This window comes from Nannobrachium achirus, assembly GCF_963921795.1.
Source record: "Nannobrachium achirus genome assembly, chromosome: 9".
Classification (NCBI taxonomy): Eukaryota; Metazoa; Chordata; class Actinopteri; order Myctophiformes; family Myctophidae; genus Nannobrachium; species Nannobrachium achirus.
Genome location: NC_137818.1, coordinates 64,434,830 through 64,500,741, shown reverse-complemented (window position 1 = coordinate 64,500,741; position 65,912 = coordinate 64,434,830). Strand labels below are relative to the sequence as shown.

The 65,912-nt window shown below is 42.8% G+C and overlaps 3 protein-coding genes across 3 annotated transcripts in view; 1 reads left to right on the top strand and 2 right to left on the bottom strand.

Moving 5' to 3' along the window:
* LOC308291068 (microfibril-associated glycoprotein 4-like) overlaps positions 1-14,429 on the bottom strand; it is a gene marked incomplete at both ends in the record, with an annotated part of 28,303 nt that extends 13,874 nt beyond the window's left edge. Inside the window, 4 exons of the mRNA XM_080732981.1 lie at positions 724-786; positions 2,459-2,521; positions 10,151-10,210; positions 14,270-14,429. Coding sequence (XP_080589107.1) covers positions 724-786; positions 2,459-2,521; positions 10,151-10,210; positions 14,270-14,429 — 346 coding nt within the window. The remainder of the gene's footprint in view (positions 1-723; positions 787-2,458; positions 2,522-10,150; positions 10,211-14,269) is intronic.
* A 32,504-nt stretch (positions 14,430-46,933) lies between these two features.
* Positions 46,934-47,644, top strand: LOC308291067 (microfibril-associated glycoprotein 4-like; the record flags this gene model as incomplete). The annotated part of the gene is made up of 1 exon (XM_080732980.1): positions 46,934-47,644. The coding sequence occupies one exon, from the start codon at positions 46,934-46,936 to the stop codon at positions 47,642-47,644; it is 711 nt and encodes a 236-aa protein (XP_080589106.1).
* A 5,090-nt stretch (positions 47,645-52,734) lies between these two features.
* LOC308291066 (ras-related protein Rab-7L1-like) lies at positions 52,735-58,147 on the bottom strand (the record flags this gene model as incomplete). The annotated part of the gene is made up of 5 exons (XM_080732979.1): positions 52,735-52,867; positions 54,494-54,615; positions 56,241-56,422; positions 57,262-57,333; positions 58,030-58,147. The coding sequence occupies 5 exons, from the start codon at positions 58,145-58,147 to the stop codon at positions 52,735-52,737; spliced, it is 627 nt and encodes a 208-aa protein (XP_080589105.1).
* Positions 58,148-65,912: the final 7,765 nt, after the last annotated feature.

Genomic DNA, 65,912 nt, shown 5'->3' with positions numbered 1-65,912 from the left:
CCACCATGAGGCTGATTTAAAAAATGTGGGGCAGAGGTTCTGAATTAGCATCCAGGGAGTGTGTGTGCTCAGTTTGGCAGCGATCGGGCCAACGGCGCCGGAGATTAGCTGGTAACAACCAGGCCACACAAATCGGCCTGTTATAGCGCCACCATGAGGCTGATTTGAAAAATGTGGGGCAGAGGTTCTAGATTGGCATCCAGGGAGTGTGTGTGCTCAGTTTGGCAGCGATCTGAGATTAGCTGCTCACAAACTCCGAGGACGCACGGACGCACGCACGCACGGACGGACGGACGGACGGACGGACGGACGGAGGGGAAAACATACTCTCCCTCAGCCTTCGGCTGGTGGAGACAATAATAATAATAAATATAGCTGCAAGCAGCGATAAAGTGGCCAAAAACACCTCAAATCATGAACACAGCCTGTGATGTGCGTGAAATCTTGCAAGCACATTCCCACTAAGTCAAGGAACAGATGCCACCCTTCTCACATTGACCTGTTATAGCGCCACCAGCGGGTCAACTTTTGCATAACACATTTTTGGAACAAAATGCCTCAAATCATGCATGCAGTGTCCAATTGCGTCAGTAACATCAAAGAGAGCACTGGCTGTGATCTTGACATTTTGTACTTTTATAGCCATTGTTTTTTGGCTTGAAGCGAGCCCACAATTGTTTCGAAGGAACAATATTTTCTAGTGTGTATTTGAGATGAATTCACCTGAGTTCTGTGTCTTCAGAGCTGACATGTCATTCTCTAGGGCTGACACAGCATTCTTCAAGGCTGTAAACACATGAATGGAGACTTTAATTTAAATAATACATTTATATAGTAAATATAATCTAGGTAAAAAGGATTGCATACACATAATGCTAATCTATGCAGAACCATCTGTGATGAGTATCGATGAACACAAACAAATAAATGTTTACTCCACAACAATTATTTGAAAACCTTAGCTACAAGTTAACTATTGATTATTATTACAAAACATACATTAGCCGATCTACAAGCTCAAAATACTTGTGAGCTTGAGATCTGCTATTTCAAAACAAAAAATGCTTGTACATTTTATGAATTTGAAAATGTGTGTGAAATGGGACATTCTGTATAGTACTTTATACTTTTCGTACTTTAAGTACATTTTGATACCAATAATTTTGTACTTTGACTCATTTTGAAAAGCGGACCTTTACTTGTATATTGCAGTATTGATACTTTTACTTAACCCTTAAAGGACAACTCTGCCCTAAATCACATATAGGCTCATTTTCCTACTTATATTGATCCAAAATGACTGTCCATGGGGTCTATTGAACAACATGCCCCTGTTGTTCAATTTCCCCAGCAGAACCCATGCAGCAGCTCTCATATCAATCGCTTGTACACTATTTGTTGTGGTCAAAAGTGATTTTATTTTTCATAAATGTGTTACTAGTTGTCATTACAAAGACATCCATGCCTTTGTTGTCCCACACGAGCCGCCACATTCGGCACAAGAGCCAATCAATGTGACTGTACTGGCCAATCACAGGGCATCTTTTCCGGTACTTGGCAAAACACATAAATGCATTACATCTGTTTAGCAGAGTGTGATAGCTTGTGTGGGACAACAAAGGCATTGATGTGTTTGTAATGACAACTACATTAATGAAAAATGAATTTTGACCACAACAATTAGTGTAAAAGCGATAGGCTTATAGGCTCCACTCTATGCTGTGAGGGCTGCTGGGTTCTCCTGGGGAAACTGGACATGAGCATTTCTGCCTAATAGACCCCATGGACAGTCAGTTTGATTATATAATTAAATAAATATAAGTAGGTAACTGAGCTTGGAATTGGAAGTGATAATAGATCAAGGTCACATGGCAAGAAACTGTATACACATAACGTTATTCAGCAGAACCATCTATAAAGTTTATGTGAGTTCTGTGTCTTCAGATTTATAGTCGTTTAAATCAAACAAACATAGCGAGGAGACACATTAAGTAGAAAAGTGCAATCTTTGGAATGCATGTCTCCACCAGGCCCGGTCCGGTAAGGACCTTTATCTAACATGCCGATGAAGTGCACACAAAAATAATAATAATAATAATAATAAATATAGCTGCAAGCAGCGATAAAGTGGCCAAAAACACCTCAAATCATGAACACAGCCTGTGATGTGCGTGAAATCTTGCAAGCACATTCCCACTAAGTCAAGGAACAGATGCCACCCTTCTCACATTGACCTGTTATAGCGCCACCAGCGGGTCAACTTTTGCATAACACATTTTTGGAACAAAATGCCTCAAATCATGCATGCAGTGTCCAATTGTGTCAGTAACATCAAAGAGAGCACTGGCTGCGATCTTGACATTTTGTACTTTTATAGCCATTGTTTTTTGGCTTGAAGCGAGCCCACAATTGTTTCGAAGGAACAATATTTTCTAGTGTGTATTTGAGATGAATTCACCTGAGTTCTGTGTCTTCAGAGGTGACATGTCATTCTCTAGGGCTGACACAGCATTCTTCAAGGCTGTAAACACATGAATGAATACTTTAATTTAAACACACATTTAAATAATACATTTATATAGTAAATATAATCTAGGTCAAAAGGATTGCATACACATAATGCTAATCTATGCAGAACCATCTGTGATGAGTATCGATGAACACACACAAATAAATGTTTACTCCACAACAATTATTTGAAAACCTTAGCTACAAGTTAACTATTGATTATTATTACAAAACATACATTAGCCGATCTACAAGCTCAAAATACTTGTGAGCTTGAGATCTGCTATTTCAAAACAAAAAATGCTTGTACATTTTATGAATTTGAAAATGTGTGTGAAATGGGACATCTGTATAGTACTTTATACTTTTCGTACTTTAAGTACATTTTGATACCAATAATTTTGTACTTTGACTCATTTTGAAAAGCGGACCTGCGGTATCCTGTGAAACCATATCTCACATATTTTGTACTTACTGTACGGATCAAACTGCTGTTATTTGCATTGGGGTACTCAATCAAGTCTGTCTGCCTGCTTGTCTCCCACGGCACCAATAGGGGCTATTTGCATTTACCCCCCAGTGCTCCTGGGTGGAACAAAGTCACAGGCGACTGTCTTTGTGTAGGAATGTCCCCTGCTGTGTTTAGCTATTGTTTACAGTCAACAAAGTGTCAGAGGCCTTTTGGACACATGCAGATGCTAATCTAATCAAGCTGTCTGGACAGGTTGAGTTTGAGTCCGCCTTCATTTGCTTTAAAAGTTCATAGAATTGTGGGTTTGGTAGTCTTCTCGGGCCAGACGCCGAAGGGCTGCTGCCCTCTGTGCTCTGTGCTCCATGCATCTCCTACAAATAAACCAACCTGGAATCACCTCAGAACCATCTTTGCCTGTCTGTGTTCCTGATTGCCTGCTACTCTGTTTCTTAATATCTCCTCTCCAAGCAACAAAGTTGAGTAAATAGTTGAACGCACAGACTCCAAGATACGTCAGACCTTTACTTGTATATTGCAGTATTGATACTTTTACTTAACCCTTAAAGGACAACTCTGCCCTAAATCACATATAGGCTCATTTTCCTACTTATATTGATCCAAAATGACTGTCCATGGGGTCTATTGAACAACATGCCCCAATTTCCCCAGCAGAACCCATGCAGCAGCTCTCATATCAATCGCTTGTACACTATTTGTTGTGGTCAAAAGTGATTTTATTTTTCATGAATGTGTTACTAGTTGTCATTACAAAGACATCCATGCCTTTGTTGTCCCACACGAGCCGCCACATTCGGCACAAGAGCCAATCAATGTGACTGTACTGGCCAATCACAGGGCATCTTTTCCGGTACTTGGCAAAACACATTAATGCATTACATCTGTTTAGCAGAGTGTGATAGCTTGTGTGGGACAACAAAGGCATTGATGTGTTTGTAATTACATTAATGAAAAATGAATTTTGACCACAACAATTAGTGTAAAAGCGATAGGCTTATAGGCTCCACTCTATGCTATGAGGGCTGCTGGGTTCTCCTGGGGAAACTGGACATGAGCATTTCTGCCTAATAGACCCCATGGACAGTCAGTTTGATTATATAATTAAATAAATATAAGTAGGTAACTGAGCTTGGAGTTGGAAGTGATAATAGATCAAGGTCACATGTCAAGAAACTGTATACACATAACGTTATTCAGCAGAACCATCTATAAAGTTTATGTGAGTTCTGTGTCTTCAGAGCTGACTTGTCATTCTGTAATGCTGTAAACACATGGATTGAAACATTTATAGTCGTTTAAATCAAACAAACATAGCGAGGAGACACATTAAAGAGGTGGTGCCATGATCCCCCCCCCCCCTCTAAAACATGATTATCAGGTATTATGATTATACTAGGAGGAAGATTTTTTCCAAAAAAGTATACAGAAAGAGTTAAAATTGGGTTTTTATGTGGCCACACCCCCAGTTCATTAAGTATGCATGGATGTCATGGTGGGTGGTGACCCAGCTGAGTTAGCCACACCCCACAGTGTTGGGTGAATGGTAAAAGGGGAGGGGTTGATTATATGATGTCATTTAATCTGTGTTTTCCGACTGGGCCTTTTGAGGCCCAGTCTTTCAGCTTTCAGGAAGAAACCAAAAATACACAGGGAAGACAAATCTTCACATTATAACCACGCCTGTGGGTCTATTAGAGTAATGTCAACTCCATAGACACATACAAAACAGAAAAAGTACAAAACTATGGCACCACCTCTTTAAGTAGAAAAGTGCAATCTTTGGAATGCATGTCTCCACCAGGCCCGGTCCGGTAAGGACCTTTATCTAACATGCCGATGAAGTGCACACAAAAATAATAATAATAATAATAATAAATATAGCTGCAAGCAGCGATAAAGTGGCCAAAAACACCTCAAATCATGAACACAGCCTGTGATGTGTGTGAAATCTTGCAAGCACATTCCCACTAAGTCAAGGAACAGATGCCACCCTTCTCACATTGACCTGTTATAGCGCCACCAGCGGGTCAACAAAACACATTTTTGGAACAAAATGCCTCAAATCATGCATGCAGTGTCCAATTGCATCAGTAACATCAAAGAGAGCACTGGCTGCGATCTTGACATTTTGTACTTTTATAGCCATTGTTTTATGGCTTGAAGCGAGCCCACAATTGTTTCGAAGGAACAATATTTTCTAGTGTGTATTTGAGATGAATTCACCTGAGTTCTGTGTCTTCAGAGCTGACATGTCATTCTGTAATGCTGTAAACACAAGGATTGAAACATTTATAGTCGTTTAAATCAAACAAACATAGCGAGGAGACACATTAAAGGAGTAGTTCACCCCCAAAATGACTTTTTTTTCCTATTGATTACTCAAGTGGAGACCTGAATTCAATAATGTTTTTAGTTTTTTGTTGCATTCCTAAGACAATAATTTGATTACAATAAATTTAGCCCCATCCGGATGGGGACCCAAATGTATTCGGGTCCCCATTCATCCCCACCCAGAATCAATGGGGGGAATTTACTATAAAACATTTTCTTTTTGTCTTAGGAATGCGACAAATACAAAAACATTTCATTGAACTCAAGTCTCCATGGCATGAGTAATCAATAGGAAATACAATCATTTGGGGTGAATTACTCCTTTAAGTAGAAAAGTGCACTCTTTGGAATGCATGTCTCCACCAGGCCCGGTTGGCGGAAGGCAGTTACAGACATGAAATATGGGGGGGAAAAAATGTTTTTGAAGAAAACCATTTGTGCCAGACCATATTTCCTGCTATTTAATGGCCGTAAATCTAGTCTTGCACAGATGGTCACAGCCTCTATCTGGGAGTTGTGTCAAGATCTGAGGAATCCATAGAAAAACCTGGTTTCCCAGGTCTCTGTTGAAGGTCGTCAATTGTGACGTGAGATCTGTGAACACATTAAAAATGTGCAGTAAAAAGTAGGTGTGTAACGATATAGTAACTGAATCGAAACATCGTTTTAATTTGCAATGATCGACTATATTGATGCAAATAATCAACATCGAATTGTTTTGCAATGCAAAATAATCGATTGTATGGAAACTAGCCATTCCATGTAGCTACTCTTGGTCTATCGATACATGTGTGTAATCTAATCTCTATGTTCATGTCAAGGTGCGTGTTTGTGTATGTGTTGTAATATAATGTCCATGTATTTCCTAAAGAATTACAGTGTTTTATCTATCTATAAATGCGAGAAGTCTCTGCGTGTCTGCGTGTATGTAATCCGCGTATCTCGAGAACCGTTCGTCCCACCGGCTTCAGATTCGGCACGCGCGTTCTCCGCCGCGGCGCGGAGTGCAGTGCCCGGCCTCGACCCGACCCGACGCGCGTTTTTTCCGAAACGGCGCGAAACGTTCGGAATCTCCTTATGCGGAGCTGATTGTTGACATCAGGCTGTTCCGGAGGAAATCGGCGTAAGCTCTGACTCATTGTGACATCACTTCATAAAAGGCTCTGACATCGCGTACGCCACATGAGTCAACAAAAAATCTCTGTGAGTGTGTAATCCGCGTATCTCGAGAACCGTTCGTCCCACCGGCACGCGCGTTCTCCATATATGGGCATAAAATGAATGCCCCCATATATGGGCATAAAATGGATTGCAGACAGACAGATACAGATATCTCCATATATGGACATAAATGGACAGAGGCAAACAGATGGTCAAAGATCTCCATCTCTGTGAGTGTGTAATCCGCGTATCTCGAGAACCGTTCGTCCCACCGGCACGCGCGTTCTCCATATATGGGCATAAAATGAATGCCCCCATATATGGGCATAAAATGGATTGCAGACAGACAGATACAGATATCTCCATATATGGACATAAATGGACAGAGGCAAACAGATGGTCAAAGATCTCCATATATGGGCATAAAATGGACGCAGACAGACAGATACAGATATCTCCATATATGGGCATAAATGGACACAGGCAAACAGATGTTCAAAACGGGTCCTATGACAACAGGTATAATGAGGTTTGCATTAAAGGGGGAACCGGCACTGTGTCTGCAACACAGTTGGAGGCACAGACAGATACTCCATATATGGGCATAAAATGGACGCAGATAGACAGATATCTCCATATATGGGCATAAAATGGACCCAGAACTATAACTGCAGTGATCTCCATATATGGACATAAAATGGACGCCGACAGACAGACAGACAGATACAGATATCTCCATATATGGGCATAAATGGACACAGGCAGACAGATGGTCAAAACGGGTCCTATGAAAACAGGTATAATGGGGTTTGCATTAAAGGGCGGGGCATTCATTCCCTATTTACATTGTTCCGAGTTGGCCAGGTCGCCGACTAGACGCTGGGCCGCCCGAAGGGCGGCCCAGCTTCTAGTATCCATAATAATAGATTTTTCCCTTAAAAAACTCCTCTATTTACACGTTTCACACAGATTTAATGTCTTTGCTAAATAGTTACTATGTCGTATAGCCATGAATGAACCAATATCGTCCATGTATCGTATCGCTGCATGTATCGTGATGTGTATCAAATCGTTGTTCAAATGTATCGTTGCACCCCTAGTAAAAAGGTTTCACTGAATGCTTTGTGTCAAATCCCCACTGCACAGCGAGCACACAATGATCAACAGTTTAGCAGTAAAACTAAGATAAAATGATAATACCCTGACACATTGTATCACTGACATTTCAGAGATATTGGGGTCTAATTTCTGCCACCTGTTACCCATTATCCTCACCGTGCGTAAGTGCGTCCGTGCGTCCTCGCAGTTTGTGTGCACCTAATCTCAGTCGCTGTTGGCCCGGTCGCTGCCAAAGTGAGCACACACATTCCCTGGATGCCAATCTAGAATTTTTCAATGGGCCTTTTCTAGCGCCACCTAGTGGCCGATGTTCGCAAAACACATTTCTGTTACAGATTTTGTCCAAAGATCCTACAAATTGGTAAGCAGTATCTCGACAGTCATGTGATCGACACGGATCTGTCCGATTTTGCATATTCCATCCTCATTGGCTAAGATTGGCTTCCAAAGTTTGTAGGATTGAGCCGTTTTGAACAAAATGCCTCAAATCACAAACGCAAAGTGCAATTATCATGAAATCGCGCACACACGTTCCCACTAGGCCGAGGAAGAAATGCCACTTACGTTTTAAAAAATCAGCCTTTATAACAGGCCGATTTGTGGTTTTACCTATAACTCCACCGATCGGTTTCAAACTTTGTAAGCGCACTCCCTAGAAGCTAAGGATAAACCTTTGCCCTGCATTTTTCACACCAGCCTTTTATAGCGCCACCTTTGGGCCGACTTATGTAAAACACATTTTTGGATATTACTCCTTCAGATCTTCTCCAAAAGTAACACAAATCAGTACACAGTATCTCTATAGTCATGTGATCAAGTATAATGCGTCTGATATTTCATATTCCATCCTGATTGGCTAATATTTGCTTCCAAAGTTTGCAGGATTGCTCAGTTTTTTAACTAAATGCCTCAAATCATCAACGCAGCTTGCAATTACCATGAAATTTGCCACACACATTCCCACTATGTCAAGGAACAAATGCTACCCTTTTCACATTGGCCTGTTATAGTGCCACCAGCAGGTAGACTTAAGCAAAACACATTTTTGGAACACAATGCCTCAAATCATGCATGCAGCGTCCGATTGCCATGAAAGGTCTAAGGTGAAGAACATATGCCACCCTTTTTACACTGGCCTATTATACATAGGGATGGGTATTGTCTGCAATACTTTTAATGGTATCGATTGCATGACGTTGATACTATCGGGTATCGGTTCACCTAAAAACTAACGATACCTCGTTTCGATTCTCTGGAACGCACCCCTGGCCAGTCGCATCAGTAACAGTTGGGCTACTGAGAGTTTAATGACTGTTTTAGTAGGCTACACTCGTTACTGTGGAAAATAGCCGACAATAGCCTATAATGTTTATTATTATGATGATTATCCAAAGATACTCTCTGCTCCGCCACACTGTGTGAAACTTAAATAAAAAGTATCGAAAAGGGTATCATATCGATTCCCAGGTATCGAAAAAGGTATCGTATCGATTCAAAGGTGAACGATACCCATCCCTAATTATACAGTAGCACCATCAGGACGCCTGGCCTGGTGGAGACCTGTGCTCGGAAGAGCACTGCTTCTAGCTCACCCTTTGTTAGCCTTCTGGTTGGTCCCTGACTGACCAACCAGCAGGCTCTATCTGCCTTGTCCCGCCATGGTTCCGCATTTTTTATGTTGAATTTGCAAAAAAAATATTCTTGGAGAAATAAAAACATTTAAAAACATGCTGAGTCACTATACTGCCACTGAGCAGCTCCATTTTACTGAAACCAAGTTTGAAATTAGAATTGAACACACAGAATAACAATTGGAAGCAACTGAAGTACAATGGTAGTGGATGGAGTGTCACACCGAATGTCCCACCAAGACACAGCAACCAATGAGTGTGAAGAGGGGCGGGACAGCGGGCGGGACTTAACAAAGGGTGAATTGCGGACAAGAAACTTGCTCTTCCCCTAAATGGTATTTCAGGGACTCTATGCCCGCTATAGCCATTATGCCGACTTTGTTCTTTGTGCATGGAGTTGTGGATGTGGGCGTGTTGTTGCGTTGGTATTTTGGCAACACAGATTTAGGAAAGCATATACAGGATCCTAATACCACCCGCTTTGCCACCCTGCTATGCCACTTCTTTGGTAGAGTGTGCGCTGCCAATGGAAAATACATGGATACTGGAGTCTCTGACACATTGAGCATCTTGGCACACATTGACACAACCTTCAGTTGTCTCCTTCTGCCCTAATTATCCACACATCTCAGTGATTCTAGTCGTCCCATAATCATAAGTAAGATGTAATTTCCTTGTGTCAATTCTGTTTATATACGACAAGTCTATTCAAAATGATTTGCGATTATTGTCATGCCATCGCATAATTCTTCATTGCAGGATATAAAGACCTGATTACAATTATATCTATAATCAGTAACTGTAATTGATAGTTATATCTATCAAATGTGGTTTTATATAAAGCCAATCAAAGCTCAGAGCTTTGAGAATGAAGATCGGGAAATGTCCACTTTGGACTGGAGAGCCTCACTGGTGAGCTTGTAGATCAGCAAGGTGTCGCAGGACGACTTCTGGTCCTCCGTGGACGATCCTGCAGTGTTTCAACCCATTCGGACCAGGAACGCACTTTTACACATTATCACTTTAATCATTGTTTTATACTTAAGCTATTAAAAAATAGAAGATATACAATCTCACACCACAGCACCGAGTGCCAATGTTTCATTAACCATAAGACTAAAATACATATTTTCTATTAGTTTTTGTTCTACTGTTTGTTTGTTTGTTTGTTTGTTTGTTTCCTTTTTTTGTACTTTTTGTACTTTTACTTGTGGTACTTTAAGTACATTTTGATGCCAACACTTTCATACTTTTAAGTACATTTTGAATTCCGGACTTTTAGTGGTAACAGAGTATATCTATATTATGGTATTGTTACTTTTAAGTAAAATATTTGGAGTAGGCCTACTTTTTCCACCACTAGTTTTGACCCTGTCTCTATCTTACTTGAACATCCTGAACATCCTCCACTTCCTTCGACCTCCGTCTCACTTTCATTCTCTTTCTTGTCCTTTTCTGAAACACACAATTAGATTTTTAAATATTGAAAAAAAAAAAAAAAAAAAAAAAAAAAAAACGTTTCAGTTTACAACCTTTACATTGTTAACACATGTGTCAGGGCTTAAACCCAGTTCAAGGACCCACAATGTAGAAATCAAAGGAAACAAGGAATAAACTTAAAGGTACACTAGGTAACTTTACAACCATTGGTAGCACTTTACAATAATGACCTGTTATAAATCATTTATAAACATTTATAAGCAGTTTATAGATGAGTAATAAAACATGAACAAACTGTTTATTGACATTTGTAAATGTTTAACTAAACATTTATAACTGTTTTAAACATCATTTACATGTTATTAGTAAGGTATTAGTAAGTAGTAAACTAATCATGAATAAACTATTTATATACATTTGTAAATGCTTACTAAATCATTTATAACCAATGCTAAAATTCACATAATGTGTAGGTAGGAATGCATTTACAAATGTCTGTTAAGGTGACCTCCATGTGTTGTTCATGTTTAATATACGCTTTGTAGATGTTATCAAGAGCCCTAATGTAAAGTGAAGACTATTCATTGCGACCATCAGGTTGCAAGTTACTATGAAAACCTCCCCCGGCTGTCTGTCAGTCCCTCCGTCAGTCTGTCCGTCACGGCACATCACGTCACGTCACACTTTTGGCCCTACTCTTATCTCCGGCACCGTTTCCCCTATCCATGCCAAACTTGCCAAACTGCTAAACATGAACAAACATGGAGGCCACATTAACAGACAGTTGTAAATAATGAATAGTCTTCACTTTACATTAGGGCTCTTGATAACATCTACTAATGATTTATAGATATTTAAGGAATGTTTTACAAAGCATAACCATGAACAAACAAGGAGGCCACATTAACAGACAGATATAAATAACCAGTAAGGAGATAAGCAACCTCATGGTGGCGCTAGAAGAGGGGCATGTGAGAAATCAGGGGTGGAGGTTGTGGTTTGGCAGCCAAGGAGTGTGTGCAAAGTTTGGCATGGATAGGGGCAACGGTGCCAGAGATAAGAGTAGGGCCAAAAGTGTGGCGTGACGTGACGTGACGTGATGTAACGTGACGTGACGTGACGGACATCCGGTGGAGGTTTGTATAGTAACTTGCGACCTCACGGTCGCAATGAATAGCCTTCACTTTACATTAGGGCTCTTGATAACATCTACAAAGCGTATATTAAACATGAACAACACATGGAGGTCACCTTAACAGACATTTGTAAATGCATTCCTACCTACACATTATGTTTACAGTTTACAGTTTACAGTTTAGGCATTTAGCAGACGCTTTTAATCCAAAGCGACTTACAATAAGCAGATAACATCACAATAATAAACAAGATGTGTGAATTGTGAATTTTAGCATTGGTTATAAATGATTTAGTAAGCATTTACAAATGTATATAAATGGTTTATTCATGATTAGTTTACTACTTACTAATAAGTTGTAAATGATGTTTAAAACAGTTATAAATGTTTAGTTAAACATTTACAAATGTCAATAAACAGTTTGTTCATGTTTTATTACTCATCTATAAACTGCTTATAAATGTTTATAAATGATTTATAACAGGTCATTATTGTAAAGTGCTACCCAACCATTTTTAATATATATGTTTATGCTCTTTTTAGCCGTCATTTCCCTTGATCAGCCACCCACAATATTATTGTGCTGGGGTGTTTCCTTGCAGAAAGATACGTCCCTCTGGCTGTAGTTTGATTCTGTTCTAATGTTTGTGTTGACACAAATTGCCGGGTGCATCCCCCCATCTCGACATCCTGCCATTCCGTCATCCCCCCATTCAGACACTAACCCTATACCTCTAAGGAAGTGTCTTCACTCAACAATTAGGCGGTCTTTACATGAGGACAAATCATCCCTGTATCACTAGCTTTTAGTAGTCATTCGGCCATTTTGACACACAGAGACGCGTTTTCATGACCCAATCCGAAACTTTTTTTGAATTCGTGTCTGGAAGTGGATTAGTGCGGTTTCGCATCGTTTTTGCAGCTGTGTAATCAAAGAAAACGACCAAATGCGGGAGAATACAATGACGTCGGTCATAGAACCCCCCTCCCTCCCCCCACCAGGCGGAATGGCAGCATTAGCACCTCCTCTGGTCGAATGTCTGTTCGAATGCAGCGACGGTTGGGACTACGTTCGACCAGAGGAGGTGCTAATGCTGCCATTCCGCCTGCAACATCCAGGCTTGTAAACATTACCGGCTGACAAAACTAGCGATTTTAAGGGGTTGTTTCGTGCCCTAGTTCGTGGTTTATGGACCCTTGTTAGGTTATTACAGTCTGGGAGCTCGGAACTACCTTTACTTTGTGGATACAATTTCGGGAAAAGTGTTTTCTACCTCAACGTTGGAGGCGTTGAGGTAGCGAAATTAAACAAATATATTTGCTAATCAACATCAGACTCAGTTAATTTGACATTGTTGAAGACTGAGAGAAAGTAGGCAATTTAGCCATAACGCAAGGATATGATTGTGACTTCCAGTGAAATAACAGACTGCCAGTGGCGTCAGTTCATTTATTTATTCCGTTAGTTTATTTTGCGACGGCTCATAATCCTCCAGTGCGCCGCATTCCAGTGCGCCAGTGCGTCAGTTCAGTAACAGCTAAGGTATGGCAACATGACTGTTGTCTGGTCTTGCATGTGTGAAGGCACGCATGCAAGACAGTCATGTTGCCAATACTTAGCAACGGCATGATGAATTTATTTTAAGAAGTACATTTTATTATTTTCCCTTGTAATCAAGGTATGGTAGACTACCATACCCATATGTGCCACTGTAGGCTACTCCGTTTGCTGCCTCGCATGGTGCGTTATACTTCTGTGTTGCAGATAGAAGACAGAAATAACTTTATATTGCCCATCCCCGTAGATAATGTCCAGAAATATGCTCCATAGGCTATAAATGTTCCGACCTTCATCTTCAAGGGGGATTTTGTTGGTGTTTCACTTCACCTCGCTAAAAAACCTCTATGATTTTGCGGGACTCATTGAATATGCGAACATACGATAATAATATGGATTTGGGAGCATAGCCTAATTACAAAGCATGTCTCATTAAAACAATATATATTTTATAGTTGAAGGGTAAACACACAGTATAGGCCTATGTAGGCTGGGAACATGACACATTTTGATTGAATTCATGCGTTGTCAACTTGTCGTGTAAACACAGAAAAACAAACCAACGAGGTGTAATCGCGAAGTTTTTTGGGTAATAAATCCAAAACGAGACCGGCAGCGTTTACAAGCGCCCCCGTATAATGAGAGCCTTAGAAGTCAATGTCTGAATGGCAGCATGTTGGAATGGAGAACGGCCCCCCCGATGGGTATACTTCATTTTTATAGCAGTGTTTAGCACTTCAAATGGAGATACTTCAGTGTTATAGCAGTGTTTAACACTTCAAATGGACATACGTTGGTGAACATTGCTCTTCTTTGCACAACATACTGTAAGACTATAGGTTTGAATGCCGCTTATCAGCCTGAACATCTAGTGCTGTAAAAGCAATCCTCCTCACCTGTGTCTTCTGTGTCTGTGGTCCCGTGGTGGTGCTGATGGTCCAGGGTCAGCTCCAACTCTGTTCCCTGGTCCTCCTCATGGGTCAGACGGAGCTGGACGTCAGGGGCAGCCTCACACACACAGAGCAGGACGAACAGCAAAGCACCGCAAGCCTTCATCCTGAACCTCACTGACTATAGTGACACAGAACACAGATACACTCACTGACTAATGACTCAAAACAAACTAACTTCACTGTCTAGTAACCCAGCACACAGCTAGACTCACTGACTAGTGACTCAGAACAAACTAACTTTGCTGTCTAGTAACCCAGCACACAGCTAGACTCACTGACTAATGACTCAGAACAAACCGCTGTCTCATATATATATTCACCACCTCGAATGGGAACAAAGCCCTTTCCAATACGCTGCAGGCTCACATGTCCTTTAGAATAAGAGAATAAAAAAAGATATGTTTTGGGTCTTTTTCTGCCTTTATTGATACGCTGACAGGAAACGGGGGGAGAGAGATGGGTGACACGCATCAAAGGTCGTCAGGATCGGGAATCGAACCTGCGACGCTGCAGGCTGGTCTGGATTACCCCACATAAAAACACACACACACACACACACACACACACACACACACACACACACACACACACACACACACACACACACACACACACACACACACACACACACACATAGTTTGTTCTCTTTGCGGGAATAATTGTCTCCACCGGCCGAAAGGCATGGGGAGACTATGTTTTGCACCCTGTCCGTCCGTGTGTGTCCGTGTGTCCGTACTCGGTCCTCTCCTTCTGTCTGTGTACAGCTAATCTCCACCGTTGCCATGATGGCAGCGAAACTGGGCACACACACTCCCTGGGTGCCAGAGCCAAACCTCTGCCCCAAAATGTTCACATCGGCCTGTTATAGCGCCACCAGGAGACAAATTTGTGCGAAACACATTTTTGGATAGTACTGCTATCGGTACACAGTATTTCTGATAGTCATTAAAAATGGGTATTTCCGATTCCATCCTGATTGGCTAAGATTGCCTTCCAAAGTTTGCAGAACTGCTCCACTTTGAACAAAATGCCTCAAATCATGAACACAGAGTGCGATTTCCGTCAAATTTTGTATTCCCAATAGGCCGAAAAATACATGTCACTTAAAAATGGTTGAATCAGCCTCACCAGGAGGCCGAGTTACATAAAACCATTTTTCTATATAACTCCTTCAGATTTAATCCAAATTTCACGCAACTTGCTATATGATCTCTATAAGTCATGTGATCAAGACGGATGTCTTTGCTTTTTCATATTCACATGCACACACATTCCCACTAGGTCAAAGAACAAATGCCACCCTTTTCACATTGGCCTGTTATAGCGCCACCAGGCAGTAGGTCAACTTTAGCAAAACCCATTTTTAGAACAAAATGGCTACCTGTGGTGGAGACCTGTGCTCGGAAGAGCACTGCTTCTAGTTATGAACCTGAGATGCATTTCCTTAAGCTGATACATCATGACATGATTGTTGAAATATTTATATAATATAACGATATGTGTCCATATTGTTTGATGGGGACATTGATATTATGTTCTTGGTTGGCAGCAGAGCCTGTGGCAGCATGCAGTCATCATGTCAGAAAGAAAGGTGAAACTCAATCCCTATTTAAAAGAAACCTAGATTCTCATGCAGCAACGTGGCCAGGAAGTATAGTAGTAAGTAACAGAGAGTATAAAAAACAAGCACGTCTGATCAGCTGGTGGTAGAGTCAGCTGTCATGAAAGCAGGAAATCTGTTGACGACCAGAGCCCAAATAAGGGCTCAGAACGGAAGTAGGGGGCGTGGCCAGGAATGCTGTCTATAGCGCTGATAAGAGCTATTATAGACGTTTGAAACGTTACACACTGCTGCAACACCGTGCAGTGCCCCATTATGTGAGAAATTGTTTTATTTTCGATAACTACTTTTAAAACAACCAGCTCAACAAGATCTACTCACCCCACAACAAATATACCCAATGGGGCTTTGGAATGATGGCACTGGCGTATGAGACAAACACACTTTGAATGGGAAATAGTGGTGGAAAAGAATTGGATTCCGGGACCGGGGTGTTGAAGGCTATTGGCTGCAACCGCAGCGAGGGTGGGACAATGGGCTCAGCTTGCCCAGCTATATACATGCCGTCTACAACATACCTGCAAGCACTTTTTTTTCTTTTCTTTTTTTTGAAAAAAAAAAGTAAGAGAAAATAAGTTACATAAGTGGTAAATCAACTGACACTAAGGGTGCATGCAAGTGTGCGTGCGTGCGTGTGCGACGTATTTAATTTGTGACAACACTAGAACTGTGCAGAATAGAAGCAAAGCACGATGTACAACTACACCCCCTAGATGTGACACTATGTCACATGGTCTTATACCCCCAATCCAGCCCTTGATGCTGAGTGCCAAGCAGGGAGGCACTGAGTCCAATTTTTCACAGTCTTTGGTTTGACCCAACCAGGAATCGAACCCCGACATTCCAATCTCGGGGTGGACACTCTAACCACAAGGCCACTGAGCTGGTTGGTCATTGATTTGATCATTGTTTATTAAATAGACAGCATTTATTGTGGGCTCGAGCACACTTTAGATATTGTCATTATTTATCTATCAGGCAGTCATACTATATCAAGTTCTCCTCAAAACGTTGGCGCCTTTCTACTCCTACATACTTAAACAGAAAATGAAAATAAAAACATCAATGTGTCCAGCTTACTGTGGCGACGTGTGCTATTATTTTTTACAGCAATCGGCCAAATGGTGGCGCTGTAGGAAGCCTGATTTGAGTTTTTTTCTATAACTCCACCGATCTTTGTAAAACATTGTATGCCCACTTCCTACAGGCTAAAGATAAACCTTTTCCTTGCATTTCTTAAATTTGCATTATATAGCGCCACCAGGAGGCCGACTTACATAAAACCATTTTTCTATATAACTCCTTCAGATTTTATCCAAATGTCACGCAACTTACTACACATGATCTCTATAAGTCATGTGATCAAGACGGATGTCTTTGCTTTTTCATATTCACATGCACACACAGTCCCACTAGGTCAAAGAACAAATGCCACCCTTTTCACATTGGCCTTTTATAGCGCCACCAGTAGGTCACCTTTAGCAAAACACATTTTTAGAACAAACCTGGTGGAGACCTGTGCTCGGAAGAGCACTGCTTCTAGTTATGAACCTGAGATGCATTTCCTTAAGCTGATACATCATGACATGATTGTTGAAATAATTATATAATATAAAGATATGTGTCCATATTGTTTGATGGGGACATTGATATTATGTTATTGGTTGGCAGCAGAGCCTGTGGCAGCATGCAGTCATCATGTCAGAAAGAAAGGTGAAACTCAAGCCCTATTTAAAAGAAACCTAGATTCTCAGTTATGCAACAACGTGGCCAGGAAGTCTTGTAGTAAGTAACAGAGAGTATAAACAACAAGCACGTCTGATCAGCTGGTGGTAGAGTCAGCTGTGATGAAAGCAGGAAATCCGTTGACGACAGAGCCCAAATAAGGGCTCAGAACGGAAGTAGGGGGCGTGGCCAGGAATGCTGTCTATAGCACTGATAAGAGCTATATTATAGACGTTTGAAACGTTACACACTGTGCAGTGCCCCATTATGTGAGAAATTGTTTTATTTTCTCTGGACTCCTTGGGTTAAACTTATGACACATCTCCCCATATATATATATATAAATATGCCAGAAAATATTATAAACCATGGCTGCCCACATCGATTTGACTTGATAACTACTTTTAAAATAACCAGCTCAACATGATATACTCACCCCACAACAAATATACCCAATGGGGCTTTGGAATGATGGCACTGGCGTATGAGACAAACACACTTTGAGTGGGAAATAGTGGTGGAAAAGAATTGGATTTCCGGGACCGGGGTGTTGAAGGCTATTGGCTGCAACCGCAGCGAGGGCGGGACAATGGGCTCAGCTTGCCCAGCTATATGCATGCCGTCTACAACATACCTGCAAGCACCTTTCTTTTTTTTCTTTTTTTTTTTTTAAGTAAGAGAAAATAAGTTACATAAGTGGTAAATCAACTGACACTAAGGGTGCAAAACTGGGGGCCAATCGGCCACCTTGGCGGGGGGGGGGGGGGGGGGGGAGAAAGATTGAGGGGAGAGAGAGAGAGAGAGAGAGAGAGAGAGAGAGAGAGAGAGAGAGAGAGAGAGAGAGAAAAAGGAGGAAGAGGGAGAGAGAGAGAGAGAGAGAGAGAGAGAGAGAGAAGAAACATGCAGCTTTTCTGTAGCCGTTTCTGTTTGACGTCTGCACTCAGGGGTTGACACTAAGGTCTCAGAGGCACTTGCCTGTCGGGCAAGTACAGGTCATGTTCTACTTGCCCAAAGGTCATGCCCACTTGCCCTCATAATCGTAAAAATTTGAATTACCGTTCATTTTAACGTATTTGTTACCTTCGACTTGAAGTGATGTTGCTAGATTTTCAATATAATGGGTCACGGGACCCACAGGTGGTCATTCAAATAGGTCCCAGAAAATAATTATGGGTCCCCAATAAAATGTTTTTGAAAGTTGTGAGCTTGTAGATCATCTATTTTCCAAAATTTGCCTCTTTCTTATATTAATTTACAATTTGGCTAGTGTTTGTTTTTATAGTATAGTTTGATTACTTTTGATGCAGCAATGATCTGTTTTTTCTTTTCTTTATTTGTTAAATTACTATTACTTATTATTACTTTGTTGTCATCTAGGGACCCCACCAAAATCATTTGGGGACCTCTGGGGGGGGGGGGGGGGGGGGGTCTCGACCCACAGGTTGACTCACTTGACTGAAGTGGAAGGGAGAAGCGAATGTAGTTGTAGTAGAAGATGAATGAAAGTGGAACAGAGATATTTTAAAGTGTTTATTGCTCTGGTGTTTTCTTTTTACAAACTGGGATTCTCTTCGAATGCTTTATGCTTGTGTCGCAGCCACGTGAACGATCTGAAAACAACGTTGTGCGTCGGAGCGGCTCTTGGCTCGCTCCGATGCCGACTACAGTGTGCGGTTCGCGGCTAGCTTTTCTGCATGGCTCGCTGCAAAGAGAGGCGGCCACGGCACGTCGCGACAGACACTCTTTGGAGAGTAGGGGAGAGCGGGGTAAACTGAGACACTTTTTACATTTGCTCCCCTCTAGGCGAACTAAAAGATATATCAGTAAAAATGTACACATTTTCCAGTAATTTGGGATGTTTCCTAACAATGGAGGATATCAGAACATACTCAAGACAAAAGTCAGAGAAAAATTTTAAAAAAAGTGGTCTTGTGTCTCAGTTTACCCCAGGACCGGGGTAAACTGAGACAGACCGGAGAAATCAACGGGATAAAGTGATCCACTCACTTTTTTCACTTTAAAACTACCATAAAAACACAAAAACCTGGTTAACCGGGTTAAATATGCGCAATACAAAAATGTACATAGCAGACATTCTTTTAATAGGCTTTGTCCTGTCATTTCCACCCATGTGTCAAATAATGTGACACATGGGCAGAAGGAAAAAACTAAAAACCCTATAAAAAATTGATAGAAGGGTTTACCAAACTTTCCTCAGTTGATCCTTATGTAATTTTTCCTGTAGAATCTATTTCTGCAAAGTATATTGTTGTATTGTGCATAACTAATGAAATAATTAGCATATTTAGTCAAATGTAGTCAAATATGCTAATTATCTCATTAATTATGCACAATACAAAGACATATATATATCAAAAATGGATTCTACAGGGGAAAATACATAAGAATCAACTGAGACTAGTTTGGTACACCCTTTAATCAGGTTTTTACAGCTTTCTCCCTGTCTATCATGTTGGGATAATGTGAGATATTGTCTCACTTTACCCCGAAGCAATTGTCTCACTTTAACCCACAGCCACATTTTGGGAAAAGGGATATTTTGTATCAATTCAGGGTAATCTTCAGCTAGCATCTATCACATGGATTTACAAGTTGGTAGTTCATCAACATGTATGATATAAAATGTTCTCCCTGCATCAATTTGCTTTGACACAACAGCTGATTATGTTGACAGCACATGCAAAAAACATTTTTTTGTGAAAAAAGCATGTTTTCTACAGCACTATCAGGTCTCTCTTTTCATGACAAGTGGGAAATTCAAGGGGCTTGAAAATATAATGGTCACATGACCACAAATGTGTTCCATTGCCAAGATAAATGGAGCGTCTCAGTTTACCCGGTGTCTCAGTTTACCCCGCTCTCCCCTATTCACATTTGCGCGAATGAAACCCACTGATGTATACCTAGTTGCAGCTGTGTGAGCATCGTGTCTTCATCATAATGTGATCTTGTAGATTAGCTGTTTTCGACGGAGGCACGGAGCACGTACGTGTTTGCGTGTGTGTGTGTGGGGGGGGGACTGGGGAGGAGGAGGGAGGACTGAGAGGGGAGAGAGAGATAGACGGACCAGCACTCTTGTCCTGTTCAAGTTTCTAAAGACGGATAATCTCATTATATTACTCAAAATGTGTGCTTGCCCGGTCTGGCAACCTGGTAGCAACCTTCACCTGCCTGACCATTTTATTTGCTTGCCCTGGGCAGTCGGGCAAGCGTTAGCGTCAACCCCTGGCACTATTTAGTCACCTTTGGTGTTTTGGATGTGCGACAGAAGGGATTCGAACCGCTGGCCCTTTGTTGCCCTACTTCCTGAAAGGGGTGTGTCACAGTGATGTACATGCCCTTATTTGGATAGTTGCAATATTTGGGGAATACCCTTCAGCTGTCAGAACATTTAAGTGCATTTGGCTTTGTTCATTCTCGAATCGTGCCGTGAATATTTTATTTCTTTTTGGGTGGGCCCAGGCCTACCCAAGGCTGCTCCAATTCATTCAACAAGTTATTAGTTCAACCGTAATAAAAAGTCCATACCTACCTCCCATTTCCATTTGTAAATATTACCTATTTCACTGCATTACTATAGTTTCTTTTTCCCTTATGTTTTTTAATTCTTGCTTTTTATTTTCTCCCATATTGTTACTGACAACTCCCTATGCGAAGTAGGCTACTGTGTTATATGAGATTAACCTCGCCTACCAGGCTTTCTGAGGAAAAGCCTGGTGTTCGTTCACAACAGGCCGTTTGGTTTCCGCCTAGAGCGCGGAAACCACTAGAAGAAGCGGCGTCGCTTTGATTTGGTTCCCTCCGTTTGTTTCCCCAATACCTATTAAAATGCTCGAGTGGCCTAGTGTAGTCTTGCCAGTCACTAAAGGTTGGACTAAAATATGCATATACCAAACAAATTTTTTCAAAAGCAAAACAACTCCGCATCAAGGAGTTTATTAGGTAGGCCCTAAAAGTGTGTCCTTGAGCACAGGGGAATATTTTGGGTTAAAACTGAATCCGGTTTGATCTTTCCGGCAAATTGTAGTCCTTTGAGTACTACAACGTGACGTTTTGTGGTTTCCGCTCCAGACCGGTTACAAACCCGAAAAGTGAAGTGATCCCAGACTATGAGATACATGAAGTGGTTCCTGTGTAAATAAGCTGAAAAGCTTACTAGGGTATCCTTTTAGTTGACCTTGTACTGTCATGAAACTATACTTTTTCTTATGCAAACTTCTAATAAATTCTTCAATCTCCATACTGTTGTAGGTGTAGCATGGCGGTATTTATTAAAAGTTGCCAACAACGCCACCTAGGGTATTGCGCCCTAGGAAATAGTTTTTAGAGCTATATTGAAAAGGAACCACCTGCATACATAAATTACCCACTAGGTTCGTTGTACAGGGAGAAGGCAGAAACGGCTTTTGCAAAAGTACAAAATGTATTTATTTAAACATCCGGTCAGTTAATGATCATACATCATAGATCAATAAAATAGAATCCATTAATGTGAGGGTTAAACAATGAGTCCATAAAACACACTTATTTATCTTTAGGCCAGGGCAGGGAACTGGGAAGAGGGGCAGGCCAACCGGCCCCATGGCAGTGGCACCCCCAATGATCACAGCAAAGCACAGCAAAACTAACAAAACAACAAACCCAACCACAACCGGGGGGACCACCACCACAGGCAGCCGTCACCTGTCCCAGACGTAAGTCCCAGCACCAGGCCTGTAGATAGAAATAACAATTAGTAATATGCAGATCCATATGTTCAAAATAGTCAGATCACTAGCTGGTGTTGATTAGAGGCCATCCAGTTCACAGGATGGTGGTGGTTAGAGGCCTATGTGTCCAGCCTTCTCTAACATAACAACTCCATGCAAACAGTTAAAACACAGGTCAAGAGTTGTAGCTGAGATGAGTTGTAGATGAGGCGAGTTGTAGGACTGACATGGCCATGTTAGCCTACTATTCAGCAATAATGATATCAAAAGAACGGAGAAACTGACAAACCTACCCATTTGCCAGGGCAGAGCGCATGTCGCCAAGCCCGCAATGGTCAACCAGGTAAGTTAGCGAACTGAAAGAATACAAATTTACATGTACTATAGACTAGTGCCACCAAACAAGTAAAAAGACTGGCTGCAGAGAAGGACCAAAACAGCCTACCTTCCTTGCGCAGTGACAGTGTCACACACCAGGAGCAAACAGTTTGGGAGGACCGTTTGTAGGACAGAGCTATAAAGGACAACATAACCGTCAAGTTCAAGGCCACACAATGTAGGCTATTATGATTGTTTAACAGTTAGAATGCCCATACCTGTACAATGTGACGCTAAGCCCAACAGGCCAGCCGAATTTAAGAGGGCACATGCTGTGGGACGCATGGCCAGCTGAATCCCCACAGGCCAGCTTCTGGGAGAGCCTGACGAGCGCACAGAGTGTGCTCTTTAAATAGTGTCAGCAATCAGCCCACTGATGAGTGGGAGGAGGATGGGCCATGGGCAGATTGGTAGCCAACGCCCATCCTGCTACATAGGCTATGTTATTAACCTATTTCACAATGTTATAACAAACAACATGTTTGTATCAAATGCAGACAAGGCGAATGTAATACGCCATATAAACCTATTTTTCTGTTGGCTGCTGTGAATGCAGGCTCCTCGACTCCTCCTGCATTCACAGTGATAACAAGCACTTAATAACAATCTCTAAATCAATTGATCTGACAGAAACTGCAATGCTAGCCTACACACGCAGCAAAGGTCGTCAGGATCGGGAATCGAACCTGCGACGATGCAGGCTGGTCTGGATTACCCCACACAAACACACACACACACACACACACACACACACACACACACACACACACACACACACACACACACAGTCACACACAGTCACACACACACACACACACACACACACACACACACACACACACACACACAGTCACACACACACACACACACACACACACACACACACACACACACACACACACACACACACACACAGCTTTGTTCCCTTTGCGGGAATAATTGTCTCCACCGGCCGAAAGGCATGGGGAGACTATGTTTTGCACCCTGTCCGTCCGTGTGTGTCCGTGTGTCCGTACTCGGTCCTCTCCTTCTGTCTGTGTACAGCTAATCTCCACCGTTGCCATGATGGCAGCGAAACTGGGCACACACACTCCCTGGGTGCCAGAGCCAAACCTCTGCCCCAAAATGTTCACATCGGCCTGTTATAGCGCCACCAGGAGACAAATTTGTGCGAAACACATTTTTGGATAGTACTGCTATCGGTACACAGTATCTCTGATAGTCATTAAACAAAATGGGTATTTCCGATTCCATCCTGATTGGCTAAGATTGCCTTCCAAAGTTTGCAGAACTGCTCCATTTTGAACAAAATGCCTCAAATCATGAACACAGAGTGCGATTTCCATCAAATTTTGTACGCACATTCCCAATAGGCCGAAAAATACACGTCACTTAAAAATGGTTGAATCAGCCTCATGGTGGCGCTACACCAGCCTGATTTGAACTCCACCGATCTTTGTAAAACATTGTATGCCCACTCCCTACAGGCTAAAGATAAACCTTTTCCCTGCATTTCTTAAATTTGCATTGTATAGCGCCACCAGGAGGCCGACTTACATAAAACCATTTTTCTATATAACTCCTTCAGATTTTATCCACATTTCACGCAACTTGCTACACATGATCTCTATAAGTCATGTGATCAAGACGGATGTCTTTGCTTTTTCATATTCACATGCACACACATTCCCACTAGGTCAAAGAACAAATGCCACCCTTTTCACATTGGCCTGTTATAGCGCCACCAGTAGGTCAACTTTAGCAAAACACATTTTTAGAACAAAATGGCTACCTGGTGGAGACCTGTGCTCGGAAGAGCACTGCCTCTAGTTATGAACCTGAGATGCATTTCCTTAAGCTGATACATCATGACACGATTGTTGAAATAATTATATAATATAAAGATATGTATCCATATTGTTTAATGGGGACATTGATATTATGTTCGTGGTTGGCAGCAGAGCCTGTGGCAGCATGCAGTCATCATGTCAGAAAGAAAGGTGAAACTCAAGCCCTATTTAAAAGACACCTAGATTCTCAGGCATGCAGCAACGTGGCCAGGAATCTATTAGTAAGTAACAGAGAGTATAAACAACAAGCACGTCTGATCAGCTGGTGGTAGAGTCAGCTGTGATGAAAGCAGGAAATCCGTTGACGACCAGAGCCCAAATAAGGGCTTAGAACGGAAGTAGGGGGCGTGGCCAGGAATGCTGTCTATAGCGCTGTTTGAAACGACACACTGCTGCCACACTTCACATTATGTGAGAAATTGTTTTATTTTCTCTGGACTCCTTGGGTTAAACTTATGACACATCTCCCCATATCTATCTATAAATGCGAGAAGTCTCTGCGTGTCTGCGTGTATGTAATCCGCGTATCTCGAGAACCGTTCGTCCCACCGGCTTCAGATTCGGCACGCGCGTTCTCCGCCGCGGAGTGCAGTGCCCGGCCTCGACCCGACCCGACGCGCGTTTTTTCCGAAACGGCGCGAAACGTTCGGAATCTCCTTATGCGGAGCTGATTGTTGACATCAGGCTGTTCCGGAGGAAATCGGCGTAAGCTCTGACTCATTGTGACATCACTTCATAAAAGGCTCTGACATCGCGTACGCCACATGAGTCAACAAAAAATCTCTGTGAGTGTGTAATCCGCGTATCTCGAGAACCGTTCGTCCCACCGGCACGCGCGTTCTCCATATATGGGCATAAAATGAATGCCCCCATATATGGGCATAAAATGGATTGCAGACAGACAGATACAGATATCTCCATATATGGACATAAATGGACAGAGGCAAACAGATGGTCAAAGATCTCCATCTCTGTGAGTGTGTAATCCGCGTATCTCGAGAACCGTTCGTCCCACCGGCACGCGCGTTCTCCATATATGGGCATAAAATGAATGCCCCCATATATGGGCATAAAATGGATTGCAGACAGACAGATACAGATATCTCCATATATGGACATAAATGGACAGAGGCAAACAGATGGTCAAAGATCTCCATATATGGGCATAAAATGGACGCAGACAGACAGATACAGATATCTCCATATATGGGCATAAATGGACACAGGCAAACAGATGTTCAAAACGGGTCCTATGACAACAGGTATAATGAGGTTTGCATTAAAGGGGGAACCGGCACTGTGTCTGCAACATAAAATGAATGCCCCCATATATGGGCATAAAATGGATTGCAGACAGACAGATACAGATATCTCCATATATGGACATAAATGGACAGAGGCAAACAGATGGTCAAAGATCTCCATCTCTGTGAGTGTGTAATCCGCGTATCTCGAGAACCGTTCGTCCCACCGGCACGCGCGTTCTCCATATATGGGCATAAAATGAATGCCCCCACATATGGGCATAAAATGGATTGCAGACAGACAGATACAGATATCTCCATATATGGACATAAATGGACAGAGGCAAACAGATGGTCAAAGATCTCCATATATGGGCATAAAATGGACGCAGACAGACAGATACAGATATCTCCATATATGGGCATAAATGGACACAGGCAAACAGATGTTCAAAACGGGTCCTATGACAACAGGTATAATGAGGTTTGCATTAAAGGGGGAACCGGCACTGTGTCTGCAACACAGTTGGAGGCACAGACAGATACTCCATATATGGGCATAAAATGGACGCAGATAGACAGATATCTCCATATATGGGCATAAAATGGACCCAGAACTATAACTGCAGTGATCTCCATATATGGACATAAAATGGACGCCGACAGACAGACAGACAGATACAGATATCTCCATATATGGGCATAAATGGACACAGGCAGACAGATGGTCAAAACGGGTCCTATGAAAACAGGTATAATGGGGTTTGCATTAAAGGGCGGGGCATTCATTCCCTATTTACATTGTTCCGAGTTGGCCAGGTCGCCGACTAGACGCTGGGCCGCCCGAAGGGCGGCCCAGCTTCTAGTATCCATAATAATAGATTTTTCCCTTAAAAAACTCCTCTATTTACACGTTTCACACAGATTTAATGTCTTTGCTAAATAGTTACTATGTCGTATAGCCATGAATGAACCAATATCGTCCATGTATCGTATCGCTGCATGTATCGTGATGTGTATCGAATCGTTGTTCAAATGTATCGTTGCACCCCTAGTAAAAAGGTTTCACTGAATGCTTTGTGTCAAATCCCCACTGCACAGCGAGCACACAATGATCAACAGTTTAGCAGTAAAACTAAGATAAAATGATAATACCCTGACACATTGTATCACTGACATTTAGAGTCAGCTGTGATGAAAGCAGGAAATCCGTTGACGACCAGAGCCCAAATAAGGGCTTAGAACGGAAGTAGGGGGCGTGGCCAGGAATGCTGTCTATAGCGCTGTTTGAAACGACACACTGCTGCCACACTTCACATTATGTGAGAAATTGTTTTATTTTCTCTGGACTCCTTGGGTTAAACTTATGACACATCTCCCCATATCTATCTATAAATGCGACAAATCTCTGTGAGTGTATGTGCCCCGCGTATCTCGAGAACCGTTTGTCCCACCAGCTTCAGATTCGGCACGCGCGTTCCCCGCCGTGGCGCGGAGTGCAGTGCCGGGCCTCGGCCCGACCCGGCACGCGGTTTTCCCGAAGCGGCGCGAAACCTTCGGAATCTCCTTACGCGGAGCTGATTGTTGACATCAGGCCGTTCCGGAGGAAATCGGCGCAATCGCTGACTCATTGTGACATCACTTCACAAAAGGCTCTGACATCACGTACGCCACATGAGTCAACAAAAAATCTCTGTGAATGTGTATGTATGTATGTAATCCGTGTATCTCGAGAACCGTTCTTCCCACCGGCACGCGCGTTCTCCAGATATGGGCATAAAATGAATGCCCGAATGCGGAGCTGATGTCTGACATCAGAGTTTTCCGCAACCGGTACTGTGTGTGCAGAGATCTCCATATATGGGCATAAGGGGACAAAGGCAAACAGATGGTCAAAACGGGTCCTATGACAACAGGTATATTGGGGTTTGCATTAAAGGGTGGGGCATTCATGGGGTCCGCTCCAAAAAAGAAAATAAAAGAGACAAAGACAAACATAAGACAAGCAACAAAGCGTGGGACTGGGAGGATGACTTGAATGATGCAGATTTAAGCAGGCTGTGTATTCTGCTTAAAGAAGAAACAAACAAAAAGCGACAGAGATCTCATATATGGGCATAAAATGGACGCAGATAAACAGATATCTCCATATACGGGCATAAAGGGACACAAACAGACAGATACAGAGATCTCCATATATGGGCATAAAATGGACGCAAATAGACAGATATCTCCATATATGGGCATATATGGGCAAAAAATGGACCCAGAACTATATCGGCAGTGATCTCCATATACGGGCATAAAGGGACACAAACAGACAGATACAGAGATCTCCATATATGGGCATAAAATGGACGCAAATAGACAGATATCTCCATATATGGGCATATATGGGCAAAAAATGGACCCAGAACTATATCGGCAGTGATCTCCATATATGGGCATAAATGGACACAGGCAAACAGATGGTCAAAACGGGTCCTATGACAACAGGTATAATGGGGTTTGCATTAAAGGGCCGGGGCATTCATTCCCTATTTACATCGTTCCCGAGTTGGCCAGGTCGCCGACCGAAGGGCGGCCCAGCTTCTAGTATATATAAATATGCCAGAAAATATTATAAACCATGGCTGCCCACATCGATTTGACTTGATAACTACTTTTAAAATAACCAGCTCAACATGATCTACTCACCCCACAACAAATATACCCAATGGGGCTTTGGAATGATGGCACTGGCGTATGAGACAAACACACTTTGAGTGGGAAATAGTGGTGGAAAATAATTGGATTCCGGGACCGGGGTGTTGAAGGCTATTGGCTGCAACCGAAGCGAGGGCGGGACAATGGGCTCAGCTTGCCCAGCTATATGCATGCCGTCTACAACATACCTGAAAGCACCTTTCTTTTTCTTTTTTTTTTTAAAGTAAGAGAAAATAAGTTACATAAGTGGTAAATCAACTGACACTAAGGGTGCAAAACTGGGGGCCAATCGGCCACCTTGGCGGGGGGGGGGGAAGATTGAGGGGAGAGAGAGAGAGAGAGAAAACGAGAGAAAGAGAGAGAAAAAGGAGGAAGAGAGAGAGAGAGAGAGAAGAAACATGCAGCTTTTCTGTAGCCGTTTCTGTTTGACGTCTGCACTCAGGGGTTGACACTAAGGTCTCAGAGGCACTTGCCTGTCGGGCAAGTACAGGTCATGTTCTACTTGCCCAAAGGTCATGCCCACTTGCCCTCATAATCGTAAAAATTTGAATTACCGTTCATTTTAACGTATTTGTTACCTTCGACTTGAAGTGATGTTGCTAGATTTTCAATATAATGGGTCACGGGACCCACAGGTGGTCATTCAAATAGGTCCCAGAAAATAAACTAATTATGGGTCCCCAATAAAATGTTTTTGAGAGTTGTGAGCTTGTAGATCATCTATTTTCCAAAATTTGCCTCTTTCTTATATTATTTTACAATTTGGCTAGTGTTTGTTTTTATAGTATAGTTTGATTACTTTTGATAAAGCAATGATCTGTTTTTTCTTTTCTTTATTTGTTAAAAAGGTTTTAAGTCCATAAATTATTACTTCGTTGTCATCTAGGGACCCCCCCAAAATCATTTGGGGACCTCTGGGGGGGGTCTCGACCCACAGGTTGACTCACTTGACTGAAGTGGAAGGGAGAAGCGAATGTAGTTGTAGTAGAAGATGAATGAAAGTGGAACAGAGATATTTTAAAGTGTTTATTGCTCTGGTGTTTTCTTTTTACAAACTGGGATTCTCTTCGAATGCTTTATGCTTGTGTCGCGGCAACGTGAACGATCTGAAAACAACGTTGCGCGTCGGAGCGGCTCTTGGCTCGCTCCGATGCCGACTCCAGTGTGCGGTTCGCGGCTAGCTTTTCTGCATGGCTCGCTGCAAAGAGAGGCGGCCACGGCACGTCGCGACAGACACTCTTTGGAGAGTATTCACATTTGCGCGAATGAAACCCACTGATGTATACCTAGTTGCAGCTGTGTGAGCATCGTGTCTTCATCATAATGTGATCTTGTAGATTAGCTGTTTTCGACGGAGGCACGGAGCACGTACGTGTTTGCGTGTGTGTGTGGGGGGGGACTGGGGAGGAGGAGGGATGGACTGAGAGGGGAGAGAGAGAGATAGACGGAGCAGCACTCTTGTCCTGTTCAAGTTTCTAAAGACGGATAATCTCATTATATTACTCAAAATGTGTGCTTGCCCGGTCGGGCAACCTGGTAGCAACCTTCACCTGCCCGACCATTTTATTTGCTTGCCCTGGGCAGTCGGGCAAGCGTTAGCGTCAACCCCTGGAAACTGGGGGCCAATCGGCCACCTTGGCGGGGGGGGGGGGGGGGGGGGAGATTGAGGGGAGAGAGAGAGAGAGAGAAAACGAGAGAAAGAGAGAGAAAAAGGAGGAAGAGAGAGAGAGAGAGAGAAGAAACATGCAGCTTTTCTGTAGCCGTTTCTGTTTGACGTCTGCACTCAGGGGTTGACACTAAGGTCTCAGAGGCACTTGCCTGTCGGGCAAGTACAGGTCATGTTCTACTTGCCCAAAGGTCATGCCCACTTGCCCTCATAATCGTAAACATTTGAATTACCGTTCATTTTAACGTATTTGTTACCTTCGACTTGAAGTGATGTTGCTAGATTTTCAATATAATGGGTCACGGGACCCACAGGTGGTCATTCAAATAGGTCCCAGAAAATAATTATGGGTCCCCAATAAAATGTTTTTGAGAGTTGTGAGCTTGTAGATCATCTATTTTCCAAAATTTGCATCTTTCTTATATTATTTTACAATTTGGCTAGTGTTTGTTTTTATAGTATAGTTTGATTACTTTTGATAAAGCAATGATCTGTTTTTTCTTTTCTTTATTTGTTAAAAAGGTTTTAAGTCCATAAATTATTACTTCATTGTCATCTAGGGACCCCCCCAAAATCATTTGGGGACCTCTGGGGGGGGGGGGGGGGGGGGGGGTCTCGACCCACAGGTTGACTCACTTGACTGAAGTGGAAGGGAGAAGCGAATGTAGTTGTAGTAGAAGATGAATGAAAGTGGAACAGAGATATTTTAAAGTGTTTATTGCTCTGGTGTTTTCTTTTTGCGGCAACGTGAACGATCTGAAAACAACGTTGCGCGTCGGAGCGGCTCTTGGCTCGCTCCGATGCCGACTCCAGTGTGCGGTTCGCGGCTAGCTTTTCTGCATGGCTCGCTGCAAAGAGAGGCGGCCACGGCACGTCGCGACAGACACTCTTTGGAGAGTATTCATTTGCGCGAATGAAACCCACTGATGTATACCTAGTTGCAGCTGTGTGAGCATCGTGTCTTCATCATAATGTGATCTTGTAGATTAGCTGTTTTCGACGGAGGCACGGAGCACGTACGTGTTTGCGTGTGTGTGTGGGGGGGGACTGGGGAGGAGGAGGGATGGACTGAGAGGGGAGAGTGAGAGATAGACGGAGCAGCACTCTTGTCCTGTTCAAGTTTCTAAAGACGGATAATCTCATTATAGTACTCAAAATGTGTGCTTGCCCGGTCGGGCAACCTGGTAGCAACCTTCACCTGCCCGACCATTTTATTTGCTTGCCCTGGGCAGTCGGGCAAGCGTTAGCGTCAACCCCTGGCACTATTTAGTCACCTTTGGTGTTTTGGATGTGCGACAGACGGGATTCGGACCGCTGGCCCTTATTTGGATAGTTGCAATATTTGGGGAATACCCTTCAGCTGTCAGAACATTTAAGTGCATTTGGCTTTGTTCATTCTCGAATCGTGCCGTGAATATATATATATATTTTTTGGGTGGGCCCAGGCCTACCCAAGGCTGCGCCAATTCATTCAACAAGTTATTAGTTCAACCGTAATAAACTAAGTCCATACCTACCTCCCATTTCCATTTGTAAATATTACCTATTTCACTGCATTACTATAGTTTCTTTTTCCCTTGTTATGTTTTTAATTCTTTCTTTTTATTTTCTCCCATATTGTTACTGACAACTCCCTATGCGAAGTAGGCTACTGTGTTATATGAGATACATAAAGTGGTTCCTGTGTAAATAAGCTGAAAAGCTTACTAGGGTATCCTTTTAGTTGACCTTGTACTGTCATGAAACTGTACTTTTTCTTATGCAAACTTCTAATAAATTCTTCAATCTCCATACTGTTGTAGGTGTAGCATGGCGGTATTTATTAAAAGTTGCCAACAACGCCACCTAGGGTATTGCGCCCTAGGAAATAGTTTTTAGAGCTATATTGAAAAGGAACCACCTGTTATGTACTGAAGTGCTTGCCTTACTTGTGACTGACGTCATATCCAGGTGCCAGTGCGCGCCAGTTCATTCTTGTGTACATTTCCACACAGCCAACATGTGTGCAGACCAGTGAATCCAATAAATGACTATATTGTTTAAATACGGAGTTGATTCTTGAGATAAGTAATCACTATCCAACAATGGCGACGAGGATACCAGTTTAAAGTTAAATCTGAAGAGTTTGACCACGTTGTTGAGACGAAATGGATCACCTGCCAAAGTTTGAGTGCTACAGTGAGCCGGCTACGCTGGGACCGAGGTGGACCAGGTGGCTGACGGCGTTTGAGCTCTACGCGGACGGCAAGGGTTTGATTTTGGCCGACGACGCGGAGGCTCCGGTGAAACAGAGAAGAAGGGCTCTGCTCCTGCACCACGCCGGCACGGACGTGCAGGATGTCTTCGCTACGCTGACCGACACGGGAGGACCGGCGGACTACGCCAAAGCAGTCAAGGCGCTGAATGACTACTTTGTGCCGCAGGTAAACACCGCGTTCGCGCGCCAAGCTTTCTACCAAGTAGCACAGAAACCTGGAGAAACTGTGCAGCAGTTTGTGACGAGGCTTCGTCAGGCTGCTAAAGACTGTGCATTTGATGCGGACATTAGCAATCAGATGAGAGATGCAGTGTTGAGCAGATGCACGTCGGAGTATGTGAGGAGGAAGCTGCTGGAGGAATCACAGCTGACGCTGCCGCGCGCCTTGGAGATAGCAGCGCAGTGTGAGAGAGTGGAGACCCAGATGGCGGCGATGAGGGTGAGCGACGGAGACGGCGGCGGCGCGGAAGGAGGAGCGGCGGTGAACCGCGTCTTTTCCAAGAAGGAGGGGAGACCCCAGAAGTGGAAATCAACGCCCCGAGATCGTGGAGAAGGAAAGGATAAATCTAACAAAGCCTGCTACAGATGTGGTCACGGAGATCACTTGGCTAAGGACTCTGCATGCCCAGCAAAGGGGCAGACATGCAGAAAGTGCAATGGAAAGGATCATTTGTGCAAGTCAAAACAAGGTAAAGACAGACAGAATGTGAAATGTGTGGAAACTGAGGACCAGGACACTGGGGACAGAGACTATGCATTTACAATTGATGATGATTCTAACACAGAGAGGGTCACATTTGATGTTGGGGGAGTAGATTTGCTAATGTTAATTGATTCTGGTGCTTCAAGCAACATTGTGGATGAAAATACATGGGAAATGCTTAAAAGTAAAAAGATAAAATGTGTGTCCACTAAGGCAGTTAGCAAACCCCTGTATCCATACTCCTCCAAGGTGCCCCTTCCAGTAATGGGTGTGTTCAAGTGTGAAGTTATAAAAGTAGGAAAACACAACACTGAAGCAGAATTCACTGTAATACAGGGACGTGGGGAGCCACTGCTTGGGAGGAAAACTGCTATTGAGCTAGGTGTACTGAGGGTGGGTACAAACATAGCAGCAGTGACAGATGTTAAATCTGAAATAGAGAGGCAGTACCCCAAACTGTTTAAAGGTGTTGGTAAACTAAACACAAAGCAAATAAGTTTGCATACTGATGAGAGTGTGACACCAGTGGCACAACCCCTAAGGAGGGTGCCATTTCACCTAAGGGAAGCAGTAGGAAAAAAGGTTAAACAGCTGCTTGACATGGATATTATTGAAAAGGTTGAGGGACCCACACCGTGGGTGAACCCTGTTGTAGTTGCACCAAAAGCTAATGAGGACGACATTAGAATGTGTCTTGATATGAGGAGAGCTAATACAGCTATTATTAGAGGGAGATACCCAATTCCTACAGTGGATGAGCTCTTACAGGGAATGAACGGGTCTGTCATTTTCAGTAAATTAGATTTGAAATGGGGCTATCACCAGCTAGAGCTCACACCAGAGTCCAGGGGTATCACTACGTTTGCTGTACACACAGGTACTTACAGGTACAAAAGACTCATATTTGGTGTTTCATCTGCTAGTGAACAGTATCAGCATGAAATTGCAACAGCCACAGCTGGCATTGAGGGTGTAGAAAATATCTCAGATGATATAATTGTTCATGCCCCAGACCAGGAGACCCATGATAAACGACTCCATGCAGTTCTGAAAAGGTTGGAGGACTGTGGGCTGACCCTAAACAAGGAGAAATGTCAGTTTAATATGGACAAGCTAATTTTCATGGGCATGTTACTCTCACAGAAGGGCATAGGTCCCACTACAGAGAGAGTGAGAGCAATAGCAGAGGCACGAGAGCCTGAGAACGCTTCTGAGACCCGTAGTTTTCTTGGTTTAGCGGGTTATTCAAGCCGTTTCATACCACAGTTTGCTAGCATATCAGAGCCACTCAGGAGGCTGACTAAGAAAGACACACCTTTCATATTTGGGCCAGAGCAAAAGCATGCATTTCAAGTGTTAAAGGAGAAGTTAGCTGAGGCTGGCACGCTGGCATACTTTGACAAAGATGCCCCTACTAAAGTCATAGCGGATGCAGGACCAGTAGGAATAGGTGCAGTCCTAGTACAGCAACAGCAGCGAGAGATGGTGCCCATATGTTATGTGAGCAGGAGCCTGACTGACTGTGAACGGAGATATTCACAAACTGAACGGGAGGCCCTCGCCTTAGTCTGGGCGTGCGAGAGGCTGCACCCATACATATATGGCAAAAGGTTTGACCTAGTGATGGACCACAAGGCTCTGGAGGCCATCTACAGTCCGGCCTCAAAGCCATGTGCCCGCATTGAGCGGTGGGTGCTGCGGCTCCAACCGTATGATTTCAGAGTATTACACATACCTGGAAAGGACAACATTGCAGATCCCCTGTCGCGACTACTGGGAGAGAGCACGACAGAGGGGAACCACAAGCACGGAGCGGAGGAGTACGTGCGATTTGTTGCCACACACGCTACTCCACGAGCACTGACCACCAGAGAGGTAGAGGAAGCCTCTGCAACGGATGAGGAACTCAGGGAACTGAGAAGTGCAATACAAAGTGGATGTTTTGACAAGTGCCGAGTGTATGCGCGTATCGCGTATGAACTGTGTGTAATTGGACAGTTGGTGTTAAGGGGGACACGCATCATACTGCCACAGGCACTCAGAGACAGAGCCTTGGAGTTGGCTCATGAGGGACACTTGGGCATCGTGGGTACAAAACAACACCTCAGGAGTAAGGTGTGGTGGCCAGGTCTGGATAAAGCTGCAGAGAGGTATGTGAGGTCATGTCACGGGTGCCAAATAGTGTCAAGGCCTGACGTGCCCGAACCTTTGAGACCCACAGCACTTCCAGATGGGCCGTGGCAGGACTTAGCCACGGACCTACTAGGGCCACTACCAACAGGACATTCAATACTAGTTGTGATTGACTACTACAGCCGGTACTATGAGTACGAGATCCTGCAGTCGACCACTGCGGAAAAGGTCATAGACAGCCTGGAGAATGTCTTCAGTAGGCATGGACTTCCTATTTCCATTCGTTCGGATTGTGGACCACAGTACATGTCTGCACAGTTTCAAGCATTCTGCCAGGAGAACGGAATCGAACACGTGAAAACCACACCTAAATGGGCTCAAGCCAACGGTGAGGTGGAGCGGCAAAACGCTTCGTTGATGAAGAGGATTCGCATCGCACAGTCTGAGGGGCTAGACTGGAAAAAGGAGCTACGCAAGTACGTGACCGTCTATCGAGCTATAGATCATGCCACGACAGGAAAGAGTCCTGCTGAGCTCCTGTTCAACAGAAAGATCAGAGGAAAGCTCCCAGACATCACTACACCACAAAGAGACCTGGAGGTCAGAGACACCGATGCTGAGAGAAAAGGACAGTCGAAAATCTACACTGACAACAAAAACAGAGCGAAACACTCGGATGTGTCAGTGGGAGACCAGGTCCTACTAAAACAAGACAAAGTTGACAAATTCACGACAACCTTCAACAAGACACCACACGAGGTGATCAGCAAGGACGGAAACAATGTGGTTGTTAAATCACCAAGTGGAGCGACCTATTCCAGGAACACTACATTCGTCAAGAGGTACTACACTGAGGATCCTGCTCCACAGTCATTTAGCAAGACACAAATAACATGGACAGAGCACGAGGAGGAACAAAACACACCTGACACAGAGTCCAACACGGAGACTCACACTAGGGTGTCCACACCTAAACCTGCAACGCCTGCTAGGTACGAGAGACCCCACAGGCAGATCAAACTGCCACAGCGTTTGACTGACTTTGTCATTAAGTGAAAGAGCCTGTCTGGTACTTAAAAAAAAAAAAAAAAAAAAGGGAAAAGTGCCAGATGTGATGTTTGTGATATTATGATTGTGCCTTACCAGTCATGGTGATGTTTACATTTATTGTTTACAGGGTGGATTTTTGTTTTATGGTGAACCTTGTAACAGAGTGATTTGTTGAAAATGAAACTGGGTTGTTGTTCTGTATGGAAAAAAAATAAGAATGTAATCCATTGATATTGTGAGAAGAGAAAAAAAGAGTTCTATTTCACTGAGGTTATGTACATGGTACATTGGAGTTTAATTCCTAGTAAGGGGGGGATGTTATGTACTGAAGTGCTTGCCTTACTTGTGACTGATGTCATATCCAGGTGCCAGTGCGCGCCAGTTCATTCTTGTGTACATTGCCACACAGCCAACATGTGTGCAGACCAGTGAATCCAATAAATGACTATATTGTTTAAATACGGAGTTGATTCTTGAGATAAGTAATCACTATCCAACACCACCTGCATACATAAATTACCCACTAGGTTCGTTGCACAGGGAGAAGGCAGAAACGGGTTTTGCAAAAGTACAAAATGTATTTATTTAAACATCAGGTCAGTTAATGATCATACATCATAGATCAATAATCCATTAATGTGAGGGTTAAACAATGAGTGCATAAAACACACTTATTTATCTTTAGGCCAGGGCTGGGAACTGGGAAGAGGGGCAGGCCAACCGGCCCCATGGCAGTGGCACCCCCAATGATCACAGCAAAGCACAGCAAAACTAACAAAACAACAAACCCAACCACAACCGGGGGGACCACCACCACAGGCAGCCGTCACCTGTCCCAGACGTAAGTCCCAGCACCAGGCCTGTAGATAGAAATAACAATTAGTAATATGCAGATCCATATGTTCAAAATAGTCAGATCACTAGCTGGTGTTGATTAGAGGCCATCCAGTTCACAGGATGGTGGTGGTTAGAGGCCTATGTGTCCAGCCTTCTCTAACATAACAACTCCATGCAAACAGTTAAAACACAGGTCAAGAGTTGTAGCTGAGATGAGTTGTAGATGAGGCGAGTTGTAGGACTGACATTCTTATCAGGCAATTTGTACATCTGGCAAAGCAGCAGTTAGTGTCTCTGGCCCTGCAATGATACAAGCGGCCATGTTAGCCTACTATTCAGCAATAATGATATCAAAAGAACGGAGAAACTGACAAACCTACCCATTTGCCAGGGCAGAGCGCATGTCGCCAAGCCCGCAATGGTCAACCAGGTAAGTTAGCGAACTGAAAGAATACAAATTTACATTTACTATAGGCTAGTGCCACCAAACAAGTTAAAAGACTGGCTGCAGAGAAGGACCAAAACAGCCTACCTTCCTTGCGCAGTGACAGTGTCACACACCAGGAGCAAACAGTTTTGGACGACCGTTTGTAGCACAGAGCTATAAAGGACAACATAACCGTCAAGTTCAAGACCACACAATGTAGGCTATTATGATTGTTTAACAGTTAGAATGCCCATACCTGTACAATGTGACGCTAAGCCCAACAGGCCAGCCGAATTTAAGAGGGCACATGCTGTGGGACGCATGGCCAGCTGAAGCCCCACAGGCCAGCTTCTGGGAGAACCTGACGAGCGCACAGAGTGTGCTCTTTAAATAGTGTCAGCAATCAGCCCACTGATGAGTGGGAGGAGGATGGGCCATGGGCAGATTGGTAGCCAACGCCCATCCTGCTACATAGGCTATGTTATTAACCTATTTCACAATGTTATAACAAACAACATGTTTGTATCAAATGCAGACAAGGCGAATGTAATACGCCATATAAACCTATTTTTCTGTTGGCTGCTGTGAATGCAGGCTCCTCGACTCCTCCTGCATTCACAGTGATAACAAGCACTTAATAACAATCTCTAAATCAATTGATCTGACAGAAACTGCAATGCTAGCCTACACACGCAGCAAAGGTCGTCAGGATCGGGAATCGAACCTGCGACGCTGCAGACTGGTCTGGATTACCCCACACAAAAACACACACACACACACACACACACACACACACACACACACACACACACACACACACACAGCTTTGTTCCCTTTGCAGGAATAATTGTCTCCACCGGCCGAAAGGCATGGGGAGACTATGTTTTGCACCCTGTCCGTCCGTGTGTGTCCGTGTGTCCGTACTCGGTCCTCTCCTTCTGTCTGTGTTTGCAGAACTGCTCCACTTTGAACAAAATGCCTCAAATCATGAACACAGAGTGCGATTTCCGTCAAATTTTGTACGCACATTCCCAATAGAGCGTCGCAGTGAGGTGTCGGAAGTCCATTTTCCATTCATTTTCACCATAGGGTTTTTCATTATCAGCCACAAAGTCGTAGCAATTCAATGTACACTTACCACTAGGCTGGTGGTTGTAAAATGGTTCTATATGCTCCTGTAGAACCCCCGAGTATGTATGCAATCACTCTAGTTTTAGTAAAAACACGTTTTAATCAAGATCGCACAGAGAAGAACTGCATTTCCCATACTGCTAAACATGTACATCCGGTGAAATCGACATCTGTGATTGGTCTAGCTTCTTATCTTGCGGTTACCACGGAAGTAGCTACTGCCCCCTGTCTTCCCGGCGGATTATTGCACGTCAGAACAACACCGTGAGCGATCGTCTTTCTTTTACAAATATAATGCACTATGTTACGGATGACGATAAGAGCGTCCACAGAGATAACAATCATAACATTTCAGGCCATATGCTGGCCTGGATAACTAAACTGAGCATGATTTCAGGGCTATATTTCAGGAAACAACAACAACATTCGCAATGCATTCTGGGAGTGTAGTTTCCGCAATTTTAAAAATAATGATGTACACAGTCTTGTACCCTGCCCTTTTTTCAGCTTTCTAATTCATCTTTGCATTCAAAAAAATGTGAATATTGACATGATCCCTCTCCAGCCGAGATGGCTTTGTCCAAGGCTTAAAAACGTTTAAATAAATACTTTATGAAATGTCTATGGAAGAAATGAATGCGGAAAACGCTTCTGACACCAGAGAGAGGACGGGGTGGGGCTTCAACTGCGATGCTCTATAGGCCGAAAAATACATGTCACTTAAAAATGGTTGAATCAGCCTCATGGTGGCGTTACACCAGCCTGATTTGAGTTTTTTTCTATAACTCCACCGATCTTTGTAAAACATTGTATGTCCACCCCCTACAGGCTAAAGATAAACCTTTTCCCTGCATTTCTTAAATTTGCATTGTATAGCGCCACCAGGAGGCCGACTTACATGAAACCATTTTTCTATACAACTCCTTCAGATTTTATCCAAATTTCACGCAACTTGCAACACATGATCTCTATAAGTCATGTGATCAAGACGGATGTCTTTGCTTTTTCATATTCACATGCACACACATTCCCACTAGGTCAAAGAACAAATGCCACCCTTTTCACATTGGCCTGTTATAGCGCCACCAGTAGGTCACATTTTTAGAACAAAATGGCTACCTGGTGGAGACCTGTGCTCGGAAGAGCACTGCTTCTAGTTATGAACCTGAGATGCATTTCCTTAAGCTGATACATCATGACACGATTGTTGAAATAATTATATACCGTATTTTCCGGACTATAAGGCGCACTTAAAAGCCTTTAATTTTCTCAAAAAACTACAGTGCGCCTTATAGTCCAGTGCAGTGCGCCTTATATATGGATCATTCATTGACATTGACATTCCCTTTAGCACAGCTCCTTCTGTTTGATGCATAACGCAACGGTAGCGTCTATTATGTGCGCCTTATAGTCAGGTGTGCCTTATATATGAAAACAGTTTGAAAATAGACCATTCATTGACAGTGCGCCTTATAGTCAGGTGCGCCTTATAGTCCAGAAAATACTGTAATATAAAGATATGTATCCATATGTTTAATGGGGACATTGATATTATGTTCGTGGTTGGCAGCAGAGCCTGTGGCAGCATGCAGTCATCATGTCAGAAAGAAAGGTGAAACTCAAGCCCTATTTAAAAGACACCTAGATTCTCAGGCATGCAGCAACGTGGCCAGGAAGTCTAGTAGTAAGTAACAGAGAGTATAAACAACAAGCACGTCTGATCAGCTGGTGGTAGAGTCAGCTGTGATGAAAGCAGGAAATCCGTTGACGACCAGAGCCCAAATAAGGGCTCAGAACGGAAGTAGGGGGCGTGGCCAGGAATGCTGTCTATAGCACTGATAAGAGCTATATTATAGACGTTTGTAACGTTACACACTGTGCACGTGCCCCATTATGTGAGAAATTGTTTTATTTTCTCTGGACTCCTTGGGTTAAACTTATGACACATCTCCCCATATATATATATATAAATATGCCAGAAAATATTATAAACCATGGCTGCCCACATCGATTTGACTTGATAACTACTTTTAAAATAACCCACTCAACATGATCTACTCACCCCACAACAAATATACCCAATGGGGCTTTGGAATGATGGCACTGGCGTATGAGACAAACACACTTTGAGTGGGAAATAGTGGTGGAAAAGAATTGGATTCCGGGACCGGGGTGTTGAAGGCTATTGGCTGCAACCGCAGCGAGTGCGGGACAATGGGCTCAGCTTGCCCAGCTATATGCATGCCGTCTACAACAACGCGCATTTAAAAAAAAAAAAAAAAAAAGTAAGAGAAAATAAGTTACATAAGTGGTAAATCAACTGACACTAAGGGTGCATGCAAGTCTATATCCTCCTGGGATTTTTGCGTTACGCGCACAAAACCTTTTTCACATGATACGGTCAAACTGCAAATTTCCGAACTCTCGTTCGGTCGGTCCAATGCTTTTCAGAAGTCCCAGGGGTATAATTTTATGGTAGAAAAGGACCTTTTGACCGAAAACGGCGGTTTCGGTCAAAGTATGGACAGGCCTTTAGTCAAGGAACAGATGCCACCCTTCTCACATTGACCTGTTATAGCGCCACCAGCGGGTCAACTTTTGCAAACACATTTTTGGAACAAAATGCCTCAAATCATGCATGCAGCGTCCAATTGCGTCAGTAACATCAAAGAGAGCACTGGCTGCGATCTTGACATTTTGTACTTTTATAGCCATTGTTTTTTGGCTTGAAGCGAGCCCACAATTGTTTCGAAGGAACAATATTTTCTAGTTGATATTGGTGTTTTTCTTATTCTTCTTCCACTACTTTTTCTCTAGTGGCAGTGCAGTTGCTTTTTAGGAAACTTGGCAGTATGGTAGAGGACTATGCAAATACAAAGCTCGCAACAATTGACCAAAAGGTGGCGCTGTAGGAAGCCTTTGAAAGTGCAAACTTTGAACAGGTATAGCTCATGCTCTGTTTGACGTACAACCATGAAATCTGGACAAACATATTCGTCTCCTCATGCCAAACAACTTTTACACTCTGACTTTTGACCTCTGACCTTTAGATCTCCCACCATTTTGAATTATATGAAAAACAGTGGGATTTTTGCGTCACATGCGCGTTATTTGGAATTGCACATGCGTTCTGGGCAGAGGCGTTTGATTATTGTCCACGACATTGCAAGCGGCGCGAAGGCCAGCGGACCTTGGTCCTGCTCTTCGCCCCCGAGCGCCGCAGGCGCGAGTGGCCGCGAAGAGCGGGCCAGGGCCGCGCGGCCGGCGGAGCGCCGCGCGAGTTACGTAGCCGTGGTGAATGCAATCGTTATATTTATGCCCAGGCCGTAAGGCCTGGGCAAGCCCACGATAAACGCACCGCCGTGCGGTCCAAGCGACCAAAAAGGAGCGCTCCCTAGCGCCGGTTCAGCCAATCAAAAGCTTCCATGGGCGGGGTTTGCCCAGAACGCGTGTGCAATTCCAAATCACGCGTCACATGCACGGAACCTCTTTTACATGAACTTTGGAACAATATCTAAAGATCTTTCTGATCAGATTTTTTTTAAATTGAAATATTTTTTTAAATAATTCAATGAATATTGCAGTTTTATGCAAATTATTCTTCTGCCTCTAAATCATACATGCAAAGTCACATGTTCATGGCATTTGGCAAAGATGTAGAGGGTTAGTCCAAATATCACTGAAACCAATCTTATTCCAATTGGCCAAAGGGGGCGCTATACGAAGCATTTGAAAATTCAAACTTTAAACGGGCATAAGTCATGCCTCGTTTCGTTTGAAGACATGCAACTTGCTTACACGCGTGCCTTGACTCAAGCTGAAGACATCTGTGTCTTGTTAAGTAAGTTACGCCCTTAGATTTTCCACCATTTTGAGCAGTTTGTAAAACGCTTAAACCTGTTTTTTTTATCCTGGGATTTTCACATCACGTGGACAGAACTTTGGACCAATATCTAAAGATCTGTCTATTTTAAATTGAAACATTCTTTTTTTTAATAATTCAATGAATATTGCAGTTTTATGCAAATTATTCTGCCTCTAAAACATACATGCAAAGTCACATTTTCATGATGAAATACTGTAGAGGGTTAGTCCAAATATCACTGAAACCAATCTTACCCCAATTGGCCAAAGGGGGGTGCTATATCATTTTGAAAGAAAATAAGATTGCAGGAAAATTCCAGAAACACTTGCTTACATTTATTCAGATTACTTTTACTCCGAGCCTCCAAAATGTGCAAAAATCACTTTTCTTTTCTGCAAATGTATTTGTTTCCTTGTTAAGCAACCTCCACCATCATAGTTCGGTTTTCTTCCTCATACCGTCAGCTATTGTTCCCCTCAGACTGTGACTTATTTATTGGTGCCAGTTTCCTCCTCTCTCCACATAACAACTGTTGTCATTTACCTCCATCAATTAAACACCCATTATAACCGCTAAAACAAAACAGCATGACAGATAATAAAAAAAAAGCAGATCTACCAGTAAGACTCCCTAATCGGGAGATACGCGACCGTCGGGTCGCATACACAAACTTTAGAAGGCAATGGTCAACAGGTATAATGGAGTTTGCAAGTTTGCATTAAAGGTGGGGCATTCATTCCCTACTTACATCATTTCCGAGCATGCCAGGCTCCGACCTAGACGCTCAGCAGCCCATAGGGCGGCCGAGCTTCTAGTTTGCAATAATGCAAAGCGACATTTTCGACTACCTCAACTAACAGTAAAGGCCTCACAATATATGGGACTGGACTTACATTCACCCATTCACACACACTGACACTTCGGCGGGAGAGGAAACCATGCAAGAAGCCAACCTGCTCAGCGGGAGCAGTTGGGGGTTCAGCGAGGCATCATGGGACACTGAGTCTTTTCATCACTCCAGCCCCCGCGGTTGAGTGCTGGCTATTGTTTACAACGGTAACACGCTAAGACGTTCTTGGACATCTTAACACATTCCCCGCCATTTTAACATACCTTCGTACTCTACGGTGCCTCTGGTCTCCATAGACTTCCATGTAATTCATAGTGCACGGATCATGCACACCCATGCCTAGATAATGCACCACGTGTGTCCACATTGCTCACAGCTTTCAAACAAAAAAATCCGAATGGAAATCCGTTCAGGCATTCATGAGATAGAAGCCATTATGTTTTCCTAAAATGTAAACAAAGATGGCTGCCATGTTTGATAGATGGGGTTGCTATGGGGGTTAAACATGGAATTTCGCGATTTCTATCATGCCTACTACATTTTTTGGGGTCAGAAAAAAGAATTGAAAAAAAAATTTTTTTGATTTTTTTTTTTTTTTTTTTTTCAAAATGGCGGAAATTCTCGGGACTATCGGGCCTGGCAGGGAAAGACATTGAAATAATCTCGGGACTATCGGGCCTGGCATGCAATGAGTTAAGGGTTCCGCGGCACTCCAGGGGTGGAAATGCTTAGACGTTCCTGGACATCTTAGGCACTCAATGTGTTGAGATTTAAACGATCACTGAGGGATTAACATAAATGTACAAGTTGAGTAAATTAGGGTCCCAGAGATGTACGGCCCCAGGTTCAGTGTCTTGCTCAAGGACACTTCAACACTAAAGCAGGTTGAGCCAGGGATCAAACCGGGAACATTCCGTTTCCCAATCGTCCGCTCTACGACCTGAGCTGAAGCTGGGGAACAATTGACTGCAAGGGGGGGGGGAAGAAGGAAGAAGGAGGGGAAGAAGGGGGGAGAAGAAAAAAGAGAAGAAAGAAGGGAAAAGGAGAGAAATCTTGAGGAAAAAGAAGAGAAAGGATGGTATTCTAACTGAGCTTCATGTAAAATCCCAATGCAAGCAATTATGTATCCGAATATTTTCAAAAAGCACTGAAATGTTAAACCTAGCTTTTCCAAAAAGGGGAAGTACGGATCCCAAGGTCGCCGGTTCGATCCCAGTTTTAACCAAAAGTAACCTGACAGTAACAAGTGCTCCTGCAGTGTGTTAGATCATATTACACCATGATAAATGTGATATAACATGTAAATAAGTCTAGAGAGCCATCCCGCCACAACAAGAGCGATATGTAAATTATGGCCATACCCATACCACAGTTAATGGTAATGATATAGTAGACAATGACAGTGTTGAATGGCAATCGTTGGCATCAGTTTCAGAGTAATTTGATTAATAATGCAATCAAAATCCATCTGTAGGCCTATTTTCAGGGCGTCAGTAGACCTATAGGTAACAAAGGCTATGAGTTTTGTTGCTTGCATGCAATATAGCCTACACCAGGGGTCTTCAACGTTTTCAGGCCGAGGACCCCTTAGTTGAGAGAGAGATGAAGCAGGGACCCCCACAACCCTTTCATAGATTCCATATAGTTTCATTGTTTGACAGCACAATCATCAGTGTATTTTGGATTCATGTCAAATTGTGTTTTCAGATATTTAACCACTTGAACTGTCAATACTTAATAAACTTGACCTTTTACTCTGTACTTGGTATGCTCTTTTTCCCCTCTACACCAAACCTCTTGCCAAAAATAGCCGATCTACAAGCTCACAACGCCTCGCAGTGCGAGGCGTTGTGAGCTTGTAGATCTGCTATTTTTGGCTAAAGTTCTCAGAATATGGACACTAGGGTTCAAGTTGTTAATATGAAAAAGGAGAAAAAAGTTTCTATCAGTCAAAGATTTGGAGGACCCCCAGTAGTAACTCTGGGGACCCCCTGTTGAAGACCCCTGGTCTATACTGTTCTGTTGATGCACATTTCTCATTTAATTTTTTTGTTTGCAAAAAGCTTAACTTAAAAATTCAATTGACTCCATTATTCTTACACATAATTGTGGTAGGAGACTGCTGTAGGCTATAGTGCTATTGAATTGAATTACAAGGACTTCTGACGTAAACATGGCGGTAAAAGGACTTATTTGGGATGTTCATTTAAGGCAGGGTGTTTAACTGTACTGTACTATTTATGTGTTTTTTTTATTGACTATTATTGTAGGCATACTGTTCTTTATTTTCGTCTTTTATTTTTGTCTAATAAAATATTCAATCAATCAATCAATCAATCAATCAATCAATCAATAAATATAGGTTATAACAAAATACAGCCTATACCCTATATCTCTCTAAGACAGGCTATTAGGCAAACACAATAGGCCTGAATGAATGAATTAAAACGAAATCATGTTTCAAAATAGCCTGTCAAGGTTTCAAGCCAGGATAACATGTATAATTTAATTATTATAACATAAAGTGCATGGGTGAGCATTACTTTCTGTTGATAAACATTTCCAGTGCAAAGTAGCCTACACAATGAAAACCCTATGTAATTCAAAGTTCTCCTATTTTAGTTTGAGTGAATAAATAAACTCAAGACAGACAGTGGATCTGCCCCTTGGGCGAGCTCCCGTTAGCATCGCGCTAGCATTTACAACATGTTAGCATTGTCTATGGGACACCCCATGTAAATAGCTAATTCGCTAATTACACAAACGGGAGCTCTAAAAAAGCGATTTCAACACATTTTGTGACATCCACGGTCTCTACTAATATCCACGGGCGTTGTAATCCAATGAACCACTTGTGCAAAAATGTACTTCTCTTTTATTTGATCATAATCCAGGGCCGGATCTAGGCATAGGCAAGGGGGGGCAATGCCCCCCTAAATTCCCTGTCTGCCCCACCAAACATGATGGCATGCAAAAATCTAAAATTTCAAAAATATTAAACTATTTGAAATGTTCTGCTACAACTAGGTAGATGGATAGATAAACCGATAAGATATTAGAGAGAGAGAGATATAGGTGTAAGACCTGTTGTTTACGTGTTACAGGTATAAGTATGCCAAAATGCATAGTTTTCTATGCATTTCGGGTGTTTTAGGGGTTTTTCCCCGCCCACACGTGGGCTGGAGGTGACCCCCCCTATCATTTCTTCCTGCCCCACCTAGTGCTAAAGGCTAGATCCGGCCCTGTGGAGGATATATTTACTGTAATACTAGTGGAGGCTTTGCTTGAATGAAATTAGAACCCCTCTTAACCACTATAAAAGAAGATTCTCAATCTCAGGCTGCATTGAACCTTCTACTGGAGCTGAACATACACTCAACACACTCAGAACGCATTTGATCAGAACATCAATGTGCAACTTTAAAGACTTCAACATGATACTTGTTGTTGCAGTTCTGTTGCTGGCTGTAACAGTCCACTCTGCTCCTCGCTGCGATCTCAACCTGGCTCTGGACTGTGAGGAAATCTACAACAACGTCTCCACACAGAGTGGTGTGTACGACATCTACCCCACTACTGCACCAGTCAAGGTCTACTGTGACATGGACACAGATGGAGGGAAGTGGACAGTCATCCAGAGAAGAGTGGATGGCACTGTGAACTTCTACAGACCCTGGGCTCAGTACAAGGCTGGGTTTGGAGACGCATCAGGCGAGTACTGGCTGGGTCTGGACAACATGCATCTCCTCACCAAGGACAAAAAGTATCAGCTGAGGGTGGACATGGAAGACTTTGTGGGAAGCACAGCGTCTGCCTCTTACTCCTCTTTCTCTGTGGGTTCTGAGGCTGATGGCTACAGGCTGCAGGTTGATGGCTTCACTGATGGAGGAGCAGGAGACTCTCTGACCTATCACAATGGAATGAAATTCTCAACCTTTGACAAAGATCAGGACGGGTCCGGCAAGAACACTGCACTTACTTATTATGGTGCATATTGGTTCTCGGGCGGTCACCATTCTAACATCAATGGTCTTTACCTCTGGGGACCGACGGCTCATACTGCAAAAGGTGTAATCTGGTACCACTGGAAGGGTCATAATTACTCCCTGAAGGCTGTAGCGATGAAGATTAGACGTGTTGCTTAAATATTTTTTAAAGTTCACACGCATAGATTATTTGCACACTGGTGGTGGACACTGGACAGTAGCTGAGTGCATGTACTTGAGTACTGTACTTAAGTACAGATTCTGAGGATGTGTACTACTTGAGTACTACATTTTCTTTTATTTACTCATTACTCTTACTTGACTCTTACTTGAGTACATTTGCAAGGCCAACATTTTTACTTTTTTAAGTAAGGAGGGCTGAAAAGTACAGGGTACTTTTAGGTTGTCTGTTTTCTTGTTTCTTCCCTAAAATAAAATTGGCCACACATGCATCTGCTCTCTCTCACACTAGCCTCGTCTGTGGCTTCCCCCTCCGTTCGTCAGTGGCAGAGGGCTCTCAAACTATTCCCGATGACATGAGGTTATCGAAGCAGAATCGGACATGGCTACTACATGACACCTTGTTTTCCTTCCTTTTACACGTCCGAGTATGCAAAAGAAATATGATGCCTAACCAGGGACTGGGGTTGCAAATTAGCCTTGGCTATAAACCCTATAATGCAACGGTTTCAACTTGATACGTTGTTTTTTGTATTGCCCCTGTCAAATAAACATATAAATAAAACAAAATCTAGCTATCATTAGTCAAGGTTTCTGTATTGTTACATCTTGTATGGGAGTGTAGGAGTAAAAATAAGTTCAGTTTTTTTACTCTTACATGATTAACATTTTTACTGATCTACTTTTACTTTTAGTGGAGTACATTTTTACCAGGAGTATCTGTACTCTTACTCAAGTACTGGGGTTGTGTACTGTGTCCAACTCTGATGGTTTGAAGGTTTTTATGTTTATTCTTTTCTCTCTTTGGGACTCAATAAATGCATACAGTTGATATCTGTATTGTATCACACGTTATTACAGTGGTGACCTGTTCTCTATGGCTCTTAAATAAATATATAATCCAAGATGTTGTAAACATATTGTTTCACCGTCATTAATAAAGAGATGCATGCAAAGAGGTGTATTTGTTAAGCCTTTATTAAAAGGTTGGGTGTATAATGCATTATAATCACATTTACAATGAAGTATAAGGCTTCATAACCCTTGTTATGAATGTTTATAATTATGCATAACAAGGTTTATGAAGTATTATAAGTGCTGGTCATACTACATTATTAAGCTTTGTATAAGTCAAAACTACTTTAGGTTTCAAATTCAAAAATAGCAAAAGCAGATTTACAACCTAAAAAAAGAAAAAAATGGGAAAAAAATGGAGATATGAGTCTGCCTGACAACAGTGAAATAGACAGAATAATAATGGTGTGTCATCAGGACAGTCTGGTGACAGGAAGGATCAGTGCTTGTTCAACAGTCATGGCAGACACTGACCTATCACATCACTGTTGTCAGGCAGAAAACTCTATACTCCATATTCTAACTTCTTTTGTGCTCTTTGTATAGTAAAGCTCTTCCTGAATTATACTTCAGAGTCACACATCAAAAGCACCAGATCCACAAGTTTCAAACATGACGTGAAGCGACACGTTTTGAGCTTGTAGATCTGCTACTTTTGAATGGGAATCTTGAAAAGTGACAGTTTTGGACATGAGGTTTCCACCCAAAAGATGAATCAGTAGTGGAAGTTTTTCTTTCTTTTTTTTTGTAGTAATTCCACAATATAAAAATACTCTGTTACAAGTATTGGCATCAAAATATACATAAAGTACCAAAGTAAAATTACTATGTACACATTTTCGGGGGGGAAAAACAGTCAATCTGCAAGCTCACAACACCTCATATTGCATAGGGGTGGTACTGTATTATGTAAATTACATTGTAAGTAGCTTCTCCTCACAAACTCTTACCTGGGGTAAGACGAGAGGCCATCAGTGCCACCTTGTGGCGCTTTCATGAACACAAACAAAGGCTTGTTCCATTGTCCATTTCATTGGTTGTCATTCAACTTACAGAAACATGAATGAATGTTGAGGTGTTTTTACTTTAATAAATCACATTTTCAGTACTTTAATTCATACTTCTCCTCCACTAGGCTACATCTCAGAAGTAAATATTGTAGACTAAGTTTTTACTACATTTTGTTTTATCCTTCCTTGGGTTTAACCTTGCTTTCGAATCAACCTCCTGGAACACTGTAGCCTCTATTCAGTTCACCAACTCTGGCCCAGCTAAAATGCAATCATTTAACCACTCACCATTTATATGTTGGTCATCTACAAGCTCACCAGCGCATCACTTTGTGCTGCGCCTCAAGCTTGTGCAAAATTTGAGCTTGTAGATCGTCTATTTTTGCTTCTTTTGAATTGGAATCCTAAAATGTAACATTTTGATTTAATTTCAAACACATTTAGTTATATACTCATGTTAACTTTATGAATCTAAATAAATTGGACATTAAATTGGCTACTAATATAGACTGAAGGAATTTAAAGCAGGTCATGTTTGGAATTGTAACAGCTGAAATCAGTAATATATCAGTATTCTGGTATTAACCTGCGGGCCGCATTGCGTGAAGGTGGGGGCCGCATGTGGCCCCCGGGCCGCCAGTTGCCCATGTATGCTGTACATACATACAAAGCCAGATGTAGGAGCGGTTAGCACTGCTCAAAAACACTTCAGACCAATACACTTTGGCCATTTTAAAATAGATCTACAAGCTCACAACTACAAGCTCACAATAATGATTTTCTAGGGAAAATCGGAGAAAATCTTGAATCCATAGAATGAGCCTAGGATTAAACCTATTCAATTTCAATTCAAAGGAGCTTTATTGGCATGAGAAAACATACGTTTACATTGCCAAAGCAAGTGTCCAAATATAATAAAAACTGTTGAAAATGGAGAACACAATATACAGTTGGAGGTCACCAGTGCCCAAAGTGCCAGTCAGTTTTCCAACCAGCAGATGGTGTTAACCACACACCAGTTGAAACAGAGAATGAGCACCCTACCCTCCCCTGCCCCTTCTTTGTATATACTTACTGTTTGTTTAGAGTTAGACTTACTGTTTTCTTTTCTTTTTTGTTCTTTCATTTTCTTTTCTTTACATATCTACTGCATAGTACTGTGTTCTATTCGTCTGTCATTCAATGTTATATGAGATACTTAAATGGTTTCCTGTGTAAATAAGCTTAGTCTTTTCTAAGATCTCCTTTTAGTAGACCTTGTACCAGTGAACTGTACCGTCATGAAACTGTACCTTTTCCTATGCAAACTTCTAATAAAGTCTTCAATCAAAACACAAAAGCTCCATGAGGTTCCAGGGTATTTAAAAGGTGACTCTGCCAGAGAGTAGTGGTAACATTTTATTGGATTTATAGTTTACAAACGCCATTCCCCAAAGGAATGGCGTTTAAGAATAAGAATATTCCATAGCATGTTATGTTGTAAGTAAGTGTGGGATTAAATTAAATTAAGCGTCTAGGACAGGTGGTGCATCTAAGACTATAAGACACACTTTTGCAGCTTTCATAAATCATTCCAAAATGTGCATTATGTAATGTTCATGTCTGGAATGTTCTGGTTAGGGTGGTTATAGTCATACACAGGACAGGTCACAGACATGTTATTATGGATTCCACCTACGTTATAGGATAGTCCAGTCTTACCAGTGTCTGATTGGCTCCCTGGCAGGCATAGTTTTACTGAAGTTAGGGTTAGGTTTAGGCATACGGCATAGTTTCACTGAGGTTAGTATTAGGATTAAGATTAAGGGGGGAAATCTCGCCATTTCGACGTCTCAATTGTTCGACGGTCTGAATCTTCGACGTGCCAATATTTCGACTATGGAATCGCGAAATTTCAGCTCCGGGTTTAGGCATAGTTTGTTTAGGGTTTAGGTTAGATCTTTAGGCATAGTTGCAAAAAGTAAACGCTTGGAAGGAAGAACTGTCAATAACGGCAACTACTGGCTCCATAAACATCCATAAACCATCCATAAACACACGTCACAGACAATCATTGAGACAATCATTGTCTCACACCTGTGTCTCACACAGAAGGGGTGAGTATCAGTATAAGATCATGATGTGATTATTTCTGTAAGACACTCTTGGTGCAGGGGTGTCCATTGGGTATGGCAGGGGTATGCAGCTTTGATTGAAGAGAAACCCGCACACTCTGCTCCAAGGGGTATGCAGCTGCCATACCCTGGGTCCAGGGGGGAAAAATAAAAGTTACTTTTAAATATAAATCCATGAATGTCTCTTTGTCTATCTGTGCTGGTTATTATGTTGTTAAATTACAGTAAAATAACTACAAATGCAAAAGTCAACAAAATGCCTTTAACAAGGTATTATAATTATATTCTCCACACTTGTATTCTCCCCATCTTGACAAGATGGTATATTCCCAGGTTCCGCAGGTCAGCTGCACAGGTGCAATGCATTATTGTTAATTGTGGCACATTTATTACAGTAACATGCCAAGTTTAGCGGCACTTGAACAACCGTTCCAGGCTGCCATGTGTCCAGCCCAAGAAATCGTAGAAACTAGGGGAAAAAATTAAATGTACTTCTTAAAATAAATGTATCATGCCTGTTGCTAAGGTATGAAAACATGACTGGTGTCTCTTGCACGCACTCCACCATACCTTAGCTTTTTCTGAACTGACGCCACTGTCTTGGTGAAGGTCCAGAGGGACGAATGTTAGCGTTTAAAGGAGTAGTTCACCCCCAAAATGACTTTTTTTCTATTGATTACTCATGCCATGGAGAGTAGAGTTCAATAATATTTTTTGGTTTTTGTCGCATTCTTAAGACAAAAATTTGATTCGAGTAAATTTACCCCCATTGATTCCGGATATAGGAACCCGTTTCGAAACGGGTCCACATCCGGAACGAATGGGGGTAAATTTATTGTTATCACATTTTTGTCTTAGGAATGCGACAAAAAAACTAAAACTATTATTGAACTCTAGTCTCCATGGCGTGACTAATCAATAGAAAAAAAGTCATTTTGGGGGTGAACTACACCTTTAAATAGAACTGATGCTGTGCTGAGCAAGAGCAGTGTGTATTTCCTCATGCCATTTGTCATTCTTTAAACACACGCTAAAATCAACAAACACAATCTCTGTGAGATTGTGAAGTCGCTCAAGGTGTTCAAAGGCGCTAGCCTGTGCAGCAACCTGCAGTGTCCACTGAACCGTTGAGCTCAACCGAGTCCAACTGAAAACCCATGCTGTCTGGTGGTGGCGCCGGGCTCACAATGGACTGAGCAGACAGAATCTCCTCCACCAAGCGTCTGAAACGCCAAGGTGTACAGGTTAGTGCAAGAGACAATACATACCATTAAAGGGATACTTCACCCCCATGAAAATTTACCCATTATACTGTGAAGCCGTGAATTCATGGACAATTTGTGCCTTTGTCACATTTTCAGACAAAGTGTCTTGATCCTTGCTTCCTTTTCTCTATTTCTTTTTTTTCCTTCTTTTTCTTTTTTTTTCTTGTCTTTTTCTCTTCATTTCTCTTCATTTCTCTTCATTTTTGAAATTTCCATCTCAAATCTGTTTTTCTAAAAGGGTAGGCATAATAAGCATTGCTTCAGCCTATGCCTTTTTGGTCAGAAATGTGGCTTTATTTTGTAGACTAAATTTTGTTTGTATTCACTATAAAAGAAACTAGAAAAGAAAATTTCTAAGAAATTTTAAGTGTGCCTGCAGCTCGCTAAGTCCCCTGAAAAACACGTTTTGGCATGAAACGGTTACGTTTTGCGCGTTTGTGGTGCCCCCTATGGGTCGTACGGCACTTGCGGCACTTATTACGTGCCGAAATTTTGTGGCGACATTACTTACTTAAGTATGGCGGATTACAATAAGTGTTTTGCCATTGCATGGCAGGCACACTTAATTAAAAAAAAAAAATTGTATGATGCCACAAGAATGACTGAAATAAACTAAACTAAACATCATTCACCATGAAGGAATCAGGCAAAAACAAAAATCATCCATGAATTCAAGGCTTCAGGGGGGGAGTCATTAATAGATACTAGGGCATTAATGACTTGTGATTTTTGCAAGTCGACTCGACTCAGTAAAAAGTTGAGTTGAAGTCGACTTTATCGTTTGATGACGTCATCACATCACACATGACCCCCCCCCCCCCCCCCCCCCCCCCACCAATCATTTTGGGGGTCCCCAGATGATTAACTTAATGTGCAACATTGTTTTCTCACTCAACTGTAAACAAACCAACATAAAGTTTTAGTGTGTAGTTGTAGAGGGTATCTACACATTTCTAAAGTGCCAATTTAAGGACTTTTTAATACCTCTAAAATGGCAAATTAAACATTGTCCAAATTGTCAAATGTATCCACAAGTTTCCAACATCCCATAGTGCATGGCGCAGAAGTTGGACGGAGCTTCCGGCGTCGCAGCCGAGTGTGATCTACAAGCTCACAGCGGTTGCATCTGCGACGCGACGTGAGCTTGTATGTCTGCTGTTAACCGGAAGTGTGGTGCAAAAAATTCTCCAGTAAATTCCTGCGGAAAGAGGTGGATAGAGGCAGAAATTGTGAAAATAGCAGAACTACATGCTCACAACGCCTCGCGAGGCGTTGTGAACATGTAGATCTGTATTATTTTATTTTTTCAACTTCGACTTTCGACTTTCTCTGGTGGGAGTCGACTTGTGTAATGAAGTCATGTAGATCTGTATTATTATTTTTTTTCAACTTCGACTTTCGACTTTCTCTGGTGGGAGTCGACTTGTGTAATGAAGTCGACTGGGTCGACTTATCAACTTTTTTGTTAATACAAAGACATTTTGGAGGTTGACTTTTTTGTCAATACAAAGACATTTTGGAGGTTCCTTTTAGTATCATGCATTATCAGGAAGTATGCTGCACTGTGTTCCCTCTACCGTATACCTCATGGCCTCGTTGACGTTCCTGTTGTCTTTAACTGAAGTGTCCATCCAGCATGTGAAGCCACAGTCCTGACTGAACCTCTGTATGCTCTCCACCGACACCACCCGCTCCGTCAGGTCACACTGGAGAGACAGAGAAACAGGAGGAGGGAATGAGAGACCGGTACTTTACCAAATACTTTAAATGTTCTGTTCTCAGGGGCGTCACAAGGGGTGGGGGGAAGTGGGACTGAGTTACTAGGGCCCAAGGTGGAGGGGCCTTCATTATTCTATCCTTTAGCTATTGAAAAATAGCAGATATACAAGCTCACAGCATGGCACCGAGTGCCGTGCTGCGAGCTTGTGGATCTGCTATTTTTGAAAAGTCGTGAAAATGTGTGCAAATCTTTGAATATATGTATTTGTTTGAATATTGAACATTTGTAACTCAAATTTTGCTTCTGGGGGGTCCCTGGAACAAAACATTTTGAGATGGGGTTATTTTGGGGTCCTTCACATGAAAATGTTTGAGCACGACATAGAAACATAGATTTTTCAGGGTTAGGGTTAGGGTTAAATGTTCACGATTTTTCAAGCTTGTGAGCTTGTATATCTGCTATTTTTCAATAGTTAAAGCAGAAAAGAATGCGTAATAATGTGTTCCCAGTCTAAATGGGTTAAACCCTCTCCCCCTATGAAGAACATTCATGGGGAGCCCGCAGTGAATTCTTGTACTCAAGGCCCAGAATTTGGTGCGACACCCCTGTCTGTTCTAGCGTAGCTTCATTCAGGGGCGTCAATTGGGTATGGCAGGGGTATGCAGCTGCCATACCCTGGGTCCAGGGGGAGGGGGGGGGGGAAATAAAAGTTATAAATAAATATAAATCCATGAATGTCTCTTTGTCTATCTGTGCTGGTTATTATGTTGTTAAATTACAGTAAAATAACTACAAATGCAAAATGTAACAAAATGGTCACTTAAAGGTATATTCAGTCATTGTACTTCATTCAAATAATAATATAATTTGTACATTTTCCATTCATTCTCCTCACTAGAATGTGTGCTGACCATAAGGACTTCCACCATGGCCCGTGTTACGAGCATAGCTAGATTTGGTTTTCAGAGGTGGCCAGCCAGTCCTCGACCAATCAGGGTAGAGTATGGCTGTTGTTATGTTATGATGTTTAGTTATGATGGTCAAAATAAAAGTTTTGAGAACCACAGTCGCTCTGAATTAAGAACGTCTGCTAAATGCCTAGATTGTAAACTACTGAACTCATAAAATGCCACAGTCTCGTAGTAAATCAGTATCATACATATCCTGAAGCTAGAGACGTAGGCCTACCGATATTCAGTGATTGGGTCTAATGATCAAAACGAGAACGTTATAATGGTGTCAAAATCTATAAAAAACTAAACATTTTCACGCTGTAAGGCCAGTAAGGGACAAGATGACCCCCAGCCACTTTCATTATCACTGAATACACCTTTAAACAAGGTATTATAATTAGATTCTCCACACTTGTATTCTCCCCATCTTGACAGAATGGTATATTCCCAGGTTCCGCGGGTCAGCTGCACAGGTGCAATGCATTATTGTTAATTGTGGCACGTTTACTAACATGCCGCGCAAGGCGTTGTGAGCATGTAGATCTGCTATTTCACAATAGAAGCGTTGTTACAAAATGTAATGCCTCTTTTCCATGAGGACTCCCATCTTTGCCATACCCTAGCTTTTGCTGAACTGACGCCACATGACTTCATTCACCTTATTGGCCAGCAGGATGCAGGGGAGAGGCTGCCCATTGGACAACATGCTCTTGTCGTCCAGGTCCTGTTTCCAGTGGCGGCAGCTTTGGAAGCTGGCTGAGTTGCTGACGTCGAACATCACCACACAACCTGAAGCTCCTTTATAATAGATCCTGTTCATAGAGATGAAACGCTCCTGACCTGAGGAGACGCAACACAGTTATACTGTATAGACACACATGGATGCACACAGAGAACCTAGTGGGGCATTAACCAAAAAGTCCACAAGTCGACTTCATTACGACATTCATTAGTTCATTAGTCGACATTGTGTAATGTCGAAGTTGAAAAAAAAAATCCTTTGTATTTTTTCTATCATTATTTTTGCTCCATGTGTGCGTCTGTACAGCATTCAAACAGTAGGATTGCTTATTGTCAAGGACAGAATGATCCAATATTACAGTGCTACATTACATTTGGTATAACATGGTTCTATTGTGAAAATAGCAGATCTACATGCTCACGGCGTTGTGAGCATGTAGATCGGCTATTTTCACAATTTCTGCCTCTATATATTTGACAATTTGGACAATGTTTAATTTGTCATTTTAGAGGTATTAAAAAGGCCTTAAATTGTCACTTTAGAAATGTGAAGATACCCTCTATAAAACAATGTTGCACATTAAGTTAATCATCTGGGGACCCCCCAAAATAATTGGGGGGTTGCGTGTAATGTGATGACGTCATCAAACGATAAAGTCGACTTCAACTCAACTTTCTACCGAGTCGAGTCGACTTGCAAAAATCACAAGTCGTTAATGCCCTAGAACCTAGTAGTCATGAATTAAATACTGAGGGCTTCCAACATAAAAAAGGCCGTAAAAAGTCTTATTTGGGATGATCCTTTTAGGCAGGGTGTTTAACTGTACTTGTACTGTACTACATTTCAATTGTATTGACTATACTTGTACTATTCTACATTTTTTGTCTAATAAAATAATCAATCAATCAATCAATCAATCAATCAATCAATCATGTACCTGCAATGTCCCAAAGCTGCAGTCTGACTTTCTCTGTGTCTGTCCAGAGCAGCAACTTCATAGTAAACTCCGCTAGAGAGAGAGAGAGATTGAGAGTTAGAGGGTTTAATTGCCCATCTTAATGACTGTAATCATTGCTTTTAGGTTTTCTTTATTTTATTAATTTGTATCTTATGTTTGTAATCTATTAACCTGTCGCGCTGTCATTTCCTACACTCGTTAGTGCAACTATCTTTGAGCGGTGCCTCAGTGCTCCAACAAGTGACCTAATGTGTAGATATGTACTCGTATCTCCAAGTTTCAAATGTGTTCGTTTTTTCGTAAAGTAACTTAGCCCTGCTTCATCACACAAGGCCGTCGCACAAAAGTAGTGAAAACAGCCGATCTACAAGCACACAACGCCTCGCACCGCGAGGCGTTGTGTGCTTGTAGATCGGCTGTTTTCACTAGTTTAGTTCATTTTTTAAATGATAAATACAAAGTGAACGGTTTTGGACATACAAGGTTTCCACGTGTCAACGACGATATACATACCTACAGTATATATGCTGTTTATGAGTATGGAGTGACCGTGTATGAGCATTGATTTGTTTGTCCGTGGGAACACAACACGGTTTGCACTCAACGTACAGTAGGCCTAAAGGTTTTAGATACATAAATGAATCTTCAATGTAATATTGCTGCAAATAAACGTTTATACACATACACCAGAGAAGCTTCATAGCAGCAAACGTAGTCTTTACTGATAGGCTATACAAAGTATATTACCTCCCATTGTCATCTTGTAATTCTTGTTGAACTCTCCGTTGACAAAGCGGTGCACAAAGGAGGATTTCCCAACGTTTCCATCTCCTATGATCAGTATTTTGAACTGGTGCTCCATCATACTCTCTCCCACTCAGCTCAACGCGGTTGAACACAACAGCATAGAGAAAGGGTTCCTCCAATTTAGACGGAAGACATCAACGACGATGCTTGCAAAGCCTCATGTTCAAGATTCAAAAGCCACAACGTGTGATGCACTGTACAGTGCATGTCAGTTCTTCACAGTAGCCTGCGGCAAAGTTTGTTTTTCCTTTCGTTTAAACAAGGAAGCTATTACTGAAATCTCTGGCTGACCTTATCAGCTGTTTTTCTTGCCTGACCCCAAGTGTTGTACCCCAAGTACTACCCTGCCCTAACTCAAGCCCAGTGTATCTCTTTCGCCATCCTAAAAGTCTAAAATAATGTCTTTACGTTCAGAATAATCGCTTTGGCTGCTTGGCTTAAGTGGTGCTCTGCTGCTGCCAGATTTGCTTTGTGGACGCAGCTGCCAAGCAGGCCCTTTTCAACTGCAAAAGATTAACACAGAACTTTCCATAATAAAAAACATTTCCATTATAGCAGGGGTCTTCAACAGGGGGTCCGGGACCCCTAGGGGGTCCTCAGAGTTACTGCAGGGGGTCCCCCAAATCTTTGTGTGATAGTTTTTTCTTTTCTACTACTTTTTTATATTAACCACTTGAGCCCTAGCGTCATATTCTGAGAACTTTAGCCAAAAATAGCAGATCTACAAGCTCACAACGCCTCGCGCTGCGAGGCGTTGAGAGCTTATCTGGGAAAGCTTATCTGGGAAACCTACCTTAACGCCCTCATTAGCATAATGTATGCGAGCATAATGTATGCGCACCACGCACACACGCATTTCCAAACCACGCCCCGCCCCCAATTTGCATATGTCGACTAAGCTCCTCCCCTTCATTTACATACGTCCGCCTGCATTTTTTACGCGCTGGGAAACGCCACTTAACAGCCTCATTAGCATAATTTATGCGGACCACACCCACACGCATTTCCAAACCATGCACCGCCCCCAATTTTTTTAAGACGACTAAGCTCCTCCCCTTCATTTACATACGGTCGTCTGCTTTTTTTATGCGCTGGGAAAGCTACCTTAACGCCCTCATTAGCATAATGTATGCGAGCATAATGTATGCGCACCACGCCCACACGCATTTCCAAACCACGCCCCGCCCCCAATTTGCATATGTCGACTAAGCTCCTCCCCTTCATTTACATACGGCCGCCTGCATTTTTTACGCGCTGGGAAACGCCACTTAACAGCCTCATTAGCATAATTTATGCGGACCACACCCACACGCATTTCCAAACCATGCACCGCCCCCAATTTTTTTAAGTCGACTAAGCTCCTCCCCTTCATTTACATACGGTCGTCTGCTTTTTTTACGTGCTGGAAAACCCACCTTAACGCCCTCATTAGCATAATGTATGCGAGCATAATGTATGCGCACCACGCCCACACGCATTTCCAAACCACGCCCCGCCCCCAATTTGCATATGTCGACTAAGCTCCTCCCCTTCATTTACATACGGTCGTCTGCTTTTTTTACGTGCTGGAAAACCCACCTTAACGCCCTCATTAGCATAATGTCTGCGAGCATAATGTATGCAAACCACGACCACACGCATTTCCAAACCATGCCCCGCCCCCAATTTGCATATGTCGACTAAGCTCCTCCCCTTCATTTACATACGGTCGTCTGCTTTTTTTACGTGCTGGAAAACCCACCTTAACGCCCTCATTAGCATAATGTATGCGAGCATAATGTATGCGCACCACGCCCACACGCATTTCCAAACCACGCCCCGCCCCCAATTTGCATATGTCGACTAAGCTCCTCCCCTTCATTTACATACGTCCGCCTGCATTTTTGACGCGCTGGAAAACCCACCTTAACGCCCTCATTAGCATAATGTATGCGAGCATAATGTATGCAAACCACGCCCACACGCATTTCCAAACCATGCCCCGCCCCCAATTTGCATACGTCGACTAAGCTCCTCCCCTTCATTTACATACGGTCGTCTGCATTTTTTACGCGCTGGAAAACCCACCTTAACGCCCTCATTAGCATAATGTATGCGAGCATAATGTATGCAAACCACGCCCACACGCATTTCCAAACCATGCCCCGCCCCCAATTTGCATACGTTGACTAAGCTCCTCCCCTTCATTTACATACGGTCGTCTGCATTTTTTACGCGCTGGAAAACCCACCTTAACGCCCTCATTAGCATAATGTATGCGAGCATAATGTATGCAAACCACGCCCACACGCATTTCCAAACCATGCCCCGCCCCCAATTTGCATATGTCGACTAAGCTCCTCCCCTTCATTTACATACGGTCGTCTGCATTTTTTACGCGCTGGAAAACCCACCTTAACGCCCTCATTAGCATAATGTATGCGAGCATAATGTATGCAAACCACGCCCACACGCATTTCCAAACCATGCCCCGCCCCCAATTTGCATACGTCGACTAAGCTCCTCCCCTTCATTTACATACGGTCGTCTGCATTTTTTACGCGCTGGGAAACGCCACTTAACAGCCTCATTAGCATAATTTATGCGAACCACACCCACACACATTTCCAAACCATGCACCGCCCCCAATTTTCATACGTCGACTAAGCTCCTCCCCTTCATTTACATACGGTCGTCTGCATTTTTTACGCGCTGGAAAACCCACCTTAACACCCTCATTAGCATAATTAATGCAGCCTCATTTACATAATTAATGCAGACCACGCCCCAACCTCATTTGCATAATTAATGCAGACCACGCCCCCCAATTTAAATAATTACGCTAATTAGCTCCGCCCCCTGCATTCGCGTGTAATTAGCAACAAGACGCGCGCGTCAAATGCATGTTGTGCAGTCTCATTTACATAATTAATGCAGACCACGCCCCAACCTCATTTGCATAATTAATGCAGACCACGCCCCCCAATTTAAATAATTACGCTAATTAGCTCCGCGCCCTGCATTCGCGTGTAATTAGCAACAAGACGCGCGCGTCAAATGCATGTTGTGCAGTCTCATTTACATAATTAATGCAGGCCACGCCCCAACCTCATTTGCATAATTAATGCAGACCACGCCCCCCACTTTGAATAATTAGGCTAATTAGCTCCGCCCCCTGCATTCGTGTGTAATTAGCAACAAGACGCGCGCGTCAAATGCATGTTGTGCAGTCTCATTAACATAATTAACGCAGACCACGCCCCCAACCTCATTAACATAATTATTTATTTATTTATTGAAGGAAGGAAGGAAGGAAGGAAGGAAGGAAGGAAAGAAAGAAAGAAAGAAAGAAAGAAAGAAAGAAAGAATTTGCCTAAATTTACGCGGTTCTTAACAAGGAGGCAATTAATTAATTAATTAATTAATTAATTAATGAATTAATTAATTAATTGAGGCACACACGCACGCACGCACGCACGCACGCACGCACGCACGCACGCACCACGCCCACACGCCCACACGCCCACACGCATTTCCAAACCATGCCCTGCCCCCCCCATTTGCATAAGTCGGCTTAATTTACATAATTAATGCGTGCGACGCCCACAAAACTCATTACATTAGGCCCACTCGTTAAGTCAGACTCCTCCCTCTTGTTGAAACCACGCCCACTCGTTAATAGCAGATCTACAAGCTCACAACGCGTCTTGATGCGACGCGTTGTGAGCTTGTAGTTGAAACCACGCCCACTCGTTAAGTTCGACTCCACCCCTTGTATTTGCGTGTAATTAGCACGTCAGCGCGGTGACGAGAACGCTTGTCATGCGGCCTCATTTACAGGAAGGAAGGAAGGAAGGAAGGAAGGAAGGAAGGAAAGAAAGAAAGAAAGAAAGAAAGAAAGAAAGAAAGAAAGAATTTGCCTAAATGTGTGGGGTTCTTAACGAGGAGGCAGTAATTACGCACGCACGCACGCATGCATGCATGCATGCATGCATGCATGCACACACACTTTCTTTTTTTATTTATTTTTTTATTTATTTATTTATTCATGTGTTCGTTCATTCATTATTTATTTATTTATTTATTTATTTATTTATTTATTTAAATAAATACTCTGTTGCTAGTATCCACAACTTTCAAACATCCCATAATGCATTGCGCAGAAGTTGGATGGAGCTTCCGTGAGCTTGTATGTGTTATTTAATACCAGTAACACGAGAAGCCAGACAGCGAGTTTGGAGACGGTAGCACGCTGCAAAGCGGAGTTATGGCTCTTTAAAGCCCAGCCGATCGATAGGCAGACGCCTGGGGGGGGGGGCGGAGTCCAGGGGCGGAAATAAATAAATAATTAATTACATAAATAATCAGTCTCGGAAACAGTCGGGAAATAAATAAATAAATAATCAGTCTCGGAAACATAGTCGGGAAGTAAATAAATAAATAGATAAATAAATAATTAAACCAGTAAGACTCCCTAATATATACTGACTGCGTAGCGATTTGCGTGATTTTAGGGCAAAATCTGTAGGAGTAGTGTCCAAAAATGGGTTTTAAAAAATCGGCCTGAAGGTGGCGCTAAATGGGACAGATCCATGTTGATGACATGAGTGTAGAGCAAGTGTGTACCGATTTGTGTGATTTTAGGCCAAGATTTGTAGGAGCAGTGTCCAGAAAGAGTTTCTGGAAGTGCGGTAGACTGCATGCCTCTAGAACCGTACAGTAGGTCCCCATCCATAGACGGCGCTGTAGCCAAGGAATTCTCCCCCAGTCACTCACCTGACACACCAGGAAGTGCAGTGCACCAGTCTGTGTTGGAGATTGAGAAGCAACATGCATGTTGCACTGCTGCTGCTGCCTCGAGGTAGGAATGGAATCACTCATCTATATACAGTATGTGTGTTCACTATCAGGGTTAAACTGCTCCACGTTGTCACAGTAATCATTGCTATAGAGTGTTTGTTCAGTAACAGTGTTAAACGGCTCTATATTGTGACAGGAATCGTTCCCACGAGTCTTTGTTCACTAACAGTGTTACAGTGTGATATGAAAGAATCCACATGAGGGCAGTGTTTCCATTCTCAACTCACTGAGTTGAACAGAGGGCGGAACCCAATGCAATAACAAGTCCTATTATTTAGAAAGGAGTCACGTCAATGTCAGCATTTTTTTTCCCTCTCTTTTTGCCAACATTTTTTAAATCATTTTTTTAAATCATTTCACAATGTAAAAACAAAAATCTACTACTTTTTTATATTAACCACTTGAGCCCTAGCGTCATATTCTGAGAACTTTAGCCAAAAATAGCAGATCTACAAGCTCACAACGCCTCGCGCTGCGAGGCGTTGAGAGCTTATCTGGGAAAGCTTATCTGGGAAACCTACCTTAACGCCCTCATTAGCATAATGTATGCGAGCATAATGTATGCGCACCACGCCCACACGCATTTCCAAACCACGCCCCGCCCCCAATTTGCATATGTCGACTAAGCTCCTCCCCTTCATTTACATACGTCCGCCTGCATTTTTTACGCGCTGGGAAACGCCACTTAACAGCCTCATTAGCATAATTTATGCGGACCACACCCACACGCATTTCCAAACCATGCACCGCCCCCAATTTTTTTAAGACGACTAAGCTCCTCCCCTTCATTTACATACGGTCGTCTGCTTTTTTTATGCGCTGGGAAACCTACCTTAACGCCCTCATTAGCATAATGTATGCGAGCATAATGTATGCGCACCACGCCCACACGCATTTCCAAACCACGCCCCGCCCCCAATTTGCATATGTCGACTAAGCTCCTCTCCTTCATTTACATACGGCCGCCTGCATTTTTTACGCGCTGGGAAACGCCACTTAACAGCCTCATTAGCATAATTTATGCGGACCACACCCACACGCATTTCCAAACCATGCACCGCCCCCAATTTTTTTAAGTCGACTAAGCTCCTCCCCTTCATTTACATACGGTCGTCTGCTTTTTTTACGTGCTGGAAAACCCACCTTAACGCCCTCATTAGCATAATGTATGCGAGCATAATGTATGCGCACCACGCCCACACGCATTTCCAAACCACGCCCCGACCCCAATTTGCATATGTCGACTAAGCTCCTCCCCTTCATTTACATACGGTCGTCTGCTTTTTTTACGTGCTGGAAAACCCACCTTAACGCCCTCATTAGCATAATGTATGCGAGCATAATGTATGCAAACCACGACCACACGCATTTCCAAACCATGCCCCGCCCCCAATTTGCATATGTCGACTAAGCTCCTCCCCTTCATTTACATACGGTCGTCTGCTTTTTTTACGTGCTGGAAAACACACCTTAACGCCCTCATTAGCATAATGTATGCGAGCATAATGTATGCGCACCACGCCCACACGCATTTCCAAACCACGCCCCGCCCCCAATTTGCATATGTCGACTAAGCTCCTCCCCTTCATTTACATACGTCCGCCTGCATTTTTGACGCGCTGGAAAACCCACCTTAACGCCCTCATTATTATAATGTATGCGAGCATAATGTATGCAAACCACGCCCACACGCATTTCCAAACCATGCCCCGCCCCCAATTTGCATACGTCGACTAAGCTCCTCCCCTTCATTTACATACGGTCGTCTGCATTTTTTACGCGCTGGAAAACCCACCTTAACGCCCTCATTAGCATAATGTATGCGAGCATAATGTATGCAAACCACGCCCACACGCATTTCCAAACCATGCCCCGCCCCCAATTTGCATACGTTGACTAAGCTCCTCCCCTTCATTTACATACGGTCGTCTGCATTTTTTACGCGCTGGAAAACCCACCTTAACGCCCTCATTAGCATAATGTATGCGAGCATAATGTATGCAAACCACGCCCACACGCATTTCCAAACCATGCCCCGCCCCCAATTTGCATATGTCGACTAAGCTCCTCCCCTTCATTTACATACGGTCGTCTGCATTTTTTACGCGCTGGAAAACCCACCTTAACGCCCTCATTAGCATAATGTATGCGAGCATAATGTATGCAAACCACGCCCACACGCATTTCCAAACCATGCCCCGCCCCCAATTTGCATACGTCGACTAAGCTCCTCCCCTTCATTTACATACGGTCGTCTGCATTTTTTACGCGCTGGGAAACGCCACTTAACAGCCTCATTAGCATAATTTATGCGAACCACACCCACACACATTTCCAAACCATGCACCGCTCCCAATTTTCATACGTCGACTAAGCTCCTCCCCTTCATTTACATACGGTCGTCTGCATTTTTTACGCGCTGGAAAACCCACCTTAACACCCTCATTAGCATAATTAATGCAGCCTCATTTACATAATTAATGCAGACCACGCCCCAACCTCATTTGCATAATTAATGCAGACCACGCCCCCCAATTTAAATAATTACGCTAATTAGCTCCGCCCCCTGCATTCGCGTGTAATTAGCAACAAGACGCGCGCGTCAAATGCATGTTGTGCAGTCTCATTTACATAATTAATGCAGACCACGCCCCAACCTCATTTGCATAATTAATGCAGACCACGCCCCCCAATTTAAATAATTACGCTAATTAGCTCAGCGCCCTGCATTCGCGTGTAATTAGCAACAAGACGCGCGCGTCAAATGCATGTTGTGCAGTCTCATTTACATAATTAATGCAGACCACGCCCCAACCTCATTTGCATAATTAATGCAGACCACGCCCCCCACTTTGAATAATTAGGCTAATTAGCTCCGCCCCCTGCATTCGTGTGTAATTAGCAACAAGACGCGCGCGTCAAATGCATGTTGTGCAGTCTCATTAACATAATTAACGCAGACCACGCCCCCAACCTCATTAACA